Genomic DNA, 65,272 nt, shown 5'->3' with positions numbered 1-65,272 from the left:
AGAAGTATCCATACTTGACATGATGTTATGATGTGGAATACTGATAGCAAAATTACAAAATTACAAAACCATGACAGACCTTTTCTTTTGAAAGCTGGAAAGTTTTTGATAAATGAGGCAGTGATTAGGGAAAGAAAAGCAGTGCAGGGCTGGCTAGAAGAGCTGGGTTCTTCACTCTGCCGTGGGTTTTCTGTGTGCCAAAGTATAAGTCATTGAAAGCACGTCTTGGGAGTGGGACTGCTAATTGTACGGCTCTCTTATTCAGAGTGCTCATGCTGAGGCTCAAACTCCGAACTCCCAGTGCTTGCATCCAACAACAGCTCAAGCAAAGCTGTGCTTCTGACAGTCTATCTGACAGATGAACTTTGGAAATTTCAAGTGCTACATACATAGGATCGAGTGGCCTGAGTTAGTGCCTGCTTAGTTCATCTGTACATCACCTTTCCACATTACAGGGGGCAGTAGGAATCCCCTTTGCCTCCTGTTGCTGAAAATGCAACTGTGAGAGTATTTGTGAAATATTCCAACACTGTAGCCCTAAATTTTATAGCAAAATACAAAGGAAAATGTGTTACTGCAGAAGAGTACGACTATTACAAATTAAAGGGTGTGAGGGACTGAGTGGTGACCATTGGGATCCCAATGGGAAGCCTATCAATGGAGCACTTTCTTCCCCATGTCTTGTAGAGAAAATAGTATAGGATCAATTAAAAAAAAATGTGACAGGTAAAAGAGAAGTAAAAGAGGCAAATTAAATAAGCAAACACAGCCTTAATTATGCTGTATGCTAATTTTAGTATGTTTGACTTTACAACTTCAGTAACATTTTAGCACGGTGGCGATATTTGTGCACTGATTATATCCTCACACGCCTTTCTAATTAAGCTATTCCAAAACAGTTACAGACAGATTTCCTCCACAGGAACATCAAAACAAACTGGAGTTTAACACTTCAAACTATCTTGGAATTAAAATGTGCTAGAGGAATTGAACATGCCCTCCCGATATGTAAATGCTCTCATTTCTAAGCTGCTTCCTCCCCTCCTTTCCCCTTCAAGTATAATTCTACCCTGGAGGGAAATCTCGGGAAAGCCAGGCCTAGGGAAGAAGCTGAGAATTAGGCTGCAAACTTAAAGGAAACCCAATGTCAACCCTGAAGAGTTGATCTGCAAATCAGAGGGGCACCCGGAATTCTCCCCTGGGAAAGTAGATAGACTTCTGTGACTGCATAGCAATTGATTTAGTGGCATGAGGGTGGAAATACACCCATCACAGGATCAATAATGCTGCTGACCAGGGGCACCTCTAACAAACTGCCACACAGAAGCTAGTGTGGGGTGAGGAGCATTTATTTAAGCTGAGAAAGCTGGGAAAAGTTTTGCCCTGAGTACATGTGCAGATCCTTTACCTCCTGCAGGAGGCAATGCTTACAACCTCCAGCTTTTCTGCTGGTGAAAACTGTAAGGTAGTAGTGTTTTGATCGGCTTTCAGAGGGTTTATGAGAAGTCCACTCAGCTCTGTGGCTGTTGCGATCTGTCACTCTCAGTTCGTCCAACAAGAGGCCATAAATTGCACGGCCGTGTCACAGCGCACCCATTCCAAGGGAACTTCCTGGCAGGTCTTTCCTACATCATGTACCTTGACCTCAGTTGAACAACCTGGGAATACTACCAACAATCCCAGTGAGAAGTGTGAGTTTTGTAATCACAGACCACTGTTAGTTTTTGCTGTAGTTTCTCGCCTGCCATTCCTTCCTGTTTCTCAGGATCTCAGTCCTACGTGCTAAGCAATAACAAGCACATAGATGAGTGCTTCACCTCTACTGCCACTGCGCATCTTCTGTTGTCATCCTGCAAGCAGCAGCTCATTTTGCTGTCATTTTTCATACAATCATGGAATCATTAAGGTTGGAAAAGACCTCTAAGATCACCCAGTCCAACCAGCAGCCCACCCCCACCATGCCCACTGCCCACATCCCTCAATGCCACATCCACATGGCTATTGAACACCTCCAGGGACGGTGACTGCACCACCTCCCTGGGCAGCCTGTGCCACTGCAGCACCGCTCTTTATGAGAGGAAATTGTTCCTAATAGCCAACCTGAGAGTCCCCTGCCACAGCTGAAAGCCATTACCTCTCATTTTTATCTAATCACACCACATTTGTCTCAGCAGACTAGTGAACTAAGGCACATATAACAGTGCACATAGCAAGGGAAGCTCACTCTGAAGCTGACACAGAAGGAAACTGTATTGAAAGACTGACCAGTATTTGAGATGGCCGTGCTCTCCCCATGCAAAATGTTGCCCTTGGGCCTTGGTGGCAAGCAGTTCTCTATGAGTCAGGCGTAAGAAGGGAAAGGTGCCGCACTGAGTCAGTCAAGAATGGAAGTGAGGTAATTCTGTCCTTTCGCAAACAGCTGCCTTCAGAAAAGCAGAGGCTGCATACCAGGAGACCATCGATAGCGCTGCTAAATAAAGCAGTTCCCTCCTTTGGGGAAAGGTGCTGCTGCAGTGCCTGCTGATTGCTTATGAGCAGAGGACAACGGCCACCCAGCAGGTAGCAGCATACACAGCAGCACGCTGGCTGCCCAGCTGGTCCCACTTGATACTGCTGGCTGAGCTGGTGCCACCGTGCTGCACTGTCATGCAGTGAAGAAAGGGCTGTCACGCAGCAGCCGGGACACGTGGGGTGAAACAACGTGGCCGGACGCGCTCACCTGCTGCCTGCTTACACAGGAGGGCTGCAGGGAGGCTCCCAACATGAACTGGATGGGGCAATCAGCAAAAATGCTGCTGCTTTTCATCAGGGTCCCAGGAAGCAGAGGTGGGGTGGCTCAAGGGGCGAGCCCAAATTTACTCATCCTTCCACATTCCTGAGACCTGGCCTTGATATAGTAGAGCAGAACCAGGCATATTTGTTCTGTCTTTTATGAATAAAGGCCCCGGCATACTTTGATAACAAGGCAATGGGATCGATGCCATCTTATCTCAAAGTGAAGATGCCAAGATATGAAATCATAGAATCACTGAGGCTGGAATACACCTCATGTAGTCCAACCATCAGCCCACCCCCACCATGCCCACACATGTCTCTCAGTGCCACATCCACACGGTTCTTGAACACCTTCAGAGACAGTGACTTCACCACCTCCCTGGGCAGCCTGTGCCACTGCAGCACTGTTCTGTGTGAGAAAAAGAGTTTTCTAATATCCAACCCAGACCTCCCCTGGCACAACTTAAGGCTGTCACCTCTCATCCCATCACTGGTTACATGGGAGAAGAGGCTGACCCCATCTCACCACAATCTCCTTTCAGATGGTTATGAGGTCTCCTCTGAGCCTCCTCTTCTCCAGACTGAGCAATCCCAGCTCCCTCAGCCGCTCCCTATAAGACTTGTGCTCCAGACCCCTCACTGCTTCATTGCCATTCTCTGAACGCGCTCCAGGGCCTCAATGTTTTTCTTGTAGTGAAGGGCCCAAAAATGAACGCACTACTTGAGGTAAGGCCAGAGCTGAGTACAGAGGGACAATCACAACCCTCCTCCTGCTGGATGCACTATTTCTGATACAGGATAGGATGCTGTTGGCCATCTTGGCCACCTGGGCACACTGCTGGCTTATGTTTAGCCAGCGATCAACTAATACCCCCAGAATGATGAAGTAGCAGCACAATGCGGAGGTCAGTTTTTGGACGGCAACAGCAGGCAAGCATCAAACCAGTCATCACTGCTCAGACAACCACCACCAGAAGCATTAACCATGCAGAACGGGCACGGCCAAGAGGCAGTGGGGCTGCAGACCAAAGCCACGGGTGGAGGGGTGGCGACAGGTCCCCAGCCGGGCCTTGTGGCCTCACAGAAGGGAGGCAGAAACCACAGCAAGCCCCGGTGCAGCTGCAGCTCAACTGGAAACGGCGCTGCTCCTTGTGCTGCCGTTCCTCAGAACGCTTTGTTTACAGCTGTGTCTAAAATAAACGTTGCCTACATTTTCCTTTTTTTTTTTCCCTCCTCCTTTTTTTTTTTTACTCCTGTTATTCCTGCGGAGCAAGTTGGATTCCTTTCTGACTCACGCATGATTAACTAACTTCCAGCTGCATTATCTTTATTGTCGCTGCCGATGCGCCAGCCAGCGCACAGCACGACGCGCAGACCCCAAGCTGCGTTGGCAGGGCTGCCGCTTACAGAAAAGGATTTTTTCTGAGAGCCGGGCGATTTATTGTTATTGTGGTGTGGCTTTTTTTTGCTTCGTTATTATCTTTTTCTTCAGGCGAGCACACGTGCTCGGCTCTCTCCAGAAGCGGAGCGCACCCTCCCCACAGCGGGCGTTACAACGAGCCCAGCCCGTGCAGAGCAGCTCGAGCTTGAGGGCCGGCGGGTAAGGCCGAAGCAGCACCGGATAAGCGGGAAAGGGAAGGAAGAGGCCGAGCCCGACGGCAGCGAACGGTCACCTGGAGCACCGCCCGCCCGGGCCGCCCCCGCCTCCGGCCGTCCGCCGCCCGGGAGCCGCCCCCCGCCGCCGCGGCGCGTCCCGCCCCCGTCCCGCCTTCCCTTCCTTTCCCTTCCCGTCGCCGTCCCCTCCCAGGAAGGAGCCGGAGTCGGCGGCGCCGCGGGCCCGGCATGGAGTAGGACGGCCCGGGGCCGGCGGCGCCGCGCGGCATGGAGCTGGGCCCGGGGCCCTGCGCGCTGCCCGCCGGGGCCGGCGCCGGGAGCGGTTCGGGCGGCCCGTGCTCCGAGATGCTGCAGGTGGCCGAGGAGGCCTTCCGCGGCGGCAACTTCGAGCTGGCGGCCGAGATCTACGGCTCGGAGCTGGCCGAGCTGCCGCAGCCCGAGCGGGGCCTGTGCCTCCGGCGCGCCGACGCGCTGGCTCGGGCCGGCCGCATGGCCGAGGCGCTGGACGCCTACGGCGTGGCGGCGCGGCTGGCGCGGCTGCGGCCCGAGGAGCTGCGGGAGCTGGCCGAGAGCTTGGCGCTCAGCATCCGCGACAAGGAGCTGCGCCTGCCGCCCCCGCCGCTCGGCTCCTCGGGCGGCGGAGCCGAGGGCGAAGCGCTGTTGGACCCGGCCTGCTGCCGGCCGCCGGAGCTCTTCGCCTGCCCGCTGTGCCGCCGGCTGCTGTGCGAGCCCGTCACCCTGCACTGCGGGCACACCCACTGCCGCCGCTGCGCCGAGCCCGGGGACTGCGGCCGCTGCCACCGGGCGCGCCGCCCCGCCGAGCCCTCCGCCGCCCAGCCTCAGCCTCAGCCTCCCGCAGCCCGGCCGCGGGTCAACGTGGTGCTGGGCAACCTGCTGCAGAAGTGGTTCGGCTCCGAGAGCCGGGCGAGGAGGCTGCGAGCCGAAGGGGACGAGCTGCGGGAGCGGCAGGAGCTGCCGGCAGCGCTGGAGAAGTACGACCAGGCGCTGGAGATGGGTGAGCGGCGGCCGGGGGATGGAGGAGCCCGGCGGGAGGAGGGGTGGGGGGAGCCGGGAGCATGAAGGAGTTCCGGCCGCAAGTTTGGAGAACGAGCCCTCCCCGCGGTCGGCCGGCGGGGAGCTGCTATTTTTGTGCCGAGGTTATTTTGGTCCCCGCTCGGAAGGTGTCTCGCGTTGAGCCGCCTGCAGTCGATGACTCATTATGCAGCATTTCTAGAAAATCCCCTCTCGTGTTTGTGGGGGGAACCGTCTCCCACGGAGCGTGGCCCCGGATCTGGTGGCTGGTAATAAATAGGTGGGAAGGCTCGGGTTGGTTTTATTGTCTTAACGCCGTGTCAGGATAAATCAGCGCTGTGACTTGTGGAGAGCATCGGCCCGTGTTTTGAACGTAACCTCTTTAGACAATTTCACCTCCTTAGGTTTTGTTTGTGCGTGGCGTTCTCGGAGGAGCGGGGGTTTAAATGAAGGGCCCCGAGGAGGGGGGAGAGCAGCCTCGGTTGCTTGTAGGAGGTGGGTCCTCTGCATTGGTTGTAGCCTCGTAGTAACACGGTGTATGGGCGTAGGCGCGGGGCTGGGATCCCTGCACGGCCCCCCCGCCATAGACGTCTGCATTGGTGGGGGGAGGGAGGAGAGCCAGCCACCGTGGCGTTACGGAGGCGAAATCCTACGGGCAGATCTCGGCGAGACGAGTGAAACGTGAAGAAAGAGGCATTTCTCCTCGGTGGAGGAGCTCCTTCCCTCCTTTGAGCGGAACCTCGGCCCTCGCCCCCACCTTCCGTTGTCTCAGCGAGGGGCTGAGGCTTTTGGCTTTGTTCTGTGCTGGTGGACACCACGTTGCTATGCTTGGACACGGGCTTTTTCCTTGCTGCAGCTCTTGGTTGGCAGTGGGAAGCCGAGGGCTGCGTGCTGCACGGCTGGTCCGGCTGCTCGTGGCTCCTCCACAGCCCGTGCTCACAGTAAAACTATTACATGGTTTAGCTGAAGTAATCTCTGCTAAAGTAGGGCAGGACGGAGAGCTTGGGAAGGAAGGTGAAGCGGAGGGAGGGGAGAGGCTCAATGTAGGTCACAGGGAGTTTTTAGCAAGGCAGCCTCTAAAAAAGATAATAATAATAATGCTAAAAAATAGCTGGGGCTGCAGGAGAGGGAGGTGTGGCAGCAGCATGCTCCATACTGCTCTGTGCATGGTGACCCAGGGGGATGCAGCGTGCCTGTCCCTGCAGCATGTCCTCCAGCCCTGGCTTTGTGCCTCAGGGTCCTGAGGTAATGCCGTCACCGTGACTTATCCCTGTGAGAATAACAGCGTCTTGCTGGCTTCCAGAACCCTAACACCAGCGGTAACTGCCTGTTTGCAGATCCATTCTGATGAAGGGCAGCCCCCCTCCTCGCCCCCAAGGCTGCAGAACTCCGTTCATGTCCCCTCAGGCTGTGGTTACGCCTAGGCCAAGCTGCCATCAGAGCCCTGGGGGTTTTAAGCCTCTTCTACCTCCATTGCTGCTGTGAGTTGTGGCAGTGGGGATCTCCATGGCTTTTCAGAAACAGGAATGGAGGCGGGAGGGCATGTGGGTTATATGTACCCTTCAATGAGGAAGACTCCAGGCCTCCTGGTCTGCAGCTCAGTGAGATTTTACTCCCCTTTCCCTGCAGCAGGTGGCTGGGTTGTGACATTTATAACGTTAAAGCGAGCTTTCTCTTAGCAGTTGGGTCTTCTTGTGGCCTCTCGTCATCCCATCTGCACTTTGATCCTTGGGGTGCTTCAAGTGTGCTGTACTTCTCCCCAGAAGGATTTGGAGTACCTGCTCTTCATTTCAGATAGGAAAAGAACCTGCACACCTTCAAGGTGGTGGCTGTATCCAGTGGAACTAATCAGTCTCGCTTAGTCTTAACTCCTCACCTCAGCTGTGTTTGTCTTTCTGTCCTTACCTAGGTTTGCAGTGCTTCTGTCTTTGTTCTGAAGGACTCTGCTGGGAGTTCTGTTACTGTTTATGAGAACATTGGCTTTATGATTTGATCCTCTCGGCCCTCTTGAGAAGGCCACAGTTTGGTCGCCTCCACCGCTTATGCAAAGCGGCTGCTGCTTTCACTGCCACAGACGTTAGAATAGGACTCTGTTGTTGCAAGGTATCTAATTACCGTTTCTTCAAAGCAAGCACGTGTCTGGCCACTTGAAAGGAAGCATTTGTTTCCATCTGGATCACGCTCAGTGCCAAGCTTTGTGCTGCTCGGCCATCACAACATCCAATGTTGCCATTTGGGCAATACCCAGCACTCTGGCTGCTCCCCAAGTGCACTGAGTGGGGATACAGAGGTGGGTTTCCCTCCCTACCACCCCTCAATTTATTCTCTTCTCTTGCTGGTCTTGTGGACATGTACAAAACTGTGTGGGAGCAGTAAAGGTGTGTGCGTGCTTAGAGAATGAGGATGGCTGGATTTCAGTGATAAATGAACAGGTATTTTGTGGGTGTTCTTTTGAATGTATAGGTTTTATTTTGTTCTTGTCCTTCCTGAGAGTGAATTGTAATTACGGAGGTAGCAGGTGGCTGTCCCTTAACAGGGAAGATAATAAGAAAGGCTTTCCCCAGGTAAGGTGCCTAGCTCTGTATGGCTGAAGACTGCATCACACTAGGAGAGGGACATGGCAACACTGTTCATTCTTGGGGAGCAGTATTTATCAAAAAACAGCCTGTCTCAGACAGACTGGGAACGGGAGCTCATTGCACATTTAGTGCTGTAGGCTGCTGGCATTAAAATTAGATTCAGCATGGATCTGAAGGAGACTATGCTCTTCTCAGGGTGAGAGCGTGCTAGTAAGCAAATAAACACAGAGACCATAAGGGGATTTGGGTACTGGTGACTCATTCCTTCAGCTGCCGATCCTCTGTGCCTTTTTTTCTACTGAGGCAGCCTATTAGCATCCCATGCCTTTCCTGTAAATAAGCCTACAAACGCCTTCTCAGAGTGTGTGGCTGCCTCCTGCACTAGCTTCAGCAGAACTAGGTTTCTTCTAGGGGATTGCTGATGCACATATCCATTCAGATTGCCCAGCTTCTTTATTTTTATCCCCCTCAAGGGGCTCAGAATAAGCCTATAGGAGATTGCTGAGGCTGAGGACCATGGTGGAGTTAAGGATGGATTAGTATGGATACAAGGGGGCTTTTTCTTCCCAAGCACGTAGAGAGGTTCGCTTTGCCCACATATCTCCGTTTCCAGTGGATAAAGGGCCAAAAGAGAGGAGAAGGTAAGTGCAGATGGAGTCTACCAATAATGTTGGAGGTGGATTGCTGGGAGGAGTGCTGCCATGGGTGCCCTGTGCTGCCAGTTCCATCTCTAAGGTGGAAACTAGCATGCTGGCCCTGTGAGAGATGGGGTGGCATTAGGAGCAGTGGAACCTCAGTGGAGAGAGGTTTCTTTTCCCTTCTTTTCATCTCAGTGGTGGTTGACCAGAAATTGGCCCAATCCAAAAGAGAACTTAATGCAGCCACTCAGCAGTAATTTGTTTTGTGGTAAAGCCATTCATGGAAACTTATTTGGCGCCCAATGAATTTTCCCTTAATAAGAATTCAATTACAGGGGGGAATAGCGAGCTGGGAGGCAGTGGAAGAGTGGCATAAAGGGACTATTGAGGACAGCATATCAGGCAAGATGTGCCTGTTCTCCAGCAGCTATAGCCTTCTAGGACAGTTGCTGAGTGCTAGGTCCCGAACCTCTACCTTGTGCACTGCTTTCTCTAGTACAGTGTGGATCATGTTCTGCACTGTGTCCTCTCTGCCTGCACAGAGCATCAAGGGTGCAAGCAGTCTTGGCTATCTTGGAATCACAATGATAGGGTATCCCAAGTTGGAAAGGACCCACACCAACAACTGTCCATCTCCCAGCTCCTCAAATTACCACCCAAAATCCAAACCCTGTGTCTGAGAGTGGTGTCCAAACGCTCCTTGAACTCCAGCACTCAGGGCTGTGCCCACCGCCCTGTGGTGCAGACCCTGTCCCTGACCCCCAGCTGCCCCTCCCCAACAGCTCCATGCCGTTCCCTCGGGCCCTGTCGCTGTCACACAGAGCAGAGCTCAGTGCTGCCCCTCCGCTCCCTGTGAGGAGCTGCAGCCGCCATCAGGCCTCCCCTCAGCCTCCTCTTGTCCCATTGCATCTCCCCTATTATGTTTGTTCATGTCAGTGTTTTTGCATATGAATTCAGTTCTGTTACGCTCCTTACCCTTCCCCCTTCTCACAGTTTTACATCAGTACCGAGGATGAACATCTGCATTTTCACTGACACTGGCTTTCAAGCTTAAATCTGTTAACAATATGCAGATTTTGGAGCCCAAACTTAGCTTGCTGAAGAACAGCTCATCTGTTCCAGAGTGTGGGGCAAGTGTGAGCTGCCCATTTCCCAGCTGCGAAGGAGATGCTAGCAATTTTTGTCTGATTTTGTAGGCTGAGTGTGACTTAACATCAATTGCTGTTAAATAGGATGGGGGGGAGGGGGGGGGGGCGGGCGGGGTAGAATTCGTGTAGTAGAAAAAGAAGTGTCTTGCTGTTCTTTGGTTGAGCCTTCCATACAACTTCCTTTTATTTTCGGTAGATGTCTCAGTAGAAGTTGATTCCAAAACAGCTGCCATGGATTTTCCTGCCAGGAAAAGCTAAGTTGTGTGGGACTGTTGCTTTCCTGAGGAGCACAGTGTGAATGAACTTCCACCGGAACATTCCTGGTGTCTGGTTGAATGCCTGTAGTAGTGAGAGTCAAAGAAAGGCTTAGTGGGCAAATGATCCTGCAAGTGATTTGCTAGGCTATTTACTGAACAGGCTGCGCCAGGGAGGTGGGTGCGAGTGCTCCCTTCTCTGGAGACTAATTCAAGACTGCCTGGATACCGCCCCCTAAACCTGTGTGACGTGGTGTAGGGAGCCTGCTTTGGCAGGGGGGTTGGACTTGATGATCTCTAGAGGTCCCTTCCAACCCCTACAATTCTGTGATTCTGTGATACTTATAATCCTGCATCCAAGTTCGTTGTTTAGATATGAGGAAGAAAGCTAATGACAATTCTTGGTCAGCTTCCTGTTGCTATCACACCATAGGAGTGGAGGGTGAGAGATCAGCCACCTCGGTCAAGGTCAGAAGAAGCAGAGAGCTGCAGAGTCCCCTGTGTGTCTGCATGGGGAAGCTGTGCTTAAATGTTCTATAAAGATGACTGATGTTATAGGATGTGGGTTTTATTGTTGCTGTTTTCTTAGGACTTGTGCTTCTTAGTGATTTGCTTGCATCGATGAGGTGTTGTTCAAAGATATCATCCATAGCTGCTGCATGTGAGTTACATGCATTAGTGCACTTTAATGGTCTTTTCTTGTTGATGCGCTATTTCTAGAAGGCTGCTATCAGAGATTAGGTCATCTGTCTTTCTCATTTGGTTTAAAAAAAGAGATTGACCGAATCTTCCTTCCTCACAGTGTGTCTTGGGAACACTTCAATAGCAAAGAATAGTCTCTTGACTTTGTACTAATCATTAAAGAAAAGACCCAAAAACAAAGGGTGGAGAAAAGCTGGTAGATGACTGTCATGACAGTCGGAATGGCAAATGATTCAGTCATTTTAATAATACATCAAAAAAGTATTTAATTTTGTAGCTAGAGAAGTATGATTTGTAAATGGGGAATGAGAGGTATTCTTTCTGAAATTACATGCTGCAAAAAATAGCGGCTGCTTTCTTCTTAGAGAAGCGCTAAAAAAGGAACTTTCCCATCTCTCTGTAATAGCACCTCTTGAAATCTGCCTAAATTAAATATGCCTCCCAAACCTGTTTTTTTCTGTTTTACATTGGCACGAAGTTATGTAAAAATGGAAATAGAGATTACCTTGAAACTGTGTACACTGAATGTTATTTTAAACTTCAGATGTTTTGCAGACTACCCCGCACACACTTCTTTAATACTGAGGTAGTGCTTGAAAAAAAACTGTGTCATGCATGAAGTATTTACTGCTTCTGCAAATGCGCAAAGTACTTTGAAGAAGGAGCTCATATTGCTCCTGATTTTTGAAGAGCTGACTGCTTTAAGCTCAAATCTTATTGCTTAATCTGATGGTTTTTGTCAGTTTGGGAGGGCCTGCTGAAGGCTTTGCAGGGCTGCAAGGTCAGGGACCACGTGAGTCCTGTGCATTGTGGGCATGGACATATCTGTGGTGATGACCAGGGGTTGATCTTTACAGAATCACCAAGTGGTTTGGGTTAGAAGGCACCCCAAGGATCACGAAGCTCCAACCCCCTCTACCACAGGCAGGGCTGCCAACCTCCAGATCTGGCACTAGGCCGGGTTGCCCAGGTCCCCATCTAACCTGGCCTTGAGCACCTCCAGGGATAGTTAATCCTCTCCTGTTCCCTGAATCATCTAGATGTAATTTCCTATAAGCAACTGAACTATTTACAGAATCCTTCAGATTTTCTTGTGTGTAGACATAGTTTGCTCACTAGGATTATTCTTCTTAATCTGAAGACGAGCGGGTTATTTTACCACTCCTCTTATACAAATATGTTACGTGATCTGATGTATTTCAGGACAAAAGCAGCGGGGTAGTAACTAAGAAACAAGAAGGTCCTTTTTGCAGTATGTGGAGAGTCAGAAATCCTATAATAAATAAAGTGGAAATAAACTGGAAAAAGAAGGCTATAGAAGTTCAAAAGCAACTACTAGAAATGTAGTTTATGTACTGATTGTGACAAAAAAAAGGCAACTAGTTAATCACTTGTGAGGCTGTATTATGGTAGCATGGCTTACTGTAAATTGATATTGGTTTCTGTGATCTTAGAATCTCTTTGTAATCGCTGACTCGCATGCATCTCAGCTGCCCATTTGTATGGGGCATCTGAACATCTACTTGAGTCTTCTGAAGATTAATCATGAGTTTGACCTCTTGGGTTTGGTTTGTGTTGGCTTTGCTTGTTGTGTTTTAAAAAACAAAACATTAGCAGATTAAAGTATTGCCTGCTCTTGGAGCGAGTACCTTGGTTCTAACTGAGTCTACTGTCCTCTCTAAGAAAGGATGTGGGAAGACAGGATTTTGTTAGGAGGTGTGGGTAATCTAATACATTACATTTAGCCATACTCTGAACAGTCTTGAATTAAGGACTTGTGCTGTACCATGAAATTCACCACGTAGTTGGTTTGTACACAAGGTTCTCATTGGCTTACAATTGTGGGAGTGCAAACTAAGCCGTAGGGTAATGTAATTGGTCTGACTTGCCTCTGCCTCATTAGGTTGGAGGTACAGTTTGGAAGACACAGTGCAAAGTTAACTGTACCCTCATTATGGCAGCTCTTCTTCTAAGCAGAATACACTTCCTCTTACAGAGTTTCCCTTGAGTAATCAAGGGAGGAGTGATTAACTGTGCATAGTGATGATGACAGTCCAGCTTTAAATAATATGCAGAGCTTCCTAGTTGAGGAATTACTCACTGAGCCCAAAATAAAACCACTGGGAATCCAGAGTGTTTTGTCAAACATACAGAAAAATCTATGTTTTTAAGTCTGAACCCTCTTCAGAGGGTGTTCTAAACAGCAAGAGGCAAAGAACCAAAGCCCAGGGAGACTTAACTTGTCTGGATATTATATGTACTTAATAGCCCAGCTGATGTGTCAGCTGTGTTGTATTTATCACTTCAACTGAAGAAACAAGGCACCTGGACCAGAAAGTATCTAGCTAAGTATGCTCCAGGACAAGGAAGTGAATGGTTCCACCTTCTTGTGTTTTTAGGAGGAAAGGCAAGGGAACAGAGCTGTAACTTCAGTGCCACTTGTGAAGTAGTGGCTATAACTTGGACACACCAGTTGTGGTATAGTTTCAGAACCATCTAGATTGGAAAAGGCCTTCAAGATTGCCAAGTTCAGCCTTCACCCTGAGCTTGAGTCCCTTCACTAAACCATGTCCCTTAGTGCCATGCCCACATCTCTTTTCAGTCCATGCAGGGAAGGAGACTCTGCTGTCTCTCTGGGTAGACCATTCCAGTGTCTAATCACTTCTCCCTGATATCCAATCTAAACCTCGCTTGGCACAACTTGGGATCACATCCTACATACTGTCTGTTGGAGACCACATCTCATTACAGTTTCCTTCCAGATGCTTATAGCAAGTGATGTGGCCTCCCCTCAGCCTCCTTTTCTCCAGACCAAACAGCTCCAGTTCCCAAAGACACTCCCTCATAAATTGTTTTCTAGTCTTCTTTGTGGCTGAAGAGAGACTTTGGTTTGGGATGGCTTTAAGAAATGTGTAATGTACACGGTTGCGTTCTCAAATAGGGTCAGTCATTTGCCTTACGTCTGTGAAAGCGAATACTTCATATCCGTATGAAGGGTTAAAGAGGGGAAAAAAGCTGTATTGTAGACAGAGCTTGTAGTAGGAGGTTATGTATGTGAGTGCAGGAGTGTGGTGGTACCCATGCCCTTGCTTCTTGAGGCAGGCTTTTGCTGCAGCTTGTAACTTCATTTGCTGCAATGTCTGGCAGCATTGCTTGTGTAGTGGAACTAGGTGCTTGTGTAACAGTTGTACTGTAAAGCAGCGTGCTGCTTCTGCACAGCAGTAGGCTTATGAAAGGGATTAGGCTTACTTTGCTGAGTTGTATAATCTTGGCTATGGAGATGAGTTCAGGGCTGGGAAGGTCTTGGGTTTGCTTCAGCTGATGCTACCGAGATGTGTTCTGGATGCACAGGAACTTTGAATAATTATTCTATTATGGGTTTACGTTTTTCTTTAATAATGATTTAAAACAAACAAACAAAACATAGAGCCAAGTACTACAGAATATAAGAGAACTGGAAGGGACCCACAGGATCCATCAAGTCCAGCTCCTGGTTCCAGTCTTTGCTGTAGATGGAAGTTTTATTTGCTTTGCTGTCTGTCTTTACTGCTTTTTCTAATTATCAAGCACACTTCTGCCCCTGTTTCCCAACCAGACCACAAGGGCTGAATGCAGAGCACAGCAAAGGAAGCCAGATTTCTTGCTCTCTGCAGTGGTGGAAGCTTCATTAAAACATGGGAAGGCTTCTTCCCTAGAATCCTGTGTGGATTGACTCCTGCGAGGAGCACTCAGAGGTGTTTTTGTTATGACACTGTTTCAAATATGCATTTATGAAATGCTTTTTGGACTGGAGTAGACTGGAATAAAACGTGCTCTTCTAGGAAGAAATGTCAGATAAGAAGGATTAAGGAGCTGTAGCAACTTCCAGCTGGTTCTTTCAGTGCTCAATTCCTGGAAGAGATCTCTGGAGTAGTTAAGTGCAGAGAAACTCTTAGTGTCACAGAATGACCCAGGTTGGAAGGGACCTCAAGGATCATGTAGTTCCAACCCCCCTGCCTGGCAGGGCCACCAAACATACACCTTTACTAGATCAGGTTGCCCAGGGCCCCGTCCAACCTGGTCTTGAACACCTCCAAGGACAGGGCATCCACAACCTCCCTGGGCAGCCTGTTCCAGGGCCTAACCACTCTCCACAGTGTCATCCATGTCCTGTTTAGAAGAGTCTTAAATTGCACTCATCTTCCTACTAGCACAGGGAGGTTTGGTGGAGCCATGTTCCTTTGCTGTCAGCCTCCTACATCTAACCATACAGTATCTTTAAAGTGTGAAGGCTTGGGCCTGTCTGGCTAAGTAATTTGGGTGTTAGCTTCTACATAAGTGAAAGTCCGATCTAATGAATGATTTTGGAAAGGGTCCAGAGGAGGGCCACAAAGATGATCAGGGGGCTGGAGCACCTCCCCTATGAGGACAGGCTGAGAGAGTTGGGTTTGTTCAGCCTGGAGAAGAGAAGGCTGCGGGGTGACCTCATTGCAGCCTTTCAATACTTGAAGGGAACTTACTCCCAGGAGGGGAGTAAACTCTTCAAAAGGGCTGACAATAGCAGGACATGGGGAAATGGTTTTAAGTTAAAAGAGGGAAGATTTAGGTTGGATGTTAGGGGGAAGTTCTTCACTAGGAGAGTGGTTGGGCCCTGGAACAGGCTGCCCAGGGAGGTTGTGGATGCCCCGTCCTTGGAGGTGTTCAAGACCAGGTTGGACGGGGCCCTGGGCAACCTGATGTAGTAAATGTGTATGTTTGGTGGCCCTGCCAGGCAGGGGGGTTGGAACTACATGATCCTTGAGGTCCCTTCCAACCCGGGTCATTCTGTGATTCTGTGAATGAGCATAAAGGTGAAGTGAGCAAAGTTGAGGTTAAATTTACTAGGAGGGGGTAGTAAGCTAATGTTTCTGGAAAACCTGAGCCAGCTATTGCATCAGTTTGAACAAGCTAGCAAGCACTCTCTGTTGATGATACTTGGCTGTCCCAGAGAGGATCCAGGATGCGCGGAGCTGCCGAGCCCTTTCATGTTGCGCAATGCTCAGACATCATCTCGTGCTGTGGGGTGAAGGCTGGGAAGGAGGATGCCATGTGCAAAGGTTCCCATGACCTGTGGCTCCCAGGAAATCTGTGTCCCGACTGCCCGGAGCCGCAGATCCTGGGAGGCTCAGTGGTGGATCCGCGATGCTGACAAGAACATAAATTTTGCAGTGCAGCTGCAGGCTCCCAGAAGATTTTGATTCAGGAAATGCCATCTGTTGGTATTGTAAAAACAGTAACATTGTCTATGCTCTTCTGCTTTAATTTGGCCCGAGATACCAAGTCATTTCATAGAAGAAAGCTTTTATTCTTAAACTCAATAAGGAAGAATGGGTGCGTTATGTTAAAGCAAACCACTGGTTATTGTGTGACTTTGTGGTTTTGTTTTAAATAAACTTGACGCTTCTTGTAGTATGTCAGCACCTAGCCGCGTTCCTGATATGTGTATGTCCTCAAGCCCTCTCCATCCACCTCATGTGCTTATTGTTTTTTTCCCCACATGACATATGAGGGGGTGGAACAACTCAACAATACTTACAGGATCAGTGTCTTTAATAACGCTATACCTGGGTACTTTTCCTTCCATAGCTACATGCAGCTACCTTGACCAGCTGCCAGACACTGCACTTCCCGGTGCTGGTTTCACTGATCAGCTATAGGATGCCTCAGTCCATCTAACCCTGGGAAGTCACGTAGCCTAGGATTGTTTTTAGGGTGGCTTTGTGTAGCTGTTTGTTCTGGCCTGCAGCGCCCTTCACGTGGCGCTGGTATCTGTTAGCTCGTGGTTTCTAAGACGTGCAGCAGAGCTCAGCCACCAGCCCTGCTCCCTCTCCACGCTGCTCAGGTGCAGCTGCCCGCAGGCTGGCCCCGGCCTATGCTGACAGTGGGACGTGCTGGTGGCCTCACCACTAAATGGAGGTGAACTTGAATGGAGGAGGCTGGGCAGCACTCCAGCTACCGAGCCCTGTCTGACCGCCTGATCTCACTGCAGAAAACCTGTTACTCTGTATTCTCATAAATACTGTTCTCTTGAGCAAAGCTGGAAGCTTGTTTCCCCCCTGCTCCCTTTCTCTTCCTCAGTTAATGAATAACTGGCTAGGAATGTTTAGTTAAAATGGACCACACCTTTTACTTTCTAATTGAGACTCAGTGAACAGAGGAACTTGGTGAAGTGATAGAATCACCAAGGTTGGAAAAGACCTACAGGGTCACCCAGTCCAAACATCACTGATGGTTCTTACTAAACCACATCCCTCAACACAACTTCCAGACGTTCCTTGAACACCTCCAGGGTTGGTGACTCCACCACCTCCCTGGGCAGCCTGACCACTCTTTCAGAGAAGCAGTATTTCCTAATGTCCAGCCTGAACCTCCCCTGGCACAGCTTGAAGCCATTCCCTCTAGTCCTGTCACCAGTTACACGAGAGAAGAGGCTGACCCCCAGCTCACTATGACCTCCCTTCAGGTAGTTGTATAGCACGATAAAATCAACCCTAAGCCTCCTTTTCTCCAGACTGAACAATCAGCCTCTCCTCAATAAGGCCTGTGCTTCAGATGCTTCACCAGCTTTGTTGCCCTCCATTGAACGTGTTCCAGGGCTTCCATGTCTTTTTTGCAGTAAGGGGCCCAAAACTGGATGCAGTACTTGACGTGCGGCCTCACCAGAGCCGAGTCCAGGGGGACAATCTTTGTCCTGTTCCTGCTGGCAACACTGTTTCTGATGCAAGCCAGGATGCCATTGGCCTTCTTGGCCACCTGGGCACACTGCTAACTCATGTTCAGCCCAGCATCAATCAATACCCCCAGGTCCATTTCCTCTATGCAGTCTTCCAGCCACTCTGTCCCAAGCCTGTAGTGTCGCCTGGGGTTGTTGTGGCCAAAGTGCAGGACCTGGCTTTTGGTTTTGTTGAACCTCATCCCATTGGTTTCAGCCCAGCTATCCAGCCTATCCACATCCCTCTGTAGGGCCTTGCTACCCCCAGACAGATCAACACTTCCAGCCAACTTGGTGTCATTTGCAAACTTACTGCGGGTGCACTCCGTGCCCTCATCCACGTCATCAATAAGGGTATTGAAGAGGACAGGCCCCAGCACCCTGACCCCTGTCTAGATGTAGCTTCTTTTGGTGTAGCTTAAGTTATTTTCAGAAGCTTATTTTCCCTTCATGTTATGAGAGCCTGTGGGCTTTGCTTTGGGAAGATTTGCAGCCCTTGCAACACAGTTGTATTCTGTGTGACGTTTTTGATTAAAACAAAGACTTCTGCAGTTGAGACCATCCCAAAAATGAACCGACTAAGCTGTTCCCTGAGTCTGTTGAATGCGTGAACCACTCTTGAATTGTCTGCTGAAAAACATAAGGAAACATTAGTGTGGCTGAAATGTCAGTGGTGCACTAGTGAACAGAAGCAGGAAGCTGGCTTGCCTGCCCAATAAGCTTGCACTGCTTCCTTTCCCTTCTTGGTGCCAAAAAGTACCCCACCCAACACGGTGCCTACCCCTGTCAATATTTGCAGAAGAAACATGCAGCAGATATGGTGATAGAAATATAGGAAGAGTTTACATGTGGGTTTAATACAGTCGGAAGATTATTAAGAGATAACAAAATTGAATAATCTTGTATTTGATCGTCTTTGGAAAGGAAGAAAATAAAGAGCTTGCTTCCAAGGGCATGAGGTTAATTGTTTTCAATTTAATTTGCAGTCTTCTTAAGTTATTCCCTAGTAGTATGGATCACTGCAGCAGTCTGCATGTGTAATACTGAAAGGAGAAAACCCACAGCCAGCAAATGTGTAAACGAGCTTTTGTAGAGCTCCATGTTTTAGGTGTAGTCTGCAGCCTTCACTGTCCAGGCCCAGTGAGGCAGCATCAGCTGCATTGTATCATTCTGCAATTAGTAAATCTGGCATCGGTCCATGCTTCAGCTAAAAAAGGCATCAGTCCTCACTGCTTCTTTCTTTCTCATCCCTCATCCTGGCATCCACATTTGTGAAGCTGTACAGTGAACCAGTTGAGGGGAAAGTGATCCTCTTAAACCTTTATATTTATTTGTTTTCACTGTGTTAGCTTTCAGTCAATTAATTTCTTGGTCTGGTTTGCTGTGCAACCACGCGGACCTGCTTTGCTGCATTAGAGCTGGTGTCAGCTCCAGGGCAGGGAGGGGATACAGTTGGGCCATCCCTCTGTTTGGTGCTTGAATCTCATTAGCTGTAGCACCTGTACCACTTGCATGCTTATTCTCTGTCCATACTCAACTTGCATATATGCCCAAGCTTCATGTGGCGAATGTGTTCTTACTGAGGAACACAGGTTGTTAGGGGTAGGTGGGAGCTGGTTGGGCTGCTGGTCACTAGGTGCCAGTTCCTCACTCCAGGGCTGTGTGAGGTGTAGGGATGCCGGCAGCATTGCTGAGGTGCTGCTAATGGGTTTGGTGCAGTTTAATATCTTCCGAACAATCTTGATGAGCGAATGGAGTGTGCTGTTGGCAGGTTTGCGTGTCATCAAACTTGGAGGGGGAAGGAATGGTTGCAGGACTGCCAATCTGAGGCATGGGCTGGCAAGTCTTGCGTGCTTTAGCTAAGGCAAATACATCTAGGACAAAATAACCCTGTGCAGCAGGACAGGCTGGGCAGACTGGTTAGGCTGCAGCACTGTAGGAAAGGCATGGCCATGCTGGTGGGCAGGCTGAATGCGGAGCCACTTTAGTGCTCCCTGAATCTATAATTCCCTGAAATTTTATACTCAAGCTAGATTTCCACCTTAAAACATGTTAGAACATAGGATAGGACTTGAGATCCGTGCAATCTGAAAACAAGTCATGAAAGAATGGCTGCTAAGGCAGTGATGTGCGCTTGCTGGAGGTTTGCCTGCTGTGAGGATGGCAAGTGGACATCATTTGAAGACTGCATGCATTTTGTTTAATGAGTGGCTTCTGGGATGTTCTGTAACTGAAGTTCTTTGCAATGCTTTCTGCACGTAGTATTTTCTTTCAACTGAAACTACAGTAGAGGGAGAAAAAGCTTAGTGCATTTCTTTTTTATCCCTTAGCTTAAGTGTTGTGTAAGCTACATGACAGAAAGAGCAGGTGACATCCCATACGTGAATATGGAATCACTCTTGTGAGATAGAATGCAGAGATTGCTTACGGACTGAGAGGAATATATTTCAGGAAGGAAGGGAAGAATTACCTTTTATTCCATTACGTAAAAGTGAAAAAGTAATGATTATGCAGCTGTGCTTTTTAGGTTCCTCTATTTGAAATCAGGTTACTGCGCTTAACACGCTACTGCTTCTTTTAACTTTCTTCCAACCTTTTTGTCTTCCAGCTTCTTGCAAGTGTTCACTGATAGCACAGCGAGCAGAGCTCTGTACATCAATGAAAAACTACCAGCAAGCTCTCCATGATGCGGACATCCTCTGCCGAAGCAAACCCCACTGGCCTGCGGTATGGTGCTTGCATGCTGCAAACTGCTTGTTCTCAGGACTTCTCTGGGGGGCTAAATGGCACTGGTGAAGTCATTGCTGGGAGAACATTGTGGTGTTATCAGGACTGGAAACATAGACTGGAAGCTAATTTCTTCGCAGGACAAGTCTGGAAGGTCCTTAGCGCGGGATTTCTGCAGTGGGCATTCAGTGATGTGATTACGTTTGTGCTGGTGCCTATTGATCTGTTAGAGCTTGTGCAGTAGCTTGGATCAGAATCACATTCAGAAGTCATCAGTGGCATGGGATTGCTTTTCCGTTTGGGATGGTGTGCTCTGGCAGTGAGTGGCTTTGCCAGCCTCCTGGCAACAGTGTCTTTCTGAGGAGTATCCCAGACAGTATTTCAGGTTTTACTCTTTTTATTTTTCCCTCAATACTGAGTTCATACATCAGATTCCTGCCTGTGTGATGTAGTGATTCATGCTGGGGCGGGATTTTTTTTCCTAACAAATGAGGTTCTTGGAAGCACTAGTAGTGGGCAGTTGGAAGCAAGTGTCAGAAACAGTGTTAAGGTAGAAAGGGGAGGAAGCATGTGGTGCCCACAGTTGATGCCTGAAGGCAGGCTAGGTGTCCCCACGGCTCACCCTGCCTAGGACCTCTATCCCTCACCTGTCACTAGCAGAACTGCAGCATGGCTTTGACCAGATCAAGCCTCCAGACTGAAAGACAGGGTGTCATGGGTTGTAGGCAGGGTTGTAGGAAGACCTTGGCAACTCTTTGGCCTTATGAAGAAGGCTGAGGTGTTGCATAAACCCATTGGTGTGGCAAGCCTTAGCACAGAAGCTGCATCTTGGTCTCTGTTTGAGCTAGGTGGGATGAGCACAGAGGTACCATCTGATACATATAGCTTCTGGTAAGTTGGATACTCATCTCCCAAAGGTATCTGTCTTGTCACGCATTAAAACCTTTTCTGTTTGAAAGCAGATCATAATCTTACCCCCACCTTCAATTCTGCTCTTTAAAATTTGACTTTCTATTTAGGTTCACTTTCTAGTCAAGGCAGGAATTCATCTTGAGCAGTGTCCATTGTGTTTTATATGCAAAGGGAGACAAATGAATTAAGCACATTCAAATGTTTTCTTGGAGCGTCTTTTTTGTTTGCCTTGCATCCATGGAAATGTGATGTGTGTCAGTCGTAGGCGGATAAAGATTTTGTTAATCGCATCTCTGAAGAATGCTAATTGAAAATGAAAGTTGTCATCACGGCATACCAGCAGTATCACAGATACATTTTGCTTGTGTATGTCAGAATTTCCACAGAAGTTTTGGCGATCCAGAATTAGCATTATTCAGGAATTCTGCTTTGTTTTGCATCTTGCATTGTTTCATCCAGTGGCAAAGCGAAGGCGACAGTGGTAGTCTTGTAAGATCTGTTCTTCACAGGCATGATTTTTGGTGTTGAATCTTTAGATGCTTCTTCCACAGACAGCCCAGACCAGCCCTCCATTTGCAGTGTGGATGAGGAAATTAGTCTTGTATTTGGAAAACTGGAAGACACCGAACTACCTTGTAGCTTTTCCAGGGCAGCGGAGCAAACTTTTCTGCAGTGTCAGGATGGTTAGGAGCTCTGGAAAAAAAGTGTTTAGAGAGGCCGTGCAAGCATCAAAATGAAAAGGGGTCAGGACTCTGCAGTACCTCTCCTCTTATCATATTTAGAAAAAAAAAGCATGCAGATCTTGATGTGAAATGTCTCCAGCATGCTAACTGCATCCTGGTTCTCAGAAGCTGAAAGTCATTGCTTGGGGACCATATCAAGCTCTTGCACGCTCCTTGGACTCAATCTCCTATTGGGAAATGTGCTTTCTGCTTGCTGGGATAAACAGGCTGCTCTTTTCTGTGTTTTGAGAAGTAGTCAAATTTACCTGCTCAGTCCTTGTATTGGGTGATGGCTGCGTACTGAGACTTCTTGTTTATGACATACAGTGACTAGCCCTTCCTACACAGTGTCTGTTACTTTCTTTTGCTGTAATCCTCCTCCTTTTCTACCAGACAGTGGAAAGGTAGAGGTCGTAACAGGCCTCAACTTGAAGGGCTGCACTGAAAGGGTGAGGGAAGTTTACCTGCTGGGTAAGATTACGTGATACCGGATCTTTTTGCGAGAGCATGAGGAACAGAAAAAGACATCTGCTTATCTGACCAGTCTCTCAGCCTTCAGCACAGCCTGAAGATAATTGTGTGAATCAGAGGTGGACTAGTGTTCATTTTCAAGAGCAGATGTTTACAAACGCATTTAGTTTCTCTCCACCTTTAAGGAAATAATTTCCGGACTCAGATTTGAGCTGCAAATTGACATCCATAGGGAAATTCAGAAGTGAGGCATTCCACTCTCACCACTACTAAGCAAAGTAGGACTTGTCTCCAAGCTGATTTCTTTTACCTCTGCCGTGGGTGTGTCACTCCAGGATGTGGAGAGGTAGGATGAGCTAAAAGGTTTCAGGTTAAACACTGCCAAGTTGCCCTACATTCACAATATATTGATATATTGTTATTCTGTGATTCTGTGATATTTTCTACCCAAATAAAATAGGACAAGGCACTCAGCAAAAGCGAGTGTCCTAAACCTGAAATATTTTGCTCCCTCCAGCACCGCAGCCAAACCTGCCCTGTGTTTTCCACATAACTCCATTACTGTTCAGACAGCCCTGGTACAGGAAACCATTCTCTGAACTACAAGGAGCCCTGTAGGGTATGTTGCGGTCTGAGACAGGGAGACAAACAGCCCTCCTTCCTCTGTCAAGTCCTCTGCTGAGGAAAGGAGCAGTGTTTTTGGCTGGGGGTGCTGCTGCACTGGAGACTTTCTGTTCAACAGGGGAGGGAATGGCTTTCTTGTTCACCTGCAAAATGGAAGGAATGGCCAAGTTTGTGTGCTAGTGTCTTACTGCCACATGAGAAATGATCTCTAGATTTGTGCGTTTTCTTTGTGCAAACAGGGTCATTATGTGAAAGCAAAAGCTCTTTCTGGATTGGAAAGGACTGAGGAAGCATTGAAGGAGTTTCTCTATTGTGTTGCCTTAAATCCTGAATGGAGCTCAATGAAGAAAGAAGCCCAGAAGGTATCAAATGTGTTTACCATTTGTTTCTTGGCCATTACACTTCTCTGTAGAGGTGCTTCCATCACAGAGATAGTGTATTTGCAGACTACACCACAAATCTTTAGGTTGGACCACTGCCATTTGTAGATGATGCTTGCAGTGTGTCAGCAGGATTTGAATATGCCTGGATTTCATAAGCTTAAGGCTCCTAATTTGAGTGCCCAACAGAAAACCTCTTCATGTGGGAAATGATGGGGGTGGAAGAGGGGGAGTTCCGTGGCAGGCGAAAAACCCAACCCTGTAGTCTCTGTATAACTTCCCATAAGGGGACGTGGCTGTTTGCCCCTGGTTACATTCTCTTTCAGTCTATATGAGGAACAGAGGCTTTTGAGAAGGGAGGTGGACCGCAAGTTCCTACAGAGAGGAGGGCATTGGGTTGTGCCTATGGTTGTGGTGGGCAGTGCCACATGAGTTTCCTGTGGATGTTGGGGAATGTAGGATCCCGCAGTTGTTGCAAGCCTCTTGGCATTCAGAAGCTACACAGTTTGTTCATGCCTGTTTGTACAAACATAAAGATCCGTGTTGTAATTGTTGTTCTTTTTCTCTCTCTTTCTCTCTAATCAACTAGATAATGTGTGAGATGTTTTTCCCAGCCTTTGAAAATGTGCATGATAGTCTAACGGCACCTTTCTCTAGTCGAACATCCCATACGAGATTGAAACCTGCATTTTTAAGTAGCATAAACACACAGTCAGCTGCTGAAGATAGTTCTATTGCTGGGTCCTCAAAGGTATAGTAAAAAGTATTCAACATATAAGTACCAAAAATAATACAAGGATCTGTCTGATCTGTGTGACGTTGTCTTTGTCGGCCCTCGTGTAGGCACTTATTCCATGGTAAGCCTGTTTTCTCCAGTTACTGTCGTATCTCTTGTTGGGACATGTTTTTTCGGAAAAACAGATCAAAACTCTTTGTTCAGAAAACAATGTGATGCCTTCATGCGGAGGTCTGTTATATTCTGTCTTTATTTTGTATCTTTTTTTTTTTCTTCCTTTATGTCTTTTATGGGATTTTAGTGTGATAGAAACACAGCTGCTAGACTGAAGGCTTTGGGAGAGAAGTCTCTATTTAATGCAACTTGAGAGTGGCCTTGTTTCATGTGGACCTCTGTTCCTTTCTAAGCTCAGTGTAGTTACACCGACCTATATAACTAATATTAATAATTAGAAAATAAAACCTGTCTCATGCTGTGTATAACTGTTCTTACTTTCTTTAGGATACTGTGTTCAGGTTAACAAAAAACCCGTCCCAAGAATCTGATGTATTTAGAAGCACTGATTCTCCCGCTTCCCATAATGTACTGGATCGCTATTTTGAAGACAGCAAGAAGTCTTTGGGAGCTATTCTCTCCAATTTACCTGGGGCTGGCTTAAAAAGAAAGCTATCCAGTGATATGAGGGATATACAAAGCTTGGACGTCCCCAGTAAGATCCCTAAGAAAGGTTTGTGCTGTCTCTTGGGATTTTCATTTGCTCATGTTCAAAAACTACTTTTTTCTCCCTCTCTTTTTAGGTGTAAATGAAACTTTTCCTATATGGATTTGTAGTCTAGCAAATATCTTTCTGCTCTTAACAGTGTTGCTTAACAGTGGTATTCCTGTCTTCTTGGAGCACATAGAGTTTAAAGATGTTTATGTTCAAATACTATTTATGTTATTCCAGAGCAGTTTAAATTCATTCAGTGAACACTGCATTTTTCTTCTGATAACTTATAATCCACTAACAGTTTAGTCTTTGTATTGCTGGCATTCACATTTTCTAAGTCTCAGAGGTATAGTGGAATGTCATTGTTTTTCTATATGAAGTAAAGATACAGTAAGCCTGGAAACTGATCTTTAACTGGCATCAGAAAGAGTCACATGCGACTTTACATGAAATTTGCCAAGCAAACAAAGGAGCCCTTTGAAGGGTAATAAGCCCACCCAGTCACCCAGTTTGCTGTTGCTTGATAGCTATGCTTACAGTTGGTATGTTTCTCAGGCTTTCAACAGAGACCTCTGATGTGTTTTTAGTACTCTGGGAAAAAATGCTGAAGGCAGTATATTGCACTGAGTAATGAAATAATTGGGAAAAGAGGCTTTTAAAATGCCACTGTACTAGCATGCATTTTTTAAAGGAAATGCAAGCCCACACCTCCTTGACCAATCTGATTTCTGCCTTGAAATATCACAAGTCTCCAAGTGCTGCTGCTTGTCTGCCACCTCAGCAAATTACCAATTTACAGCCAGTTTCAGGTCATGGTGTTGTGAAGGGAAAAATCCCGTACTCGTCTCTGAACTGCAGGCTCAGTAAATAGATTGTGAAATCCAACGCTCTTCTATCTCCACAGCAAAGGGCAGAGATCGCATTCTACCCAGAACCATTAATTTCTGGTCTGTGCTAGATCCTGATGCCACGCTACTATTTGCAGAATAACGCAGTTAGGTTCTTGCTGTTACTAAAGGCTAACATGCAAGATGTAGGTTAAAGATAACGCTGTTTTTCTTTGTAGGCCACACCAGTGCCCTCTCCCCTTTCCTGTCTGCACTCGAGATAAACCAGATGCTCAGCACAAGTTATCTTTTAACAAAATATCCCAGTGCTTCAACTTAACATCAAAAAGCCGAGCTCCTTTTTTTGTTTTGTTTTGTTTTGCTTTTTTTCACTGTCAAGAATTTGGTTCGTAAAAAGGTCGTGAAGGCTCTGTTGCAATTCTTGCTGAGAAAAAAAGATGTGGACTGTAAAAGAAGCTGCAGAATCTGGTGAGGTATTGAAACAGGCTGCCCAGGGAGCTGCTGGAGGCATTATCCCTGGAAACTTTCAGACATCACAGGGAGTGACATGGTATAGAGCGGTCACAAGCACAGGTTGGCAGCTGGACTTAGATGGTCTTAGCGATCTTTCCAACCTTTATGATTCTATGATTAATCTGCTTGCATTAATGTCATCAGAAGCCTAAGCTGGTAGCTCTTGAGCTTAAATATTGCTATGGCGTTTGAGGCCTGTAGTCTTTAGATGTGTTCATTACAGCAATACGCACCACCTTCAATAAACAAGACGGACAGAATTTTGTGTGAAATATTCTGTCTCTGTATTTGCCAGCAGCATTAGCTCATATAACTCCAGTAGCCCTTTAGAGTGAAGCTGTGTGAAACATAGGATTTCCACAGCGGGATAGTCTAGAAGCGTGTGAGCCTTTTTATACTGGTAAGAAAAATTATTCCTGCTGAGACATCTATAATAAACACTGATGAAATAGTTTAGCTGTGTGTAAACAAATTAAATTCTGGACTTAACATGCTTAAAAACATCTGGCCTGGCTGATGTGGGAGTAGCGATGGTGGTGGGAAAGCAACAGCAGAATATTTTAAAAACTAGACTTTGAAAATAACAACCATTTTTGGAGAAGCAATTCGTGGGTATTCTGCTCTGAATTGCTTTCTCTGGCCATCATCCTCTGCTCTCCGAAAAACTTCCTGCCAGAAAGTCTAAAACTTAAATGGAAAATATGTTTATTTGAAACAAAGCTTCAAAAAAGAAAAGAGAGAATTTAGTTACGAAAAACGACTTAGCATTTGAAACTGCAGTAATGCTAAAATATTTACTGTAATCATCACCTTAACTTCTAGATGCGGATGTTTTACCTGAAAACGCTGTCATCTCTTCAAGTGAGATACCAACAACTCTTGTTGATGCGTCGGACTTTGAGTGTTCCCTCTGCATGAGGTATGGCTGTGCTGACCTGTGATTAAGATCTGAAAGCCTTTCTAGCTTCTGTCGTGTCAGAAGGGAAAGCAGCCAAGGAGTGCTAAAACCATTGCTTCATTTCTTTTTCCTGAATTTGGATTCGATATATGTGTACAGACACAGCCTTCATTATGCACCAACTTTACCACTTCAGAAATGAAAACCTTTTTTATGTCTTTGGATAAAATTGTCACCTGTAATTTACGCAAAAGCAGGAAGGCGTGAGATAGTGAGGCCTTCTCCCTTGTTTCCACTGTTTAGGAATCTCTGTTGTTTTATGTTGACAGCTTAGGTTTTTTTGTTCCCTGTTTTCGTGTTCAGGTTGTTCTATGAACCTGTTACCACTCCCTGTGGACACACCTTTTGCCTCAAATGCCTCGAGCGTTGCCTTGACCATAACCCACATTGCCCACTCTGCAAAGAAAAGCTGTCAGAAGTAAGTATATCCTTGTCCCAGTTAATAAAAATATTCAAAGCTGAGTTCTTTTGATAATGTGTATAAGAAGTGATCCTGTTCTCTACTTGCAGAACAGTGTGGTAGTACTCACAGCATCAAGCTGTGTACGGACCTGATTTGTTCCAGAATATATTTTGTTGTTCCTTGGGGAAAAAAACAAAACAAAACAAACAAAAAACAAAAAGAAGAAGGAAAAAAAGCAGGATTTGCTGGTGCTTAAAGGAATAGATACTTCAGTATCATGTCAGGCTTGTGCTTGTGGAGTCTGAGTGTGTTCCTACCATCAGTCTGTATTTCTACTAGTAGTGGAGAAGGAATGGGCACTCCTTGGTCAAACCTTGTGCTCCAATAGACATAACGTGTCTTACAGTTGGAGTACTTCTTGGGGAGCAGTAACCTGGCAGCTCTAGGGTAAAATAATATATGTATTTTCTACAGAAACAGGGAGAAACTGCCTGTTCTTGGTGGTAGTACAAATTCTGTCAGAAGTGAAGCTGATGGTCACTATTGTGAGACTCATATCCTGAAGTAGAAGTTTTTCAGCCCAAAGGCTGAAGCTAATGTGCCTTAGGAAAGGGGATGGCTTGGGAGAAAGGCTTGTTACCTGACTTCTTGTTATCAGGCTTCAGAGTTGACTCTTCCTTACAGTTCTTGGCGAGCAGAACTTACAAAAAGACCGTCCTTACAGAAGAACTGATAGTCCGTTACTTGCCAGAGGAATTATCTGAAAGGAAGAAAGTCTATGAGGAAGAAATGAAGGAATTGTCAAAGTAAGCTCTCTTTTTAACTGCTGATAACTGTTAGAAAAATGTATTTTTTAGCCTGAGTTACTGAAGAAACTTTATATTTGATTACAAAATTGCACAAAGTGAATGAATTTCTAAAAACAAACCGTTCACGTTTCATAATTTTTACATGGTTGGTGCGAATAAACAACACGTTAGGATGGTAGAGAGCCACAACTGTATTCTTAAAGATAATAGCTTTATTCCTCTGGATCAATGTAATATCAGCTTTAAAAGTTTTAATGGGGTTTCTTTAGGTATAGAAACCCTATTATAAATGCGTCATACTTCAGGTCAGTAGAAGTTCAGGGATTTGTTGCTGTGTCAGTGACACATGAAACTTACTCTACAACTCAACTAAGAAGAAAAATAAAACATGGAGTTAAACCTGGAAAAGTAACACGAGGATTAGTGTCCTTCAAACTTAAAGGACGTTACCGAGCTTTGGAATTCTCCGCACTTTGCTTTAAATGTGATTAGTGCTTAGTTACTATGTTATTATAAAAAGTTGTGACCAAAATATTTCTGCTTGTATTTAAGCTAGATGCATCTGTATGCACCTCTGGGAAAGACTTCTGGCTATTATTTCCTCACTTTTCCTTTATAAAACTAGATTAGATGAATTGTTTCCTTAATACATGAACAGAAAGAGACTTGAAATGTACTTTTCCTGTGGAAATGACAAACCACAACCAGATAGACATTTAATGAGTCTAAGGAAACCATTGGAAGTGGTGATATTTTACGGGTTTTTTGCTAAATGTAACAGTGCCCAGGAAAAAAATGAACTTTTTTTTAAACAATTATCTTACAGTTTGAACAAAGATGTTCCCATCTTCGTATGTACCATGGCCTTCCCTACCATTCCTTGCCCACTTCATGTTTTTGAACCTCGTTATCGCCTGATGATTCGAAGGTGCATGGAGACTGGCACCAAACAATTTGGGATGTGCTTAGCTGATGAACTGAAAGGGTAAGGAGATGAGCTAGAATGTCCTTTGTTGCAGTGTTGTTGTGTTGATGGGGTACTGTAGCAAAGCGTTCTTGTCTCCTCTGACCACTGTGGTTCCTTCCAGTCCTGTATGAACCAATACAGGCGTTGGTGGCTTTTTACTTTAGCGTATCAAACATTCTTTTAGATGCAAAGATGTTATTTTTATTGCTCCCCTGTTGGATGGATAGCAAAAATACAACTCATCTTGCTATGACAGGCTCCAGAAATAGCACTAAATCGTGTGTGTGGTTGGAAAGCTTTCTAGCCTGTTTATTCTAGCGAAAGCTGACAGTGTGGATGAGGTTGCTCTTCTGTCTGCTCATTTAAAAGAAAAACAAACACAAAAAACCAACCCAAATCTTGCATAGCTTTCCTGCATGGGCAGAATCGTTCGAATGAGACGAAGGGTACACTTGGCTGAGAAGCCTGTATTGCTACTGAACATTGAATTTTGATGTTTGTCTTTACTGCTGTGTTGCAATGTCTAAGCTCTGCAGTAAGTGGGTGACACTGTCTTTGTATATGATCCTTTTTTGTAAATTCCAGCACTGGTGTGTTTCTACCTTCCCGTGTGGGGATGAGAAATAGTGATTAAAATAAAAGTCTAGATGAAAGGGAAAAGGGATAAGCAGATAATCTTGGGGGAGAAAATAAATGACGTGGTCTGAAGAGACATTTGTCTTGTGAGATATGATAGGAAGTTGTTTACTTCACAAGAATGATTCAGAATTGCCAGTGTGGGAAGTCTTAAGAACACATTAAGCATCCTCAGGAGCAGCCTTTTTGTAGGGGATCATGGCTGGAGACAAGAGGAGGGCAGTCATACCCAGGTTTGGCAGCCTTTCCTTCTCCAGTTCAGGGATGTTTTTTCTCTCAGATGAGAGGACGAAGGTAGCAGTAAGAATGCAGGAGATGCTTCAGCTGGCTCTGGCTGTGCTCCATACCCATTTGACATGCTGTTGATGGTGCACTCCCAGTGGAGTTCAGGTTCCTACAGCAGCTGTCATGCTGTGATCCACCGCAGTCTTATTCTCAATTTTCTGGAAGCAAATATGTTTAAGAGTGAGAAGAAAAGGACCCTGTGGCATCAGTGATAATTGATCCCTGCACATCTGGGAAGGCTTAGTACAACGGGACAAGGGGTCACACTCCTAAAAACACACATTTATTTGATAGTGCCTGAAAGGGTGCTTTAAAATGCGGCTAGTAAGGCTAGATACAGTTAACATGCTCTGTCTGTTTAGAGCTACTGAAATAATTACACATTTTAAGCATGGTGCCTTCCAATTAAATTAAAAACTGAAGTGCAGGAAGCCTTTATTTGTAGTCACCTAGCAGGCTGTTGTGGTGTCTTACACAAGTAAAGAAATAATTTTGTTTGTTCAAAATTGCGAAACCTAATGAGAAGAAGAAAGTAGGGAAACTTGTTTTGCCTCATCTACTGAGGCAAGAGTATGGAAGGCTGAGATTCTTACCTCCCTTGAAAGACACAGTGACAAGTCAAATTAAGTTCATTACCTTCCTCTGCTTTGCTTTGTCCACTAAAAATTAAACCTTAGAGAAGAATTGTTTATAAGCTTCTAAGACATGTCAGTACATGTTATACTCATGTCCAGGTGCTTTCTTGTCTCTCTTTGATAAAAGTCACTTTCCATACAAAAGTAACTTCTCAAAGAATGACAAAGAAACATCTCTTGCGGATGAATTTTTGAACTCTATATGAATGCCATTAAAATCCTTAAAAAAAGGAAGAAGGAAGGAAGGAAGGAAGGAAGGAAGGAAGGAAGGAAGGAAGGAAGAAGAAGGAAAGGAAGGAAGGACAAGGAAAGGAAGGAAGGAAGGAAGGAAGAAGGAAAGGAAGGAAGGAAGGAAGAAGGAAGGAAGGAAGGAAAGGAAGGAAGGAAGGAGGGAGGGAGGAGGGAGGGAGGGAGGGAGGGAGGGAGGGAGGGGAGGGAGGAGGAGAGGAGGGAGGGAGGGGGGGAGGGAGGGAGGAGGGAGGGAGGGAGAGAGAGAGGAGAGAAGGAAGGAAAGAAGAAGGAAAAAGGAAGGAAAGGAGGAAGGAAGGAAGGAAGGAAGGACAGGAAGGAAGGAAGAGAAGGAAAGGGAAGGAAGGAAGGAAGGAAGGAAGTAAGGAAGGAAGGAGAAGGAAGGGAGGAAGGGAGGGAGAAGGGAGGGAGAAGGAGAGGGGAGTGAGAAGGAGGGAGGAAGGGGAGGGAGGGAAGGGAGGGAGGAAGGGACGGGAGGACGGAGGGAGGAAGGCAGGGGAGGAAGGAAGGGAGGAAGGAAGGGAGGAAGGAAGGGAGGAAGGAAGGGAGGAAGGAAGGGAGGAAGGAAGGGAGGAAGGAAGGGGAAGGGAGGAGGAAGGAGAGGAGAAGGAGGAAGGAGGAAGGGAGGAAAGGGAGAGGAAGGAAGTTAGGGAGGAAAGGAAAGGAAGGAAGGAAGGAAGGGAAGGAAGGAAGGAAGAAGGAAGGAAGGAAGCAGGAGAGGGAAGGAAGGAAGGAAGGAAGGAAGGAAAGAAAGAAAGAAAGAAAGAAAAAGGGTTTGTAGCAGTTTAATTGGTGCTTAATCTGATCTTTCAATAATAAATTCAGTTGTAATCTCAGTGGTCAAGCACACAGGGCTTAGTGGTATTTAGCTGTATGCGTCTTGCTCTTCCTCAGCGTGCATAGTACAATGGCCAGAAGAGAATGGCTGTTCACAGCAGTCAGCTTTTTTCCTCCCCGAACCTTGAATTCCAGTGGAATAGAAACAGGAGTCATTTCCCAGCAGCGCTGCTATTTCTTCATTACTCTGATTGAACAAATGGCCAAGCCCTGGTATAACAAGTGTTTCCCTGATAGAACATTTTTTTGGATCCTGTAGGGATTTGTTATCTTGAGATCAGGGTAGGTACGGTGCATTCTCTTGGTTAGCAGTAAGCTGAGGTACAAGGCTGCAAACACTGGCAGATCAGAGTGCCACAGCACGGAACTGCTGTGTGATCAGCTTCCATAATGAACTAACTAAAGCACAGGTGCAGAGTAGATAAGCCTAATTAATTTAAATAAAATGTTGTTGCATGCTACTTTCCAGAACTCAATTTAAATGTTTGCCTTAAATATAACAGATGTGATTGCACTTTTATAAGGGGGGGGGGGGGCATTTTATTTTGGTTAACTTAAAGGATACAAGGGCAAGAATAGTCTTGCTCTGTAGAAACCTTTTCCTCCTACAGCCTGTAATCCTTTGTTTACACCTCACAGTAGGGGGATTGCCCTCCTAACCCTACATTTGTGCCTCAGTTCCTTGACTTCCTTATGGTATCTTTACCCATCTGGTTTTCTTTGCAAAGCAGGAGAATTTGCCACAAGCAGCTGGCAACTCACAGCTCCATTTAGCTTTCCTGTCCCTTCTCTACCTCCCTTAAATACATAGGCTCTGAAGGTGCTGCTGCCTTGGACCTCCATGGAAGGCAAAAAGGGTGGGGGTTGTGTGGCTTAAGTGCATAAGCAGAAATGTATTGTCACCAGAGCAAGGACCTCTTTCAAATACAAGGTGGTGAATTAGGCCCAGTATTTGTCCTGATGTATATAAATGCTTGTTGATGATTTCCACTTTTATACCCTTCTGTCATTTCAGATTTGCAGATCATGGCTGTATATTAGAGATCAGGGACGTAAAGTTTTTTCCTGATGGACGCTCAGTTGTTGATACAGTTGGTGTCCGTCGTTTTAGGGTCTTAAGCCATGGCCAGCGAGATGGATATAACACAGCAAACATCGAATATCTTGAAGATAAAAAGGTGATCTATGGTGCAAAGTTATTCATACCCATGTATTGCTGGATTCACTTAAATAGCCTTTCCTTGTTGCATTTCAAGTTAGATGTGCATTATTTTTTAATCGATATTATAAATACTGTAGCTCTGTTTTGACAACCATAGAACAAACTCAGCTTGTCTCTTACACTTCCCTTTCTTCCTTTCTGTCCTTACAATTATCTCCGCTTGAAGTGTTGCACTGCCTTCATGAATCTCTTACATAGCTTCTGATACTCAGGTCTGTCATGACATATAGGTGAGCTCAGAGTAGTGTTTTAAAACTGGTAAGGGCTTATCACCCATCTAAGAACACCTCTGTTAGTAAAGAATTGGCCATTCTCTTTGTCCACTGAACACAGGAGATCGGTGTAAAGTTTGGCAGACTTCCTATGACTTCCCAGCTCTGGTTTGCAGAACAGCTCCTCAAATAAATGCGGGAGTCTGTTATTAAAATGAGATCTTCATGACATACAGTTACTGTGCCTGTACAGACATCCATCAAAGCTGACTGAGAGCTGAGAAGTGCCGGGAGGGGAGTAATTGTACAAACAAGTCCTCTTACAGTACCTGCAGCAAGTGAAGTGCTTGTGATGGGTGTTGGCCAAAGTGTGAATTTTTGGCCATACTTAATTATGGCACCTGGGTCGTCTTCAGAGCACATCTGTAAAATCTTGATCCCTCTTAACATTGAACCTAGTAGTCTTATGCCAGTTGATGAAATCCATTCTGATCTTGCAGATCTTCAGCACACTTCCGTGGCTGAAGTGTGAGTCTGTAAAATCCAGGTAGGGCTCTTGCAGCTTGTACAGGATGATACAGTGTTGTTCACCAGGTGGGGGAGAGATGTTGTGGGGTGCCTCCCCACCATGGAAGCTCCAAATATGTAATCTGTTCACAGTGTTCAGATCCCCAGAGAACAATAGTGGAGGATACATGTCAAGGCATTGCTTTCTAGACGGTGCCAGAGACTCACCTCTTTGTTATTAGAGTGAGATTTAACTTGTCTCACTTCAGTGGCTGATGTCTGATTTTAGCACTGTACATTCCTGTTGCAGTCAGGGATGAGAAGACTCAGTCCAAAGCTGCCTATTTGTCTGCTCTATTGTAGATATCTACCTTAAGATGAGATTAATTGCCCACTAGATCTGTTCCTCCTCATCTAGAAAGGGCAACCAGAGCAGCTGGCTCAGATATGTGTCTGAGTAACCCAGAGGAAATACACTGTTAGACTGTACAGACCTAAAAGAAAACAAACAAAAATAATTTGCAGTGTTGTTTTTTTGCTTATGCTGTTTTCCTTTTCCCTAATGCCTAATAGCCAGCCCTATGCAACTAAAATACTCTTTGCAAGGGTCTGTTTTTTTTAAATGCTATTCCTGGTACTGGGAAGTCATTCACTTTCTCTGCTTCCTGCCTGCACATTTCTGCCCTCCTCCACTTTCTCCTTGGCTGTTCTACCATGACCTTAACACTTGCAGGAAGTATTGCTGATTTCTAAATGCTGTAGAAACCCTATGCTTGTGCTGAGCGGCAGTAGAAGTTCTTGAGTTTTACCAGACAATATACGAAAGTTCAGAGGTCATTTAGTGACAGGGACTTAAGGTCACGGGTTTGAAATGATTGATATGATGTTCTGGGATTAGAAAGCAAATTCTTCTGTTGTGCCAACAGTTATGTTATTAATGAGTAACTTCTCTAGGAAGTGTCATTTCAGAACATGTAGGGGAGGGTTCCATCACCCAGGTTTGAAATATGAGAGTTGGGTACAGTTTGCTTAGATGTGGACAGCTGAACAGTTGCAGTCACTGCATTATTGTGCTTCACTTGCTTCTGGCAGAACATACGAACTCCATAGTACCAAACTTGTTTTGTTCCATCTTCTTTTAACAATAAGGTTGAAGGACCAGAGTATGAAGAACTTGTCCGCCTTCATGATTCAGTTTATGATCAAGCTGTTGCCTGGTTTACTTCTCTTAAAGACAATATGAAGGTGCAAATTCTCAATCATTTTGGGTCCATGCCAGGAAAAGAACCAGAGCCACAGGTAATAAATCTTTACTATTAATTCATAATTATTCCTTGTGTGTTTTTTACACAAAGCTGTTTTCTCATAGAGGTTTTTACTGGATTTTTGTGCATTCTAGGCTCCTTTTATTTACCCAATTTTGTTCCATTTGCATGAAGCATGGAAAGCAATGATCATATATCAAATAAGTTAATATATGAAGAGATCAGCCTTAATGGAGCAAAAAGACAAGGAGAATGGCTGAAATCAAATGCTTAGTAACTGCTTTTAGTTTTACGATGCATTTCTGTACAAACAGAAGGTGGGAAGGAAGGTACTGGTCTTAATCAGGCAGTGTTGGTGAATACATGATTGTCTTTCCATCCTTTTACAGAGCAACCCCAGTGGTCCTGCCTGGTACTGGTGGCTCTTGGCAGTGTTGCCTCTGGAGAACAGAGCTCAGCTGGCTATATTGGCTATGACCTCCCTTAAAGATCGTCTTATTGCCATCAGACGCGTCTTGATATTTGTGACTCGCAAAAGACCTAGATAACATGATCTTCAGTTGTGAACACGCACTGAAAGCATCTCATGACTGGTTGTTTGTGGGGGGTGAGAGAGGAGGGGTTGTTGTTTGGTTGGTTTTTTTTTAAAGATTTTCTCAAATATGAACAGCCATTTGTGACTGTGTCCAGCATCCATCGATTGCATCGGTTTGTTGTCCTGGGTATTCACCAAACATTGCACTCTTCTGTTTTCCCGGTGAAATCTGAGCCTCTACAAAGCTGTGCTACAGTTAGAACGTAGTTGATAAATGTGGATAAATTGCTTCAGAATACTATGATAGAGTTAATGTTTCTAGCCTGCAAGAGAGTTAAGTACTAGAGTAGCACCGCTGGCCTACATGTGATTTGGATTTCTGCTTAGTAGGAAAAGGAAACTGGACAGTGAATTAAAGAGATGTTTCCTAGACTTTCTTGAAGATAGTGAACAGAAGAGGAGCTGCTCTTCCCGGCCAAAGTATACATGAAGACTATAACGAGCAGTATGCTCTGTTAGTGAACTGGTAGACAGTCCATCATACACCCACATCTCTCTTTTTCAGGAAATATAAGTCTGTGAGGAAAGAAAAAACAACACCTAAGCAGTTTGTGGTCAAGGCATCTGAGGATGTTCATCTGAAAGAATAATAGCTACTGAATAAATACACTATTTAGTAGCCTTAGGTAATCCCTCATGTTGTGATATATGTGTTGTAGCAGATTGAGTATGTACAAAATGCTTGGAAGGGTGTACTTTGGATTATTTGAAAAGAAAAAATCAAAGTAGACCTAGCTGGTCTTATCACTAAATTCAGCTCATACCAGCTTTCTAAACTATGATGAATGCTGCTGTGAAATAATGATTTCACTCCAAGTACTAGGAAGGCAGACGGCAGGTTTTTTTGACTATGTGTTGTGCAAGGGGGACTGACAAGGATAGAACACCATTTCCCATTTACCTGCAGTGTCATGCCAACCTTGTGGTACATTGGATTGATCTCTATTGAACGTGTTTCAAACCGAAAGTATTGTAGCTTAGTACCCGTTGCTGTATGTGTTGGAAATCAGTCCATGATAACACCATGAACAGAGGCACGAACCGAACACTATAAAGGCAAGTCTCAATGCAAGCTCAAGTCAGGTGTTAACCTTCATTTGTGTTATTGATTTTTATAGACTGTTTTGTTAATATCTAACTTTGATAGCTCTGAAATTGATTGCTTATCAGTCAAATGATCAACATTTGCTCGATTGCCAATGAAATAACTAACAGTGTTACTAATTCAATTGGCATGATTTCCTGTAAGCATTTCCTAGAATTGATACTACCAACAAGGAAAAAAAGTTGACTTGAATCCTAACGTGCTGCAAGTATAGCAAGACCGATAAAGACTTACTCATGTGCAGAAGTCTGGTAAGATGAAATGGCTGTTTACCTAAATGGTCAAAGTGCCTGGTTTCTTTTTTAGTTCTTTTTCCTTACTTGTCAATGAAGATGTATTTAAACCTTTTTTTGTTTCAATTTGCACATGAGTTCTGGAAGAAGACTGCATCGAACTGCAGTAATCGACATATATTACCTGCTCTCTTTGGGTATTGTAGTAATAACCTGTGTGGTCTGGGAAACAAAAGTACTGAGTTGTTTTTTTCCTTTCAGCAAATGGCTACCACAAATGGTTTCTGTAACATACCCTGAATGTACTGTAACTGCCTCTACCTTGAACACGCCTTTTCTATTTAAATAATTTGTAAGTATATTCTCTGAATTGTGAAGTGACAACCAATGATGTAATAACCTCTACAGTAGCCTTCTACAAGTTCTGCTACCATCAACCAAAATGCTAACAATCCAAGTTGAATGCATTTCCTCCAGGATTCGAAGATGCTGAAGAAAAAGCATTGAAATATAAAGTAATTTCCAGAGAATTGTTCTGTGTATCGGAGAGGAAATGCCAGGAGTCAGTAGGTCTTCAGCCCACTATCAGCTCAGCTACGGCAGGGTGGTTTTGCAGACTAATTCTTAGACCGGAAGATGGACTGTGTTTGATCTTGCAATCCTTTCTGTTCAACTTCCTGTTCTTCCCACCCCTTTTTATGCTGTGTATTTCTCCTAGATTCAGTCATCTCGCTCCTTCATGTGTGTGGCCTAGTTTTGAGTATTAGTAGTTTGGCTGCAAGGGACGCCGATGGTATTGTGTATTGCTGGTCCCTGATCTTCCATGTGCTTACATTTGCTTTTAGGAGTGTGTTTAAGAAGAAAAAAAAAAAAAGAAAGAAAAAAATCAAGGTGCTAGTTAGTTAGTTAGTGTCTTTTTGGCTTTGCCTCAGTATCTAATGTGAATATTCTTCATTGCAAAAGTGATTTTTCAAGATATCTACTGTCGAGGTACTTCTAACAGGAAACTCTACAGAACAAAAGAGGTTGTTTACTGCTGTTCTGTAATGTGTAAAGAGACATTCTACATGGAAAGCGACATTACCGTGTTCATGAAGGCCTGCATAATTGATGAAACGATCGTTATCAACCAGAAAGCTGAATTGTAGGGGGATTTTTTTTTAGTCGAGGTTTTTGAGTACATCAGTAGCAGCGTGTTTTGGAGAACTGATACAACTTCAGAATTGTCTGCGTGTGGATGCAGATAATCACATAAACAGCCCAAAGCTGTCATTTCTTCCGAAACACTGAATGCTGATCAAATAGCGAAGCTTTAAGAAAACAAACAAGTCACCACTACCCTTTGGTACTCGCATCCTACGGGTGAGTACTGGTGTCGTTGTTACCAAATTCTCTCTGCCATATAGTCTCTACAGCATCCAGTAGTACCTCATTGGAACAGCTAGCTATCTCGTTCCTCTCTAGGCTGGAGGAAGTGTCTGCGTTACAGCCGTTCTGCGCTTGTGTGTAACTCGTCACCAAGGTACCTATGGAAGCACGGAGCTGAGCTCCTGGGAAAAATAGACAGGATCTGTTGCCTTTCTAGCTCATTACACTTTTCTTGCTTGCTGTCCAAGCAAGGATGCTGGGGTATATGATGAGTCTTTTCACTGTGGTGAATGTGGCCCTTCTTTATACATCATAAAGAGGCCAACAACAAAAAAAAAATCCCTCTACCTCTACACCTGTTGTTCACCTGTAAAGCTTCAAGCTACAAAATAATATATATTTTAACCTTTTTTTGTCTTTTAGAAGCATACTAATTGTTTGCCACCGAGGCCTTTTATCTACTGTATTTTAATATGTTAATTTGATAGTCATCGAGATCTCTTTGTACTTCTAACCTGTAGATCTTGTCATGTTTCTTACTGCTCCTTTTTCCTTGTTCTCCAGTCCACTTTTAAATCGATGATAGAAACCTGTACATTCTCTATTCCTATTACATTTTACACTAGTGGAACTGGTATTTTGGTAGCGCCTTAATTTTGCAGTTGTGAAATGATTGTATCAACTCTTATCTGGGGCTTCTGCCCAGATATCGACGAGTATGTTTAATGTAGATAAACTTGAAACCATTTTTTTACTGTTTTAAAGCTAGTTACAAAGTGGAGTGTGTACATATGTATAAATATAAATTATTAATCTGCACCTTTTTGTATCTAGTAAATAGCGGAGGAGTTCATGTTCTAACCACATTTGACACTTCTTGTTGCATAAGCAAAGCCAAAACTTTTTTTAAAAATTGCAATGTTCATTTCATGTATATTTGCAATATTCATGGGAAATGTATTTAATTTATGTGATATTTGGAATAAAACAGAATGAGTTTATAAGCACGCGAGTTTATGGGAAGCATCTTCGAAGGGAGAAAGCGCAAAAGTTCATGTTACGGATTTCATTCCATGCAGTTGTGAATGTGTGGACGAGTGGATGTGAAGTGCTTCTCATTCTCATAACGTGCCACTGGCTCTGTAGTGCTTCTGGCTTTCAACTGCAAGAAGGTTGGAAGCATGTGGTCTGAAGTTGAGGAAGATGACACTAGTTCCCCTGTCTACTGAAAAACATGCAGCAAAGAAGTGAGACAAACTGTGAAGAGTTAAAAGGCTTTAGGGCCACGCTGCTACTCAGTGTTCAACGCTACCTGCATCCCCAAGATGTGGTGCTTCAGTCAGCAACATTTGCTATCTGTTATCACTGCCACGTGTGCATTTGCTGTCACTGAACAGCAAGAAGTCACCGAGTGCTGGTATCAGAAAGAGACTGATAGTCTGATTCCCTGACAAGTGCCTGGGGAAGGGGATGGCCTCACAGTTTTAAGATGCAAACAGCACCTGAGAAGCAGTGCTGAGATGCTTCAGTTCATAGATGATGGCATTTTAAGGGGTTTAGTCCCATTGTGAATGTAGTGGAGGAGTCTGTAGGAGACCACAGTGGAGTTTGATGAGGCTTTGTGTGCGCAAGCAAGAGATGGGTGTCAGAGGGAATGGGTCTTCAGAGAACTTGGGAATGATGGTGAGCCCACCAAACCTGTACAGCTTCATGAAGACCTCTTGCCCTTGTAACTTGTTAGATTTTCATCTCCTGCATGTTTTTAGTTAGGAGATGATAACTGAGATGCAAAAAGGCATTGTATCAAATGATGCTAATTTCCCTGAGCCTTAGAGCGATACCCCACTCAAAGCGTGTGAACCTTAGTACTGTGTTACCCTGATAGCACTGCTTTCTGCTTCAACAAAGCACGAACCCAAAATAACTGGTTCTGTCCAGCAGACTCAGTTTTTCACTTACATTTGGAAAGCTAAACCTGGAAGCTGTTGACTATTCAGCCATAGAATTAGAAAAATGAGTAATCTGGACCAAAAAGTATGAGGCCAAGTGTCTTGGAGGGTGGGGAAGATACATGAATCCATGCCAGAACTTTCCTGAGTTCATTGCATGAATGCATGTGGTACACTCGAAGCTGAAAGTTATGTTTTTAATCACATTTACATTATGCGGTGGGGATATGCTGTTTGTAAATGGAGATGAGTACTGTGTGCTGACAACTTCTGTAGCTCAGTTCTGCCATATGTGGGATTTGGCTTTATTGGCTACACGTGGGAAATCATGAATCCATAGAAGTGTCTTCATTGCTACTTTCCTTTTGGGGCAAAATCAGCGCTGAACACGTCTCCTGGAAGTACCTGGAGTTTGAAGACAGAAGCTGGATCAGAAGCTGGTCCTGAGGGCCAGGCCAGTAAACACAGACTAGACGTAATGAACCATTGATTTACACTCAGGGAAACTGTTCTGGTCCCGATTCTCCTTTCCAGTATATTCCAGAGGAAGAGAGGAACTTTCTGCCCTCCAGTTTCAGTGATTAACCAGGAGAAGGAGGTCAGTGGTGTGCAGGCACAGTAGAGCAGGTTTCCAACCAAATTCCTCTAAGGCACTCTGGCTTTAAGCACAAGCCTGTCCCTGCAGAGCTCCTCAGCAGTTAGAGTGAGATAGGCATGTTGCTGCAGTCACTAGGAGTCCCAGGAGAGCGTGCCCTAGTCTCAGCTGGGGCTGAAGAACTGAAGATAGGGGCAATTAAAAGGGGCAGATAATGTACTTGACGGGAGTATCATGTCAAACAGGATTCTCAAACGATACTCTCAGTATCCAACCAGACCCAAGGGTGGCACATTGCCAGTACCCAACAGCATTGGGTTTTTAATCATAGCAACCGCCAAAGGGAAACACCTCCACACAGCCCGTGAAACCCATTCACATTAACTGTGGCATGAAGTCCTATGTTCAACCCACAAACCACCTGAGAGACCCACCACTCATTGTGGTTATGTTCTTTGCTGTGATCCCCATTGTTGCCTGTCCATAGCTCTTGTTCAGTCCTTGTCTTTTCTGGGAAGACATGAAAGGTAAGAAACAAACCAAACACTATGAAAATCCTGCAGGCTCAGCGGTTGCCAGGGTTTTGGTTCATGCTGCAGGTGCAGGCAGCAGGACTCGTGTCAGATCTAACATAGAAAGACGCTTCTAAAGCAGAAGGAGGGAGAAATAGATACTGTGATGTCCTTCAATGTAAGATATCCAACTCCAAGCCCAGGTTCAGCCCTGCCCTGGAGCAAATAGCTCATGTTTTCTGCTGGTGTCTGACACCTTGTTTGTTGGCTGGCTGCCCTTGTTGGCTTACAGAAGACGGTTTCTAGCAGATGGACTTGCTGTGGTTAAGTAGTCACAGTGTCAGAAATGTCTAAATTCTCTGTGCCCGCTTTATTTTCTTTAATCTGAAATTATTCTCCCTGAAAAGGAGGAGGCAAGGGCATCCATTGCCCAAATGAAAGTCCACCTAGCCAGACCTTGCCCAGCACCCATATGTTTTCACCACTCCCTTCTCTGTGATTGTGTTGCAGTGTTTATGTGATGCTGTGAGGCTGCGTGGGGATCTGATCCTCCACTAACATGTCTTCTAGCAATTCTGATCGAACCAGTTCTTTGTCAGAGAGAACTGGCACTTTAATAAGAATGCCAAGGTGAAGTTAGTTTCTGCAGCTCAAGTTCACTCCATCAGAGTGAATGCCTCCTTCTAGACTGGGCTGCTCACAACCCCATTCAGCCTGGCCTTGAAGATGGAGAGCAACTCCTAGTTAAGTAAACACGTGAAGCCCTATGTAGAATTCAGATCCAAAGGATGAAAACCCAAAGCTTAAATTCCAAATGGAGGCTGACATTCAAATAGAGTTATTCAAAGAAAATAGGTCTTAACCTATTCACTCAAAGCCAGAATTCACTATATGTTCTGTGTATTTTCATCTCATGCTGCTCCCTCCCAGTTCTTTGTTTCTTTGGTCTCTGCTGGTTCTGTAGGGCAGGAGACTTCATGAGGAAGCATCATGTTTATGTTGGGATCAGAACAATTCTAGACCAGCGGCTATTTGCTTAAGGTGCACCAGTACCAGAGCTTAAGTGCCTTGTGGACACATTCTTATGCACTGGAAGAAATGAAGTACCCAGGAAAGCATTGGAGTCCTTAGGGAGGTGGTGGTGTCACCGTCCCTGGAGGTGTTCAAGAAACACATGGATGTGGCACTAAGGGATGTGGTCAGAGGGCATGCTCTTTTCCAAACTTAACGATTCTTACTTTAGAGTAAGTTTTCACTCTCTTTGTCACTGTTGTTATGGATCAGCTCTCTTCCTGCTCTGCTCCCACACCAGGAGTAACTACGAGGCTCAAAACTGAGCACACTCAGTCCCAGCAGCAGAGCTGTGACCGTAAATCCTGCATAAGAACTGGATGATATTCAAATGTTCTTTCTGAATGTTTACGAGTACCAGACACTTGAAAAGTACAAGAAACGCTTGGATGGGAGAAAAAAAAATGGAAGGAATCTCACATTTTTTTCCCCAGATTCCTCAATTAGAGGATTAGATATGTCTTGAAAAGCTTTTTCTCTGGCAAACTCCTAGCACACAGAATAAGAGGGAGGCTGTAACCTTTAATAAGTAAGGCTGGACAGTCATGGCATTCATTAAAGTTATCCATTCTCTCTTTAATTCTGCAATACTGTGATCTTGGTGCTATGGTATATTAACAAATTCCACACATTAATTGTGCACTGAGGACTTTTCTACTCCTCTCACTCTTTTTCTTTTTGTTCAGTTTCAGCATCTCTATTATTTTTGACAAGTTTTCTGTTGCTAAAAGGCCCAAATCCATCACACTTTCCTGAAGAAGTTTTGTAACAAAATGAACCTCCCTCTCTTCACACATTTGAATGCTTTATTCGCTGTGTAGGTAGTTGCGGGACAGCATCCAGTAACTTTTCATCCAAATTTTGGGCTCCTTGTTTTGCAGAGGTGCCTCCTTACCAGATGGTGCTTTCAAGCAAGTAATTTTCCTGTTTATTTTGCAGCAATTGACTTTGCTTAAGTGTCAGCTTTGGCTAGAGTTCTTCAAATATTGGCCTTATGTGCTGATTCTACAGTGCAGAGGCTTCTTTATTTTATATTTATGGCTAATAACAGCCAGTTCCTTCTCAAGGATGTGTACTAACTGTTCTCCCAGTTATAAGGCAGCCAGGTTTACCTTTTTATTTTTTCCCTCTGGGCTGTTGGTTCCAGTTTGCCTTTAGCTCAGTGCTCTGTTACTGCTGTGCTTAGGGCTGGAAAATCTGTTGGCACTGAGGAGTTAAATATTTCTGAGTTCTCACTTGAATCATCTGTCCCTGCTTCAGGAGTCAGTTTGCTTGCAAGCACGTATGGGATTGGAGTCCATCCTGGAACAGGAGCGCGCGGCTCACGTCCAACATGCACCCGCTCAGGCAGAGGCCAGGGAACAGCTACTGTACGTGCAAATACACTGAGAACAGAAGGGGACACGGAGGAGGCAGGGAGAACTAGCTAAGGACATGGTGTTGCTTTGAGTCCTTACATTTTAACTGGGAGAAGGAATCCAAGGAAAGACATGAAGTTTTTGGCTGTACCTTTGCTTTTAAAGTGCATGTAAGATTGTTCTCTGGCACGGACGCTGCCTATCACAAAGCAGCCTGTGTCCATAGTGTTAAGCGCTCTTTCCCAGGCACGCTGTGAAGCCGTGCACAAAGTACCTGCTGGGAATGGTGCTCTGAGCTGTATCTATGTGACGGTACGCTCCCCGGTCTGACTGCTGTCTTGCTCAAGCAGCATTTGTGTTGTATAACTCCATCTGTAACAGTCTGCAAATCCGAGGGGAGTGGAGGGGAGTATTATGCTGCGAGAGCCAAAAGCCTTCCTCAGCTCTTCTCAGCTTGCTAGGGCACAGATGGTTGTTTTTGAACCTTGGTGGCTGCTTTTAGGTAATGAGAAGTTCCATGAGGAGGGAACCCAGGTGCAGCAGGGGGTGAGCACAGCTGGCACTGTGGCTGTGAGGCTCTGCCTGGCTTCAGATGCAGCGCTGGTATAGGGATCCCTAGCATGCATCTCCTAGGCAAGCACATATGCTAGGAGTTACATTGCTTTAGCTTGATCTCCTTAAATGAAATATAAAGTCTTGGTCCCCTAAGTGTTTAGGAAGTAGAGGACTGGAAAAGGGGTGATGAGATCACATGCAAGTGTCCTAAGGGATGTCCACTGGTATGTCACGTGAAGACAGGACATGAGTGCAGTCTTATGCATACAGGGCTGCTGATGACTGAAAAGCCTGCAGAGAGCTGCATTAAAAAGGAGCAGAAGGACATCAGACTGGGCTGAATAAAGGCCTGCCTGGCACAGTGCCCTCCTGCTGGCAACAGCAAAAAAAAACAACAGGGAAACAGGGCAACACCGATACTTCTCCCAGCCTGCAGCAACTGAGAGACTTCCTGAGACATATGCAGTGTCTGCATGTTTTGGACCCCTCAGCAGATCTCTTTTCTGTAAATCTCATGGCACCTTTTTTCAACCTGTGGGTAACTCCATCATCCACAGCCTTGTTTGATGAGGATGTTGACAGGCTGCCATGTTGTTATGCTGTCATATACTCTCATCAACAGAAAACCCAGGCTTCACCATTCATTAGTCACAGGGCTACAAAGATGGTGATGGATCTGGAGGGCTAGACCTATGAGGAGCAGTTGAGTGAGGCGCCTCAGTGTGCTCAGTGCAGAGCAGAGGAGCTGAGGGGAGGCCTGATGGCAGCTGCAGCTCCTCACAGGTGATGAGATAGATGCCACTGTTTACCTTACTGCTGGTCTTTGTCAGGGTAAATCAGAGATGTTTCTGCTGGCAGTGGAGCTTGTGTTACACGATCCAAACATATTTGTAGCCATTTTTTTTTTTTTTTCTATTCAACAGGCAGTTTTACCATTTCTTCTGCCCACAGCTTTAGGAAGCCAGACAGTTGGCAAAGTGGAACAGATGGTGGAGACAAATCTGCCTGCAGCACTCTAACTAGAAGATGTTTCTACTATCTGTGAAGGAAGTGGCCACAAAATATAGATGCTGATCAGACTGAAGCCATGAATTTCAATGTCCTTTAAGCCACTATCGAAAGGTGGCATCAGAGAGGCCCCTTCTGAGCTTTAGAAGCATAAGATGGCAGTAGGTTGTGCTAGCGCTTTCAGGTAGGTGCTGAAGTAATAGTTGTTACCTGGTGGGCACCATGGGTGGCACCAGTGCTTTGCTCAGCACCATGTCTCAGTGGGCCTATATATGACCTTATAGCTCAGAGCTGGACTGTGTCATTTATGTTAATCACTGTCATGCTTAAAGAATACCTGATGTATATAAACCATAAAATATTCCCTCCTGTCCATCTTGAAGGCTCTGGCTATCCCTGCCAGCAGTGGCAGAAAGATGTCTCACAATGAGATTTAAAAAATCCCCATTTTAAAGCTAAACTAAGAGCAATGCAGAGCTGTTGGCATCACTTCTTTTCTGCCTCAGCACCTTCAGTTTGTCTCTCTTACAGCTCAACAGACCCTTCTTTTCTCTCTCTGCCCTTATTCTGCTGTTTTTTTTCCTCCCTTTTCAGTCTCACAGCAACCTCTTACAGTCTGGAATGACTCTCCAAGCACCAGCGGGTGTTCCATATGTGAGAGCAGAAATTACATGTTGTACTGCTGTTTTCTCCTTGAAGACACGTTGCCTTTGGGGAAGAGGGTGGTGTGAGCAAAGCTGTGTTCAGCCTCTGGACATGTGCATGACTCAGCATTGTTTTTATCTTTGTACCTCCCAGACAGGGGCCTAGCTGTCCTACCATTGCATCCCTCCTGCTGTCTCGCCTCAGCTAAGACAGTTTCTCTTTCCCCTTCTGCCAAGCAGTGGGACATGGTTATGCTCCTGTAATAAATGAGCATTGCCTGGAGGTGCGATACCTCCATGCTGCCCAGGAATCACAAGGACACTGCATCTCAGCTTCCGTCTTGAGAACTTCATGTTTCTGATTCAGAATAATAGCTGAAAAAAGACTGCTCTGTTTGGGATTTCTCACCCTCAACCCCTGCCTTGGCCTGAAAGAGCAGACGCATTTCCTGAGTCTCTTCTCAGAGTTTCACAGGGTCTCCAGGGAACACCTGCATGAGTTGCAGCACAGCCTTCATTTGCACCGACCACTGTCTTGCTTTACAGGCACCACAGTCCTTAGAAAAAGGATGATGATTATAGACTGCAAATGGCCGTGTCTCGCTTTCAAGAAAGGTAATTAAACATCTGAAGGCCACAGACTGGGATTAATGACAAGAAGGCCCAATCAGAAGCTGCGGGGATGGTGGCACCGGCTAGATGAAATGCTGATCTTCTGGCTGCTAAGGGATCACAGAAGGCTGGCTTGGTGCTGTGCTGATGTTTCTGAAACTCGAGAGAGAGCTTTTGAGATGCTGAGATTTTGAAATTATATTAAGCGCTGGATGTGAGGAGGTAATTACAGAAAAAAGAAAAACAAGCAAAATGAACAGTGTTTTTTCCCCTCCTCCCCCAAGTGAAATGGTAATGGAATATGGTCTGGTGTAGTATAATGCTTTAAGTACTGTGTGTCCCAGTTTCACAATGCTCAGTACAATGTGTACAAAAACAAATATGAGTATATTGTGGTTAGGCTGTTTTATCAGCTATCTGCTTTGCTGAATATATGTTTGTGTACTTGTGCTATATTTCCTGTGAATTAACTGTAAAATAAAGTAAATGAAAAACCCACTACCACTCAATTAAATTTCATAGGATCCTGCAAAAAGCTACAGGTGATGGTTAATGTCAGGATGCTAAACTATCTCATTGCTTTTATTTGGTGATGTTGTTAGTGTTAATAAGTATCCCCTGGATAAAGAAAGCAACACCAGAAACATTTTGCAAAGCTTGCTGTGTCTCCTGTTCCCTGCCATAAACCCTCTGATTATAGGATCATTGTATGGCACTGGCAGCATTCAGCCAGTGCTAACAACGGAAAATTGTTGGCGTGTGCCGAAACTCCATTAACAAACACTGGTTCATATTTCAAATGACTGCTCATTCCAGCCACGTGTGCACATCTTTTTACTTGCTGTTCATGAAGAAGATTACTTTCTTTTTTTTTTCTTTTTTTTTTTTTTTTCATAAATGTAATCTGTAGCTTATGTCTACACCATGATATATATGAAAGGGGTATTTAGTCTCTCTTTTTCTTCTTTGCAGTCGCTTCAGGCTACTCACATTATCAGGGGGCTTCAGTTTCTTACTGACCACAGGCAGTGACCGATGAAAGCAAAGGTGGTGAAAAGCTCCTAGGGTCACTAAGTGAGGTATGATTTACAGATTTTTCCTTTTGTGTCCTTCAGCTCAACAGAAACTGTGCAGAGTAACCATAACCTTCTTCCACATCACACAAACAGCTCCCTTCTCTTCTGTGGTGATCAAAGGAGCCCATCTCTGCACCACATCCTCTTTGGAGTTCCTATGTCTTAGATATATGTACCTAGAAATTTGCATTGTATTATACTCTGGTATTTTCTTACCCTCATGGGACGTGTCTCCCTCAAGACTGAATCTTCCCCTTAATGGATCCCAGTGCCATGGGTAGGTCATCCCAGTATCACAGAATGACTTGGATTGGAAGGGACCTCAAGGATCGTGAAGTTCCAATCCCTCTGCCTGGCAGGGCCACCAAACTTCCACAAGTCATGATAAGCTTCTCTTTCTTTTCCTCCTTCCATGATTTCCAAGTATCAGTTTGTTTGTACTTATGTCATTCATCTTTATAAAACATATCCACTGCTTATGTAAACCTCAAAAATTATTAAAAAGAGAGGACATCTCCCAAGACTTATTCTTGAGAAAAAACACTATGTATCCTTTTCCAGTTGTGGCAGGACCCTTTGTTGGGCATGATTAAGTGACTTACTCAATCCAAAACAAAAGCATATAGGTTACCAGGTGCACTTGCTCAGAACACGTGCTGCTCAGTTCCTCTTGATGGGACAGGTTTGTACTGTCCCACTCAAATCAAGCACAACGACTTGAAACAATACATGTTCCCAGTGACCTGAGATACAGCACATTCCTAAAGGCAACATACCTAGTTTTGAGGGCCAAAACTAATCAGGTGACAAAAATCAGCAATGCATGAAAAAGGTCTTCCAGCCTTGCTGTATGCTAAGCATACAGTTTGTGATACAGATATTTGTTGTTCCTTGGCATTTCACCAGAGGGGCTGCCCAAGTTAGGACATGTCCAACACAGGGAAATGCAAGTCCAGCGTGCAGCGCTGATCCAATTGCTGATCTCTCTGGGACTTTAGCAATTGCTTAATGCCTTACTTTCATAGAAACAAAGAATCATAGAATGGCCTGTATTGAAAAGGACCACAATGATCATGTAGTTTCAATCCCCCTGCAATGCGCAGGGTCACCAACCACCAGACCAGGCTGCCCAGAGCCACATCCAGCCTGGCCTTGAATGCCTCCAGGGATGGGGCATCCACAACCTCCTGTTCCAGTGTGTCACCACCCTCTGAGTGAAAAACTTCCTCCTAATATCTAACCGATGTTAAACTGCCTTAGTTTAAATCAATTACCCCTTGTCCTGTCACTATCAAACCATGTAAAATTTCCATCTTTGATATCCAATTATGCCCTCTACTTATCACCAGAAAAAATAGCCTTCTGTTTCTGCCATGAATTACTGTAAACTAGTTTTTGCCTCAGAAATCACTTTGTCATTCAGTATTCAAAAAACATTCTTTGTAGTGTGACACCATTTTCAGCTTCATAATGTCTTTTCAGCTTGCCATGACCACATCCCATAAGCCTCATAGGTTGTCTTATTCATCAACATTTCCTTGAACTTTATTGGAAGAATCCCATTTTGAACTATGCCAAAACCAACTGAGACTAATTAATATCTTAGAACAAGGATATGCAGATATCTGATTAGCTTCTATTGTTTCTATCCCATTTTTCATTTAACTCCAGGATGGTAGTTAACCTTTCATTCCAGAGATGCTCTGAAGTCCTATCTACTAATAACATCCACTTGGTAGGTTTGTAGGTACCTACATGGTTATCCTTCTTAAATATTGGTATTGTGTTTCTTTAAAAAGGCAGCATTCCTAACTAGGCAGATGCATAAAAAAACCCATCCACAGTAAAAACTGAATAATAAAAATGTGTGCATCAACTCCTTCAGGACTGAGGTGAATAAAGATCCACGAGCCTTTTTTTCAGCACTGGTTTCCACCTCCATGATTTAAATCTACTTATCTTCTTCACACTTAACCTCGGGTGAAAATCAATGTCCTTATTGAAATTTACACTCTCACCTAGGCCATTTCAATACCATCCTTAGCTGCTGGTTCCTTTTTCTTCGATTTATTTTATTTATGAGTTTAAAGAATTTCCTCCTAGCTGCTGGCATGCTCCTTGCAAAGCACGGAGTTTTTAACAACAGAAGTCTGCTAAATCTTCCAGCAGTAATTAGGTGCTGCTGCTGTGTTTATCCACTGTGTATTTCTGCAAAAACTACCAGCTCCTTTAGTACAGTATAGATAAGATTTGTCTGCTTTGGTATAAAGCTTGGTTCGTAGCTTGAAACACTGATGAATCATAGAATTGTAGAATCATAGAATCAAAAGGTTGGAAAGGATCTACAAGATCATCTAGTCCAACCATCCTCCCATTACCATTGCTACCACAGCTACTAAACCATATTTTGTAGCTCCTCATTCAGATGAGGAACACTGAACACTGCCAGGGATGGCAACTCCACTACCTCCCAGTGCAGCCATTCCAGTGCCTGACCACTCTCTGAGAGAAAAAGTTCTTTCTTATGTCTAATCTAAACCTCTTCTGGTACATTGCTGACTGCTGATCAGACATCCATCTGTGAATATGAGTGATTGAACAGGAGAGCTAAAACCAAGCGTAAAATGACACGCCATCCAGACAGACCCAGGAATTACAGCGAGGTAGAAGTAATTTGAGTTCGATTTTGGAAACGTCCACAAGAGGTCACTGTTATCATTAGCAATAGAGAAACAGATCTCGTTTCAGGACTTGTGAACCAGGCATAAATTCTCCCTTAGAGATAAAGTAAGGTCATTTGGAGTAAATTTTTCTCACATAACATCTCTCCCTTCTGCCTTGAGGTAAGAAATGTTTCCCTCCTAAATTTTCTGCAGGAATCCTGTGCTTTAAAGATGCAGAGATTATCCCATGTTGTCCTTGCCAAATTAAGATATTTTAATTAGAAGGATTTACAAGAACGTGCTCAAGGTTCTGCTTATCGTTTCTCAGGACACCACAGCAAACACCACACGTAACTAAGCATTGAGATTTTCATTGGCATTTACTTGGGTTGGCAGAGAAAGGCAACCTCACTGTGTTACAGATTCCTTGTCCTACCAGGGGCTTTTTTGTCACTTACAAAGATCTGTGGACTGGGAAATAATTTGTGAGAACTCCCAGAAGTAACAGCACCCATCAGGGTGTCAGACCACAAATCCCCCTCCAGACAGGTTCAATGAGATAATAACTTGGTATCCCAACAGTGAAATTTGGTGTAAAACAAAAAAAGGGGAAAGTTTTGAACCAAGACCTGAGGAATGTCAGATGTTCAGTCCTCCCGAAGGAGAGATGCTGACTGTCAATTCCATAACACTGGATGCTGCGCTATTGGAGCATTCTCCTCTCTCAACAAAATTGCTTTCTGTTATCTTGAAGGAGGCGCAGAAAGACCGCGTTTGAACACCGCCATGAGCACAAGGGCGCCTTTCCTTTTTAGATCCTCATATGAAATGGAAAAGAAAGGCAGGGATGTCACCGTAATGTGCTGTAGACAGTAATTCGTGGCAGCAGCAGCGCTACCTGCTTAGCATGAGCGCTTCAAAGTGCTCTGCTGTCAAATGGAGGCAATCATTCCTCACAGAAACAGCAGCCGGCTTCCTCAGAGGGAAGCAGGATGGAAAGAGAAGAGGGATATTTCTTTAGGACAGATGCAGATCAAATGAAGCAGTGCTTTGACTTGGGCTTTCTGCCCAAATGACAGTGTAACTGCTGTGTTAATGGAAACCCTGGAGGTGGAATGAATATAGGCCCTTCTCTGGGCAGGCAGTGCTGGACCAAAGTAATTCTATACTGTGATTGAGGGGCTGGCTATGGGAGACAAAAATAGACTGCTTTTTTTTTTTTTTTTCAGTGTCAATTGTGTGTGTATGGAAAGCACTTAGGTAATATCTTCCACTCCATACCAAGCAAAATTGCTCCTTAACCTCTAGGTAAGTTGGTCCAAAAGCATTTCTGTTCAACACCTCTACCAACCCTATTCACCTGAGAAAACTGACTATAATAATTACTGCAGACTACATCCTCTCCCAGTAGCTGCTGGGGAATATGTCCCACTGAGATACACTATCTGAAGAAAAGCCACTGTATGTCCAGAGGATCATGATTATTCGGAAGAAATAAACTTCCTCAGGAAAGTGAGGCCAACAGATGAGCTATTCCAGAGCAGCTCTTGCGCTGCAAAGCATTAGTGGTGATGTGTCATGGAATCATAGAATTGCAGAATCGTTAGAGTTGGAAGGGACCTTTAAAGGCCATCTAGTCCAACCACACTGCAATGAACAGGGACATCTACAGCTACATCAGGTCTCTCAGAACCCCATCCAGCCTGACCCTGGGTGTCTGCAGGGATGGGATATCCACCGCTTCTCTGGATGACATGTTCTATTGCACCACTGTCCTTACTGTAAAAAAAAACCAACTTATATCCAATCTAAATCTCTTTTCATTTGAAACCATTCCCCTCTGTCCTATCTTGTCTCCTGTTGGTGAGAAAGAGAAAGGTGCTAAGGTGGAACAGTGGCCAGATTTTGTAGTGGCCCATGTCTGGTTTGGGCCATTTCCTGGGTAGAACTCAATCCAATGGCCTGGAACAGATAACAGTCATGAAACAGCAGACAGTCCATGAATACCAAAACTGCTCTCAAACAAACGCTTTACAATATGACTGTCTTAAATAGTTCAAGCAAAATCATTTGTATTATTTGCATGTCACAGCCCACCTTGGATTGGCCTCTGGCTATGGAGTCCAAAGCTGCTTTGTTACTGAAACATCTTGTAGCTCTCCTATGTGGAACCAGGCCTTGAACACATCTATTTCTTGCAATCTTCAAATACTCCTTTTGACTAAGATCCTTGATGCCTGTGACTTTTTCATGTTGAAAATAAAAGTTTCATTGCAAGTTCTGTGTCCACCACTACAATTATCTGACAGTGGCATTAGCTGTAGCTTGTTGCAGCTTGCTCTTGAACACTTTTTACAGCGGCTAAGAAGATAGCAGAACCCAAACTAGGGCAATGGAACTGTAAATACTGTGAGTGGGAGAGGAGCAGGGATGGCAGCAGGGAATGGAGCCGCAATCCCTTTTGTGGTGGTTTTCCCATGGAAAGTGAGGGGATATTCTGCTGTTTACAACTGAGTGAAAGATGTGTAGGTTTGAAAAATGAGCACACGCCTTTCTGGGCCATTAGTTTCCTGAATCTGGAAGGCAATCCTGCCTGGCACTGTGTTCCCAATCACCTTTCCTGGTCAGCAAGAATTTTCTCCTTCCTAAAGAGGGAACCTTTCCCAGGACTAGGTGCCCAATAGTGCCCCTGTCCGAATAATAATTGCTTAGATAGAGATGGAGGACAGGAACTAAAAGTGACATTTTTTGTTCAGCTAGTTACTGTAAAGCAGGAGGGTCTGTGGTGTGCGCTCTGATATGCTTTGCCATTGAAATCAACATCTGTGACACAGTTTGATTCTGAGCCACTGAATATTAGAAAAGCAACATTCATGATAGTGATCAATATCTGTGCTGCATTTAATGGTGGTGGTTCAGGTAATTAGGAAGGATGCCTAGAATGAATCTGGCTTCTGAAACCTGCAGGTTTCCTTTTAGAGAAAAGCATAAAGGAGCGAAGCGGAGGGAATTAGCAGATTTGTCTTTTAAGCCCTGTGGAAAGATCCTCTTCACCAGTGGCAGAAGCAGTATCAATAGGAGCAGGAAAAGGATGCTTCCTTTGAACCTCTCTGCTTTCTTACCTCACAGAGCCTCAGACTGTATCAGACAAGGGATGTCAGAGAGGATGTGCGCATACAACAGCAGCGGGTACAGGCACTGTAGCCATGAGAAAGAAAAGCTTATTCCATTCAGCCCTTGTAATCCTGGGCAGGCATTTATTTAGATGTTTCTAATTACCACAGTATGTTTAAATAGATACCCAGAGAAATCAGCAGGGAGCAACATCTCTCCTCACTGCTTGGCAGGGCTGATGATGACAAGGGTCATGTAATGGCTTAATATGATGCCACTTAATATCCTACTTAAGCAATGTAATTATGGGGTTTATTTGATAGAGCAAGAAGGTTTATCTCCTGCAGAAGGCATGAATGAGATTGCCAGATGCAGGTGCTGCTGGGTTACAGGACTCATTTTTCATATTACTTAGTTTTTACAGCCTTGTCCACTTGGGTGATTTTCATTTTCTAAATCCATCGCAGTCTGTCTCCTCAGTCTGTCTCAGTGGTGCCCCTGTATAAAAAAGCCACTTCCCTCTAGTAGTTGGCAGCTCTCATTACAAATATTTTCTGCCAGCTGTTCTTGGAAGATTTCTTTATTTGAGCTCTTCACAACAAAAATGGAGATCTCAGACACTCAACCCATGTTTTAACACAGTGTGTCTCAAAGGAAGTGACTCAGTCTTTATACACAGTCTTAGGCAGCAGCTAAGTTTTCATGCAGGAGGATAAAACAGAGATTTATGTAACTAATATAGCACTGAAAATAAACAAGCCCTCCAAGCAAGTTCACAGCACCAGGTTAACACATACTTTCTAAATAAATACGATGCTTTTAAATTTATCTAGACCTTATGGTCAAAATCTTAAGATACTTGAAGAATTGGGGGGCTGAGATTTTAGAATCCTCAGGGATTTCCTGTAAGTATTTGCAGATATTGAGCTCCTGAAGGAAAAATGTGATAGGGTGCCTGTGTTTTAGGGTGGGGGGGAATCATAGAATGGTTTGGGTTGGAAGAAACCTTAAAGATTATCTAGTTCCACCTGCTGCTATAGCAGGGAGCGTCTGGGGATGCATGTGCCAATCAGTGCAGTGCTGTAAAAATACTGAAGCACGTAATCAAACACCTGGAAAGAGGAAATGCCAACATGGATTTGTCAAACTGCTCTTGTTTTCTTACGTGACAGGGTGACAGATCTCGCTGACAGAAGCAAATGCGTGTCTGGTCACAGCATCTCACATGGAGCGCTCACGGGCAAGTGTGTGGTCTAGACAGATCTATGGCATGGTGGGCACAAAATGGGTTGGAAAACATTAAGCAGGGAGTACTGGTGATTAGCTCATTATCAAAATGGAAGTTTTGATCAAGAAGGGCTCGGCAGGAGTCTGCCTTGGCTCTATGATTGCTCGCTGTCTTTGGCAACCAAAGCACTGGTACAGCTGATGGACTCGGGAATGAGCCCAGCCGCATTTACAGACAGCAGCAAGGGGTGAGGACCCTCTGTGGTGCTGGGGTAGGCTTCAAATTGCTTCATGTCTTTGAGATATGACCTTAAAGAAAAAAAAAATCAAAAATAAAAAAGAAAGAAAAAAGGGGAAAAAATGCATTCAACAAGGAAATGTTTAAAGCTCAAACCAACGATGCCAGAGAAGGGCTAGCTCTGCAAATAAACTATAGATCAAAATATCTAGAAATTGTCAAGGATTAGAGGCTGAATGTGAAATTACTATATTATGCTACAGTGAAAAAAAAAATAAACCTAATGCACATGTATGTATGTAGAAATAGGCAAAGTAATCTTACAGCTCTTTTCAGTACTGGTATGGGCTCAGCTGGAAGGCAATGTCAGTTTTAGGGCACTGTATATGAAGAAAAGTGCAACCCAACTGGACACCACTTATTGAAGGTGCTCAGCACAAGCCCTTTTGTAATAGAGTAATAGAATCATCAAATCATTTGGGCTGGAAGGGACCCTTAAAGGCCAGCTAGTCCAATTCCTGCAGTGAACAGGGACACCTACATTTACATCAGGTTGCTCAGAGCCTTGTCAAGCCTGACTTGGATGACTCCAGGGACAGGGCATCTTCCAAATCTCTGTGCGACCTGTTCCAGTGCCTCACCTTCCTTATAACCACCATAAATCTCTCCACTTTTCATTTAAAACCATTTCACACAGAGAATCACAACAGACTCTACTTACAACCCCTCTTAATACAATGAAAAGTCTCCCCAGAGCCTTCTCTTCTCCAGGCTGAACAGCCCTATCCCTCTCAGCCTATTCTCCTAGGGTACATGTTCCATCCCTTGGATCATTTTTGTGGCCCTCCTCTGGATGTGTTTCAACAGGTCCACATCTCTCCTGTACTGAGGACTCCACATCTGGATGCAGTACTTCAGGTGAGGTCTCACCAGTGCAGAGTAGAGGGGCAGGATCACCTCCCTTGCCCTGCTGGCCACACTTCTTTTCATGCAGCCCAGGATACAGCTGGCTTTTTGGGCTGTGAAGGCACATTCCTGGCTCATATCCAGTTTGCCATCCACCAGTTCCCTCAGGTCTTCTTCAGCAAGGCTGTGCTCCATCCTTGTCCCAGCAGCAGGGGTTACCATAGCCCAAGTGCAATACCCTGCATTTGGATTTATTTTATCATGAGGTTCTCCTGGGCCCACTGTTCAAGCCTGTCTAGATCATAAATTAAATCACTGAGTGTTCAAAGAATTTCAAGTCCTGCAGCATGATATTCTTGATTACATTTAGGTACTTCCAAATTCTGAAAGCTGTTTAGGTGGGGCTTGAAGTATGGGGCCTACCTGAAACTAGGCCATTTCTTACATTGCTCCCTGTTATTTTGTCTAGTCAGAGGACATGTTCATCAAATGCTTTTATAGGAGTAAAAAGAACCTGCTACTGTTTTCACTTTGAGAAGTAAGTTCTTTCTACCCTCAGGGAGAACACAGGTTAATGACAAGCACAAGGGAAGGGCATCAAACTCTGCCTGTCAGCCTCTGAATGTCAGTTCATGCCCTCCGGGCTGGCATGACCAAGGAACCGTTCTTCTTTATAGCCTCAGGGAACGAAGGCTGACTAAAGTCATGCAAAAAATTCAGAGTGATTCAGACAAGCATGACTCAGCCACCGCATCGCAGAAAGTTTACAATGCTGAAGAAGAAATTTACATATTTTGAACATATTTTAATTGACACGCCAGATTACATACATCTTACAAAATAAAAGATGACAGACTTCCAACATCTGGTCTAATTCCCTGTAACTATAATAGCAGATGTAAACTGTTATGTATTCTATTAGCAAATACCCTTCCTTTATTTCCTTTTTCTAAGCACATGAATGTACTTATGTATTTTTTATTATAGCTATAATAATATTCTTTAATTTTCTATATTCATGCTTGAATTCTGAATTTAAACAGAAACTACTCACGGTGGGCAAAGATCTGCTTGTAGGAACTGGTAGGAGTTTTGCTAATGACTTGCGTGGGTCTAGGATTTTGCTCAATGAGATTATGCATGTCTCAGGAGTTTCCGTAAGCAGTATAAACTGTGAGACTGAAGCTGAAGCTGTGTTTACACAGCACCATAATTGCAGCACAGAAATTCCGGAGTGTTGTTGCTGTTGTTGTTGAGCTTATTTGCAGTTTTTACTTGAGTTGATTGAACAAGGAGCGCATGTGAGCCCTCATCTTGGCTGTCTCACAGGGATCAGAGGATGACAGAGAGGAAAAGCTGTGCCAGCCTCACTCGCAGCACCCCTTTCTACAAGCCCTGTGATGGCAGTCAGTGACAAAACCCCTGCTTTTACTGACCGTGTGGAATTGGTTGGGTTGGGTGTTGCTCAAAGTGCTGAGCGCGCTTAGCCAACAAAGTATACTAATGGAGTGGGAGGGGAAGCCAGCCTCCAGACCAGCAGTAGGCTATCAACAGATGTATCATGGTGCTCATTCATCCAACATCATCCTCTCCAAATATCTAAGCTAAAAATAAGCTTTGAAGCCAGCCTTGGAGGTGAAAATCGAAGGAGGTGGGAAATTTGCTTCTTTCTGTACATTCAGTCAAATCTGCTCCTGCAAAAACACATATAAGCCTCTAACCATTGTGCATTTGTGCAGATTTCGTTCTTCAGCTGCTTTATGGTAAGACACAGAAACCTGTCAACAGAAGCACGGTAGCTGTGTTCTATTAGCATGCATTTATTTACATGGCTATCAGAAACCAGCCACTTAAATAAATCACTGTTGGGGAAGTGGACTGCTTAAAGAATGTGTGGTCCATTTGCCCATAAAGCACTAATTATCACAGCATCACCTCTCCCATGAATCACTGGTAATGAGACACCATTATGGAAAGTATCAATTTTAGGTGCAACTCAGACACGCTGTGCATGATCAAATAATTGTACCAAAGTGCCTAACAAGTAAAACTTCTCCAAGAAAACACATTGTTTTCTGAGCAAAATCCTTTCCAAAGAGGGCTGGGTGATTGTTTTGCAACTGATATTATGAATAAATAATACCTCCATCTGTATGTCGCTTACTGCTGTTTGGAAGCAAGGCTAGATCCCTATTCATAATGGGAAGAATTCTGTTGAAACCTTTCATCCTCCACTTTGAGGTCATTTTTATGTATCTGTGCTTCTTACCAGAAGGGAAGAAGAATCGCAAGGCCTTTCAAAGCAAATGCAAGTGCTTATGTGGTGTGGATATGCAAATGGAAATATTCTCTGTCTGATACTTCCAGCCACTTTTTCACAGCATCTGGATGCAGCACATCCTTGTCACGAGGCAGACAAAACTGTTTGCTCACATTTCCTGAAAGCCTTCACAGAACTCTCATGGGGAGTGTATTTCCACATAGAAAGGGGGAAAAGAGGCAGTGTAATACTGGTGCAGAACAGGACAAGGCAGGATTCATGGCATCTTGGGTTACTCTGAGTCCTCCCAGGGCTGTGGGAGTGGGAAAGAAAGTGTTTATGATAGACCAAGAGTGTTTTACGCTGTCAAAGCCCTATTCAGGATGCACAAAGCTGGGCAAAGACATTGTTATGTGAGCTAATGTCAGAGATCAGCTTCCTCCCATGTACATCAATGATGCAAAACAGGTCCAGACTGAGATTCACTGTTAGTGCTTATCATGAAGGAGCTAAAATAGAGAAGTTGTAACTTTTTATCTCATTCTTGATCTATATACAGGCTCTGAGTCTGTTATAAAGAAATAATCAATGATGAATGCATGGCATCCATCACTACAAAGAGTGGTTTATCTCCTTCCATCTGCTGCAGTTTCAGTGCAGGCTTCCTTAGTCCTTATGTGCACTCTCATATGGATGTGGGCTTCCCCTGCATTCCATGAAGATCACAGTTACACACTTATACATTTTTACACATCTCATGCACACAGACAGCAAAGTCCTGCAGTTCTCTTTGCAGTAAGAGCTTCTTTTGGAGGTTTGCACTTATGAAGTACATGTAGCTACCTGTGACACTGCTGGGGACAGCAGAGCAGGGCATGGAAGAGGTCTGAGCTCATGACTTTGAGGTCATTTGCTGTCTTTTCCCGGGCTGTTCTGTTAGGAGACAGAAGTTGAAACTCAGTGGTACTCAAGGTACCCTTCCAACTCGGGATATTCATCTATGCACCGAGTACGTACCAGTGCAAAGAGTATAGATCACAGAGGATGGGGTTTCCAGGTTGAAGCTGCTGACACAAGGCACTGTGTAATTCCAAGCTACTGGTGGGCAGCTCTGTTTTGGCAGGACAGGAAACATAGCTGAGTGATAACTTCACACACCAGATTTCTCCCTGCACAAACCCCAAGACTTCACAGGGTTTGCTTTACACCTGAATTCCTCACATAGCTGGCCCTCGTCAAACTAGGGCCTTCCTCAGGAAACAAGACTTTTCCCCATGTTCTTAAAGAACACCATATATCTTCTTTTCGAATGATACACCCAGGCGAGCTATAAATGGAGAATAACTACCACATGCAAGAACAAAGGGTATTGCTGAGCAGCGATACATAATAAATTGCCCAGGAAAAGCACATCTCCTACCTTGGGTTTTGTTTTGCTTCGACTTAGCACAATTTTCACAAAATTTTGGCAATCATGCTGCTATTAGCTTTTGATGAGCGCAGCCCTAGGAACTTGTTCAGCCCGCAGCAAGAGCCCTTTATGTGCCTACTGATGTGTTGGTTCACAGACAGGCTGTGTGAGGCTGCTGATCTGAATAGCAATCAGATGCCAGCATACGCCGGCTCTGTGCGAGAGCCGTGGACATTAATAACGTCTCTGGGGAGTGGCTGCAGCTGTAATAAAAAAAAGATAGCTGCAGTGTTTGCACAGCTCTCCTCATTCATCCTGGGATGTAGTGAAGTGTGATAATAAGGACTTTACAAAATTTAACTGACAGGCCTGGGGGGGCATCTTTCATGAGTGGGAAGAAGAGGGGAGGAACATTTGTTTCAGCTCTATGTAGGGGAATCGCAGATTTTCACAAGTGGCTCTGTGGTTTTTGTTACATTTCATATTGTTTCATATATGAAACGGCCACAAAATGGATGGTTCTTTCTAGATACAGATTCATAGAATCATAGAATCACAGAATCCTACAATAGTTTTGGTTGGAGGGGACCTCAAAACCCATCCAGCCCCACACCCTGTCATGGGCAGGGCTGCCCCCCACCAGCTCAGACTGCCCAGGGCCCAATCCAACCTGGCCTTGACCACCTCCGTAACCCAAGGGGTTTTGATTTGAAGCACCAGAAGGTCTCCTAACAGCACAGTTCCAAGTGCCTGAGCATTGATTTCAGGGCAAAGTCACCAATTTCCATGAGCTGAGCACCGGTAGGAGATGTAGGCAGATCTATGGCTCCCATCTCAGGAAAGCTTTTGGTTACAGTAAATGCAAGAAGAGGAGAAAATGCCTACAGCCAAAAGAAGTGCCTTGGTAATCAAGTGCAAGTGAGCTTACGTGAATGCAGATGTAAACAAGCACAATGTCAAAAACTGGAAAATTAAGAGTTTTTGGCAGCTCTTAGTTTCAGGCTAATTTATACTTTCTGAAACTATCTCTCTGGCTGGAGTCTTCTGATTATGGGAGAATATCATCTTTCACTTCAAACAGGAGCTGGGCTGCTCTTCCTGTTGGCTGAGTTTAAATGTCCCATAGTGAAGACTTCAGGACTCAGAAACTGAGAGACAAATAAAAGGAGCCTCACATTTACTAACTTCATAACTCTTTTGACTCTTCATTCAAGTGATGCTTTCAAGACTGGTGTTGCAGTTTCATGAATTGTTCAGTTTTAGCACATCTGAGAACATTACACATGCTCAACGTAAGGCTTTTCTTCACATAGCAAACATATGACAGGTGTATGGGTAGGAATAATCACACATGCGCATATTAATGCATTTCTACGATTTCTGAAGATATTGGGAAGGCAGATGACAAAAAAGAAAGTCTCTAAGAATAAAAATGTCAGTGATTTCTTGTACAGGTTGGTTGTTTCATGGTGTTTTTGTTTGTTTGTTTATTTGTTTTTGCTTTAGACAGGCTGGGGCACAGCACAGGGCATGTCCTAAGCTTAAGCCCTCAAGTTGCCTTTGTACAGCTTTCAGCATGGACTGAGGGAAGAAGAGGTGCACCAAATACTCCCAGGGAAGGAAAGCTGTTTGAGACGAAAATTATCACACTCATGAAGCTTCATAGAATCATACATTTTAGAAAAAACAATAGGATAACCCAGTCCAACCATCAGCCCACCCCCACCATGACCACTGACCATGTCCCTCAGTGCCACATCCACATGGTTCTGGAACACCTCCAGGGACGGTGACTGCACCACCTCCCTGGGCAGCCTGTGCCACAGCTTCATTACCTTTCCGCAGTTTTGAGCTTTTTGCTGCCCAACACACCTGTCTGGAGGGCAGGAGCACTGAACTACAAATGCTTTACTTCACTGTCAGCAACATGACCAGCGAACAACATGATTCCTCTTTTGCCAGCTCATGTTTGAGCTCATTCCAGCTCCTGGTTATCCAGGCTTGGCTTATTTCAAGGTGCACGTCTGAAGCACTCCAGCAGCAACAAGGACAGGCTGGGCAAAAGGCTGCTATCAGACACCACAGCAGTGCAGAGCCTGTCCCTACACCATCAACAAGGACAGATCCTTTACCACAAAGGGAATTTATAGAGAAAGTCCCAAACAGTGGCACAGCAAGGAGAACATTTCTGCTGTTGCATAGGGGTGGCCAGCAGTGTGAAGGAGGTGACTACCTGCATTCTGCCCTCTTGAGTCCCCATCTGTTGTACAGTGTTCAGACCTGGGGGCCCCCAGAATAAGAAGAATGTGGAGCTGTTGGAGCAGGTCTAGAGGAGGGCCAAGAAGATGATCAGAGTGCTGGAGCACCTCTCCTACAAAGACAGGATGAGACAATTGGGATTGTTCAGTCTGGAGAAGGAAAGGCTCTAGGAAGACCTCATTATCAGTCTTCCAGTACTTAAAAGGAAGCTTTGCAAGCGGGAGGGAGGGCAAATTTTACACAGTCCATTAAGACAAGGGGGAATGGCTTTAAAATAAAAGAGCAGATTTAGGTCAGAGGTTAGGAGGAAATTCTTTACTCAGAGGACAGTGAGGTGCTGGCACAGCTGCCCAGAGAAGCTGTGGTGCCCCGTCCCTGGAGAAGCTGAAGGCCAGGTTGGATGGGGCCCTGGGCAGCCTGAGCTGGTGGGGGGCAGCCCTGCCCATGGGCAGTGATTTTATGACTTCAGAACAGGTTGCCACAAAGCTGGAAGCAGATCCATTTACCTTTATTTCTTAATTCCTAACCTAAGAATTAGTAACGGCCAGTCACAAGAGAGGGAAGTGCTTACTACATGTCTTTTTCTGTTGGAAAAGGGCAAGGCCTCTGAGCTAACATGGTGCCACTTAAAGTTCAACAGATTGCCAGTGCCTTGTTCTTATTCAATTCAGCGTACCTGTTCATTTGCTGGCCAGACTGTTGCCTTTGTGCTGTTGTAGCAGTGCAGGCATCTGTCAGTCCTTCAATATGTGCTCTAGGCCTGGCTTATATATGTCGAACTGATTAATTAATCTCTGTGCAGCAACTGGGAAATGTAAAGTGCTACATAAAAGATAAGTATTACTATTACTAAATCTGTACTTGACGAGTGTGACTTGACATAAAGTGGCAGGTTTTATCTTACTCATTGCTTCTATCTGAAAGAGGCCATTGAGAGCAAATTTCTTGAGCATAATTTATTCTATAGACATAGTGGGATAAGTGGTGCACGTGAGCAACTTACACTTCATTTTCAATGGGAAGCTCTTTGCCTGCAGAAGATGTGCAAGTTGCCCTGCTACCTTTGACTCAGAGCCTTGCATGGCAGGGAGGGATGTCACATGGGCAAGCGATGCTCCCTGGGGAAATTTGGACTAATGAACTTATCGTGAAATATGGTTTCAGAGCTCTCAGCAGCATGTGGATTGGTAAAGCAGTCAACAGACTGCAGTGTGTGATGGGAGAGTGGTGACACTCAGGGTGCACAGGGCAAAGATGCTGGAGGGGGTGGAAGGAGACCCACAGTGCTGGAGTGCAGTTTGGTGGAGCCGCAGGGAAGCCCTGTCTGCTGCTTGACCCCTTTTCATCTCTTTCTCATCAGGAGATGAAACCTCAGCTTGGTGTCACGTAGACATCACATAGGCTCCCTGGCTCCCCACGCAGTCATCAGGGTTGGGTTGAGAGAAATATTTCCCTTCAGAGCACAATTTGTAAAACTTAAATTCCAGATTGCTTGTATGTCTCTGTAAGACAGTGAATCACTCTGGCATGCTGAGGGGTAGCTGGGAAGAGACACGACTGGTAAATACATAAATTAACTAATATTTACATTTTCTGTGTTTGCTGAGAACCTTGCGCTATAGGGAGTTAATCCTGACTATTCTCTCTGGACCCAACGGTACTATAAATAATTAATAATAATAACAGTAAAGAGCTTTGAAAATAGAGAACTCTATAAGTGGTTCACACTGATATTTTTATAGTAGGAGCATGGAATGTTTGCAATCTCGTGGCTACTAAATACTTTCATCTGATTTAAGACTACAAAGCCAACATTAGCACATATTCAGTAAGTTGTATCTGTGCTGTTCCATCATGAAAGTGGGTCAGGATCCTGTTCTTGGATAAACACCCATCGCTCCGCATTAAGTAGGTCAGACCTTATCCAACAGCTCAGCATGGTTCGAACCTGAACTTGTGCAAAACTGTACTTAATTTGTCACTATTTAAATAAGTGAAACACAAAAGTCAATGGGAAGATGACCTTATTCATTTTAATGGGAAAAGGCAGGAAGGGTGAGTGTTCCTTCTGCTGGTGTTAAATCCCCGCTGTGAGTAGCAGACACCCAGCTATGCCCAAAGAGAGATGAGTCAGTGATGCTGCACGACCTGAACTCTTCCCCTTCCTGCCTTCCCACTGAAGTCTAGCACCTTAGTGTCTCACTTAATGTCTTTGAATTTGGACTTTAAATAAAAACCAAAACTCTCCTCTGTATTACTGCTGCTGGCTTCTCTTTTTTCAGCCTTTCACATTTCTTGGCATCTCTTTGCAAAAGAATGAAGGATCCAATCACAGCTTTTGTACACAGGGAAATTGCTCACATAAGAACATCCTCTGGCTTCTGCCCTCGCCCTGTTTTTTTTCAGTCCCTATAGACACAGGTTAACACGTGTTTGGCTGTGCAGTGTATGCTGGAGGGTGTAAATCCACCTGGTTAGTGGTAGGTTTAAACACCGCTTTCTTAGCCAGTCAGGTGATGCAAGGCTCTGCTTAGGACCAAGCTCCCTCCCCTAACAGATGTGGTATTTTGTTTCAACCTTCCAAGATTTATTTCCCTGGTGTTCTTTCTGGTCATTCCTTTTCCTCATCTTCCAGGGTTTCCCAAAACTATATAAAAAATACTTCGCTTTTAATGGGTTTTAAGTTAATAAACAATAAATCTAGCTATTGTGGGGTAATGTGTCGTAGCCTAAGGAAAAGAGAAAGGTCAAAAGCAAACCTCAGACACAAAATATGTGGTTTCCTTGAAAAGCCTCAAATGTAATGGGGAGAATTTCTCTCCTTGTGCCAAGCAGGGTTTCTGGACAAGCTCCTGAGCACCAGTTTCATCTGGGTCTGTTGTAAAGTACCCAAATCTCACTTAAAAAGATTAACTTGTTCTCTGAATCCACAGGAAAAACAAAAGTAAAGGAATCATTAAGACATCTCTCTCTTTTTATCCTTATTCAAAGCTTCAAAGAGATGGTGAGGAAGAGCAAGGAAGAAGGAAATCTTTGCTTCTGGCATCAGTCTGACGTGCTACAACTCACCATATTCCATAAGATCTTTCTCTTGTATTAGCTCATTTGGTTATCATGCTAGATGCCAGCAGCAACACCGCATGGGATTTGCTTGGCAAAGCTTGTTACAAGAGGGAAAACTGGAAAGAACTTCTGTGTGATCTGAAAGCTTGTGATACACCAGAAACCCTGACATGCTGTGAAGATGGTGACCTGGAGTGCCTTTAGAGCCTTAGGTGATGAGTATAGAAAGAATGCTGGTTTTAACCTTGTTAAGGTAAAAGGCAATTCAGGACCTTAAGAAAATGACAACCACTGTACTTATTACATGCAGTCTTGAGCCTGATCCTAGAGCTTGTGCCAGGGTCTGACATG

General features: G+C 44.7%; 1 protein-coding gene and 1 long non-coding RNA gene across 2 annotated transcripts; both read left to right on the top strand.

Moving 5' to 3' along the window:
* The first annotated feature begins 4,641 nt into the window (after positions 1 to 4,641).
* On the top strand, positions 4,642 to 39,407 carry LONRF2 (LON peptidase N-terminal domain and ring finger 2). Its single transcript, XM_015850501.1, has 12 exons — positions 4,642 to 5,404; positions 20,081 to 20,199; positions 23,168 to 23,290; positions 23,898 to 24,059; positions 24,546 to 24,771; positions 26,937 to 27,033; positions 27,376 to 27,490; positions 28,160 to 28,281; positions 29,111 to 29,269; positions 32,909 to 33,071; positions 34,984 to 35,133; positions 35,489 to 39,407. Exons 1-12 carry the CDS (start codon positions 4,657 to 4,659, stop codon positions 35,645 to 35,647), a joined length of 2,343 nt encoding a protein of 780 aa, XP_015705987.1. The 5' UTR covers positions 4,642 to 4,656; the 3' UTR covers positions 35,648 to 39,407.
* On the top strand, positions 29,276 to 31,037 carry LOC116652648. Its single transcript, XR_004305792.1, has 2 exons — positions 29,276 to 30,120; positions 30,203 to 31,037. It is a non-coding gene; the product is annotated as an uncharacterized LOC116652648 (long non-coding RNA).
* Positions 39,408 to 65,272: the final 25,865 nt, after the last annotated feature.

Source organism: Coturnix japonica, chromosome 1 (genome assembly GCF_001577835.2).
Source record: "Coturnix japonica isolate 7356 chromosome 1, Coturnix japonica 2.1, whole genome shotgun sequence".
NCBI lineage: Eukaryota > Metazoa > Chordata > Aves > Galliformes > Phasianidae > Coturnix > Coturnix japonica.
This window is presented reverse-complemented; position numbering and strand designations above follow the sequence as displayed.

Bases quoted from the DNA above. Each gene is read 5' to 3' on its own strand.
- LONRF2 (XM_015850501.1), top strand. From the start codon at position 4,657: ATGGAGCTGGGCCCGGGGCCCTGCGCGCTGCCCGCCGGGGCCGGCGCC. The intron at 33,072-34,983 runs GTGATCTATGGT...TTTAACAATAAG, and splicing joins AATATCTTGAAGATAAAAAG to GTTGAAGGACCAGAGTATGA. The intron at 35,134-35,488 runs GTAATAAATCTT...ATCCTTTTACAG, and splicing joins GAAAAGAACCAGAGCCACAG to AGCAACCCCAGTGGTCCTGC.